The sequence below is a fragment of the Loxodonta africana genome, chromosome 9 (assembly GCF_030014295.1).
Source record: "Loxodonta africana isolate mLoxAfr1 chromosome 9, mLoxAfr1.hap2, whole genome shotgun sequence".
Lineage (NCBI taxonomy): Eukaryota > Metazoa > Chordata > Mammalia > Proboscidea > Elephantidae > Loxodonta > Loxodonta africana.
In genome coordinates this window covers 95,156,972-95,229,060 of record NC_087350.1, presented here as the reverse complement: position 1 = coordinate 95,229,060, position 72,089 = coordinate 95,156,972, and the positions used below count along the sequence as shown (strand labels likewise).

Sequence of the window (72,089 nt, the reverse complement as noted above, 5' to 3'; positions counted from 1 at the left end):
AAAAGCTGAACAATGAATAAGGGGGATCAATGAAGACTTGATGCCTTTGAATTGTGGTGTTGGTGAAGAGTATCAAATATACCATGTATTGCCAGAAGAATGAACAAATCTATCTTGGAGGCTGTACAACAAGAATGCTCCTTAGAAGTGAGGATGGCAAGACTTGGTCTCATGTACTTTGAATATGCTATCAGGAGGGGCCAGTCCTGGGAGAAGGACATCATGCTGGGTAAAGCAGAGGGTCGGTGGAATAGATGAAGACCCTCAATGGGATGGATTGACACAGTGTCTACTATGATGAGCTCAAGCATAACAACAATTGTGAGGATGGCATGTGACCTGGCAGTGTTTCATTCTGTTGCTATGGGTTGGAGCTAACTCGACAGCACCTAACAACAACAGTCTACACTTATGCAATTTTGGCAAGGATATCTACTAATTGCAAATAATGTTAATTTGAATCATTTTATATGGCCTTTCTAGCCATGGTCTTGTAACTACCCATCAAATGACTTGGTGGAACTATGCAAATGAGGTGTTTGTGGCCCACCAAGGGAACTGGATAGTTTGCTACTAATGCAAACAAGGTGCATGGCACCCTTGAGGGGGTGGGACCATGCAACTAAGCTGCAGGGAACCCTAACAAGGGAATTGGCCAGTTTTGCCAACCCAATAGGCTTAAAATCAGCCATCCCAGAGGCAGACAGTGGAGACCTGACTACCACCATGAAGAAGAGCTGAGTGGAGCACATCCTTTGGACCCAGGATCCCTGCACTGAGAATCTCCTAACACAGGAGACAAAGAGAGAGAACAGTAACACTGGAGATGGTGAGAGATGAGGAGAAGCAGCAGCATAGAAATGCAGGCAGAAGCAGCAGCAGAAGCAGGAAAGTGGCAGCAGATGGCTTGGTGGGCTTCCTGGCCCATGGAAAAAGGTGATTACAGTGGGTGTGCCAACCTACAGAGCTATAGAGCTGAGCGACTTTGGGCTGAAACTTACTGGCAGAGTGAGGTGCTTCCGGGCACTTATCAGCAGAGCTAAAAGCTTTTTGTAACACTTGCCTGAGCAGGGCAGAGGCTAGGCCAGCCCAAGAGACCAAGGTGCCAAGGGCCTGAGCGAGTTCTACCTGGGATCATGGCTGAAAAGAGGCTGTCTTGATCAAAGAACTGTATCCTCAGTGTTCCTGAACCTGAATTGTAACCTGTTATTTCTCTAATAAACACCATAACTGTAAATATGGTCTGAGAGTTCTGTGTGGCTATTGCAATGAATCATCAAACTCAGCAGAGAAGTAGAGAGTCTCATGGGAGGGACAGTTGGTATCAGAACTGGTAAAAAGTTTGGAGAGAAGAGGTATGTCTGACTTCCATCTCATAGGAATCAGCCCTGGGCTGTAGATGCTGATGATGATTCCCACTACCTCCCACCCCCGCCTGTGAAGCCAGGACAAGGAGGTCTGATGCTACTGCCATACTATTTTTATAGACGGGATTGACTTTGATCACTTGACTAAAGATGGCGTCTGCCAGATTTATCCACTGTAAGATTACTTCATATATAGCCTTTGTAATTAATAAGTCTTTCAAGCAGAGACATTTGAGAATATGTGAATATATCTTAGTTACCTGTGCTGTTGTAACAAAAAGTACGACAAATGAGTGACTTTAAAGAACAGAAATTTATTTTCTCACAGTTCAGAAGACCTGAAGTCCATATTCAGATTGTTGGTTCTACGGGAAGGTCCTACTTTGTTTCTTTCAGCTTCTAGTGGCTGCTGGCAAACCTTAGTGTTCCTATTTCCAAACAGGATCACCTTGATAGGTATAGGGGTTAGGACTTCAACATATATTTTTGGGGGACACAATACAAGCCACAACAACGTCAATCTTTATTCCATTTTTACCCACTGAGTTTAGCATACATTAGTGTCGCATGACTGATTAAGTTATTACTAGTTACTATCACACTGCTCTTTTTTTTATTGTTCCTTCTATATTCATTCATTACAACTGCATCGTAAGAAAGAGCTTTCTATTCTACACACGCATGTATATGTATATATGAGTGTTACTCTTAAATTGCTATTTTATTTAATGAATAATGAATCTGTTATTATCATTATTATTTTCATGTTCAAATTTGTCCAGTAGAAGCTCCTTTAAAAAGGTTCCAGCATCCCTAGGACACAACATTTTCATCATAACTTTTGAGCACTCATCTTGTACATTTCCTAGCACAGTCCTATAATCACTAATTTCTTAATGGAGAAACAGTTCCTCTTGGTGGAGATGTTCTCATTGTTTTTGTCAGGTATTTTTGGCAGTTCCGACTCACAGTGACCCTATGTACAACAGAATGAAACACTGCCCAGTCCTGTGCCATCCTCACAATGATTTTTATTCTTGAGCCCATTGTTGTAGCCACTGTGTCAACTCACTTCGTTGAGCATCTTGCTCTTTTTCACTGACTCTTTACCAAGCATGATACCTTTCTCCAGGGACTGATAATTCCTGATAATTCTCCAAAGTATGTGAGACGTAGTCACAACATCCTTGCTTTTAAGGAGCATTCTGGCTGTACTTCATCCAAGACAGATTTGTTTGTTCTTTTGGCAGTCCATTCTTCACTAACATCATAATTCAAAGGCATCAATTCTTCTTTGATCTTCCTTATTCATTGTCCAGCATTCCCATGCATATAAGGCGATTGAAAACACCATGGCTTGGGTCAGGTGCACCTTAGACTTCAAGGTGACACCTTTGCTTTTTAACAACATCTTTGCAACAGATTTGCCCAGTGGAAAGCTCCATTTGATTTCTTGACTGCTGCTTCCATGGGTGTTGATTGTGGATACAAGTAAAATGATATCCTCGACAACTTCAATCTTTCCTCTGTTTATCATGATGTTGCTTGTTGGTCTAGTTGTGAGGATTTTTGTTTTCTTTATGTTCAGGTGCAATCCATACTGAAGGCTGTGGTCTTTGATCTTCATCAATAAGAGCTTCAAGTCCTCTTCACTTTCAGCAATCAAGGTTGTTTCATCTGCATAACAAAGATTGTTAATGAGTCTTCCTCCAATCCTGATGCCCTGTTCTTCATATACTCCAGCTTCTCTATTATTTGCTCAGCATACAGGTTGAATAAGTAAGGTGAAAGGATACAACCCTGATGCACCTTTTTCCTGATTTTAAACTACGCAGTATCCCCTTGTTCTGTTCCAATGACTGCCTCTTGGTTTATGTACAGGTTCTTCACAAGCACAATTATTTATTCTGGAACTCCCATTCTATCCAATGTTATCCATAATTTGTTATGACCCACAAGTAGAATTTATTTGTGTAGTCAGTAAAACACAAGTCTGTCAGTTTGTCGTATCGTGGGGGCATGAGTGTTGCTGTGATGCTGGAAGCTATGCCACCGGTATTCAAATACCAGCAGGGTCACCCATGGTGGACAGGTTTCAGCTGAACATCCAGACAAAGATATACTAGGAAGAAGGACCTGACAGTCTACTTCTGAAAAGAATTAGCCAGTGAAAATCTTATGAATAGCAGTGGAACACTGTCTCATTTAGTGCCAGAAGACGAGCCCTGCAGGTTCAAAGGCACTCAAAAGACGACTGGGGAAGAGCTGCCTTCTCAAAGGAGAGTTGACCTTAATGATGTGGATGAAGTCAAGCTTTTGGGACCTTCATTTCTGATGTGGCATGACTCAAAATGAGAAGAAACAACTTCAAACTTCCGTCAATAATTGGAACATGGAATGTACAAAGTATGAATCTAGGAAAATTGGAAATCATTAAAAATGCAATGGAAAGCATAAACATTGATATCATAGGCATTAGTGAGCTGAAACGGACTTATACTGGCCATTTTGAATCAGATAACCATATGGTCTACCATGCCAGGAATGACAACTTGAAGAGGAATGGTGTTGCATTCATCACTAAAAGGAACATTTTAAGATCTATCCTGAAGTTCAATGCTGTCAGTGATAGGATAATATCCATATGCCTACAAAGAAAACCAGTTAGTTAATACGATTATTATTCAAATTTATGGACAGACCACTAGCCAAAGATGATGAAATTGAAGATTTTTACCAATATCTGTAGTCTGAAATTGATCAAACATGCAATCAGGATGCATTAATAATTACCAGTGATTGGAATGTGAAAGTTGGAAACAAAGAAGAAGGAATAAAAACAAAAAACCCAGCCCACTGCCGTCAAGTTGATTCCAATTCATAGAAACCCTATAGGACAGAGTAGAACTGCCCTAAAGGATTTCCAAGGAGCACTTGGTGGATCTGAACTGCTGACGTTTTGGCTAGCAGCTGTACCGCTACACCACCAGGGTTTCCAGAAGAAGGAATGGTAGTTGGAAATTACGACCTTAGTGATAGAAACGATGCCAGAGATTGCATGATAGAAGTTTGCAAGACCAATGACTTCTTCATTGGAAATACCTTTTTTCACCAAAATAAATGGTGCCTATAATTTTTTATACATTTGGACCTCGCCAGATGGAATACATAGGAATCAAATCGACTACATCTGTGTAAAGAGATGATGGAAAAGCTCAATATCATCATTCAGAACCAGGCCAGGGGCAACTGTGGAACAGACCATCTATTGCTCATATGCAAGTTAAAGTTCAAACTGAAGAAAATAAGGACAAATCCACAAAAGCCAAAGTATAACCTTGAGTACTTCCAACCTTAATTTAGAGACCGTCTCAAGAATAGATTTGACATGTTAAACCCTAATGACCAAAGACTAGATGAGTTGTGGAATGGCATCAGGAACATCATAAAGCAAGAGGTCATTTAAAAGACAGGAAAGAAAGAAAAGACCAAAATGGATGTCAGAAAAGACTCTGAAAGTTGCTCTTGAACTTTGAATAGCTAAAGCAAATGGAATAAATAATGAAGAGCTGAGCAGGAGATTTCAAACGGCAGCTTGAGGAGACAAAGTATTATAATGACATGTGCAAAGACCTACAGTTAGGAAACCAAAAGGGAAGAACACAGTCGGTGTTTCTCAAGCTGAAAGAACTGAAGAAAAAAAATGCAAGCCTGGAGTTGCAATATTAAAGGATTCTACAGGGAAAATATTAAAATACACAGGAAGCATCAAAGATGATGGAAAGAATACACAGAGTCACTACATCATAAAGAACCGGTCAATGTTCAACCATTTCAGGAGGAGGTAACATATAATCAGGAACTGATGGTACTGAAGGAAGAAGTGGAAGCTGCGCTGAAGGCATTCATAAAAAACAAGGCTCCAGGAATTGATGGTGTACCAGCTGAGATGTTTCAACAAATTGATGCAGCGCTGGAAGTGCTCACTTGTCTATGACAAGAAATTTGGGAGACAGCTACCTGGCCAACTGACTGCAAGAGATCCATATTTATGCCTATTCCAAAGAAAGGTGATCCAACAGAATGGGGAAAATATTGAACAATATCATTAATATCATACAGAGAAAAAATTTGCTGAAGATCATTCAAAAGTGGCTGTAGCAGTACATTGACAGGGAACTGCCAGAAATTCAAGCCAAATTCAGAAAAGGACATGAAATGAGAGATATCCTGCTGATGTCAGACAGATCCTGGCTGAAAGCAGAGAATACCAGAAAGATGTTTGCCTGTGTTAGATTTTTGAAACCAAGAAATGAAGGTATATTTGAAACTAAGATAACAACAAATTGTGGTCATTGCTATTTGTCTATTGTTTTCTGTTGTGTTGTCGTTGGGTGCTGTTGCATTGATTTTTGACTCATATTAACCCATATGACAGAGCAGAACTGCCCCATAGCGTTTTCTAGGCTGTAATCTTAACAGGAACAGACCTCCAGGTCTTTCTCCTGCAGAGCCACTGGGTGGGTTCGAACCACCAGCCTTTCTGTTAGCACCCCAGTGCATTCTGTCAATACAAGGTATGAGGAAACATATATGTGCATATGAATGTGTGTACACACACATTTCTTCTCTGTATATGTATCTCTCTTCCATTATTAACCATGAATTCAACAAAAAGGGTAAAGTTTACACTTTCTCATTCTGTGCATAAAACACAGATATATATAGATACAAAAACGAAAATACAGTATACTTGTGGTACTAAAATGTCAAGGGGGGGTGGTTCCGTTAGGGAAAAAAAAAATCTCAACAGATTGCTGGGGGTCTCAATAATGAGAAAAAAAGGTTGAGAAACACTGCACTAAAATTCCATGTACAGAGTGCATACAGGAAAGCAAAAACAGAAGTAGAAAGTAAGAGAGGGGATGTCACAAAGAAAATGGAAAGTAGTGTGTTCCCTATTTAAAACCCATGCCCAGAGCAGGGTCTTCAGAGAACCTGGAGACCCAGGCTCACAGACCTACCAGCATCAACCAAGACAGCAGCATCTACAAGATCCCCAATGGCCTTCTCTTTCCTTTTGCTGATCGCCCTGGTGGTGCTCAGCTGCAACTCCACCTGCTCTCTGGGCTGTGACCTGCCTCAGAGCCATAGCCTGGCTAACAGGAGAACCATGATACTTCTGGGACAAATGAGGAGAATCTCCCCTTTCTCCTGCCTGAAGGACAGAAATGACTTTGGGTTTCCCCAGGAGGAGCTTGATGGCAACAAGTTCCAGAAGACTCAAGCCATCTCTGTCCACCATGAAATAATCCAACAGCTCTTCAACCTCTTCAGCCTACAGGCCTCATCTGCTGCCTGGGATAAGACCCTCCTGGACAAATTGTACACTGGACTCTATCAGCAGCTGAATGACCTGGAAGTCTGTTTGATGAAGGAGATGGGGATAGAAGAAACTGCCCTCCTCCTGATAAACGAGGACTCCATGCTGGCTGTGAGGAAGTACTTCCAAAGAATCACTGTCTATCTGACAGAGAAGAAATACAGCCCTTGTGCCTGGGAGATTGTCAGAGCAGAAATCATGAGCTCCTTCTCTGTATCAACAAACTGGCAAGAAAGGCTAAGAAGTAAGGAAGGTGACCACATCCTATAAAAAAAATAAAAAAGGTTGTCATCAACTAATACACTGTATCCTACTTTCACAAGTTCAGCCATTTCAAACTTTCATTTCTGCTATAATCAGGACAGGAATTGAGTCAAACTTGTCAAATGTGTTTTCAGGAGTATTAAGCAACGTTGTGTTCCACTACATGGGCACTAGTTCCTTACAAGTGACCATGCTGATGTATTGATTTATCTATCTATTTAAATACTTATTTATTTATTTAGCTATTTATACATTTAACTTATTTATTGTTCACATCATATCATGTATACCTTTACACTGTGCATGAAAATTATATTCTCTTTTATATTTTATTATTTTGCTTTGTTCATTAAATTTTTATTGTAGAAAACTTCTTGTATTTGTTTATTCTTCGAAAAGGAAACACCAAGCCTGATTAAGTAGTTTGATTAAAGAATAGATGGTATAATTCACTTAGCCATCATTATCATATACAAGTTATAAATAAAAATGGACTTTCTCTGTCCAGATTGTATGTTGCTCTCAGGGTTTAGAGGTGAGTAGAACAAACATAGTTCCTGCTCTCTTGTATCTTTGGTTTTTGTTGGGAAAGAGATCTAAAAATAATAATTATGCTTAACTAATATCTGTTCAATTAAATGCTATAATGTGACAAAAAATAATAAAAAAGGAATTTTCTCAGCAGAAGCTGGTGTGACACATGCCAACAAGGAAAATAAAAGTGGTCTATATCCTCCACAAGTGAGCTAGTAGGTATCTAGTCAATTGTCCATTGGCAATTGGCTATGAGTCTACAATTTACAATCAGTGCCATAGCTGGAGGCTCATATTTGTTCACAGAAGACTGCGAATGGAAGTGGTCACATAATAGAGTCTAAAATAAGAGAAAGACTTAAACTTGACTCTGCAGACTTGCAACCTTTAGAGGGGAGTGAAGAGCCACAAAGGAAACAGAGGTAGAATGCCCACACATTAGCAGGACAACAGGAGAGAATTTTGATAAGAACATATGTAAAGAAATAAAATGGCTTAGGAGAAGAATCGATGCATTCGTGGAAGATGTGGATTGGAATTGTCTACCATACCCTGAATATAGATGGCATTGAGGATCTTAGTGGAAGGGTGAAGAAGAGGAGTTAGTGACGATATATATAGAAAGATATTTTGAGTGGTTTGCTTTGTAAAGTAGATGATCTAATAGGATGGAAAATGGAAAAGAATGTGGATTATATTTACTCTGCATAGTTTCCCCTTTTTAAAAATAGATTTGTCTCTGGCTAGATTCATAAAACTGCTGTATTGGCAAGTCATTTTAATATTTTATTTATTTTAAATCAGATATGTTTAATTGCTTACAATGAAGATGTCTCATTGTTTTGTTTAGTACTGCCTTGGAGGTCAGAGAGCTGCTTAGTGGATTGACACTGTCCACTACGGGAAAAACAGAGGGCATCAGAGACCTTAGTGAGACCAGTTTTGTAGAATTAATATGCAGAAGCCATACTAGAGTAGATGGAAGAGTGAGTAAAAGAGGAGAAAAAGTCCCAGTGTCATCTTTTTTTTTTTTCCCTACCTGGGGAGTCACTTTCATTCTTCTACCTTCATTACATTCAGATTTGCATTGACTTTCCTTTAGCCTCAATAACTCCAAATGCAATGACAGCTTTCTAAGAAAGTTAAATACAGAAAGGAAAAAATGATGTATTGAAAACTATGAAAAATAACGATACAGTTATTTTACATTTCCATTTTTACTTCCCTATTACCTGAAGGTGATATAGAATCTAATTCAGATGCAGCATGACAAACCTTGTCTAGAAAAACTCTAAATAAAAAGAAGGTTTAAATTTTAAAGAATCTCAAACCAGCAAAGAGAGGAAGGCTCATTTTATCCAGCATCGTATGTTGGGCCTCACTGCCCTACATATTCACTGTGAGATGAGAACGATGAACCAAGAGGCTCAATAGAAATGCACTAACTGAATAGTCTATGCAAGGTTATTAGTTAGTTCCACAGAAGTTTCTGATGCGAGGTGAGTCATCATGGAATCTCCTGTGGCAAGCTCAGGAACTTCGAGCATAATAAGTGATAAACCGTTTAATGAATTAAATCTAACACAGAAATCAACATTTGGCAAAATAAAAGTCCTTTTCCTATTTTGGAAACCCTGGTGGCAAAATGGTTCAGTGTGACGGCTACTAACCAAAAGGTCGGCGGTTCGAATCCACCAGGTGCTCCTTGGAAACTCTATGGAGCAGTTCTACCCCGTCCTATAGGGTCACTATGAGTCGGAATCGACTCAATGCCAGTGGGTTTTAGTGGGTTTTTCCTCTTTAAGGTTAAAATGAAAAACAAACCAAATAAAAAAACAACAATGGATACTTTCCCCACTCCCTCACTGTCCCCGCCCACACACATTCGCATAACTTTTTTCTCATGTCATCTGGAGGTTATGGAAATATTTGATACATGAGCCCTGATCAAAAGAAGAGAGGGGTCACCTTTGACAAGCTATGCTATACACAAAAACATGCTGGGGCTAATTTCAGTTGATCGCTAAGGGAAAAAGGCAACCACCTTCAAATAAAGGTGTGCTACAAGTTCAAAGTTGTGATGCACTGACTTACTCCAGTCTGTTATAAAGTGAGTTATTGAAAGTCGCTTTCCTTCTTTTACTTTCATTTAAAGATATGAGGCTGTGTGCACATTGAGCCAGAAGGTAATCTAAAGAAGTGTTAGCTGACTTGAGAGGTGAAACGAGGCTGGGGAAAGGATGAAAACGTTATGGGTCTTAGAACCAACACATCCATGCCCCAATTAAAAAAAAATAAGAATACCACCCAGGGATTTTGGCAACTACCTGAAGAGTCTTCAGTGACTTCTGTAAGAAAGGATTCAAAGAGTGAAAAATGGCTATTATGTTCCCAGACACAAGGCCCTGGTGAAGTCCAGCCTCTTGGCCGTACTTGAATGTCTTCCTTCCTAAGAGAAAATCTGAGACTGTTATTATTAATGATTATACCTTGAGTAATGACTATGAACCTTTGGCTAATGGTAAAACAGTGAACAGCAGATAGCCTTTTATCCTAAGGAGGTACCTGTCAAACAAGTCTAGTAAATCCTTTCTCAAGAGGACATACACACAGGGATGAAGTAATTTGGCTGCCATGCAAAACAAAGAGGGCAAAAGCACAGCCCCAGATCAGAGGTAAAAATTGTTCTTGGCAAGAAGAGGAGCACTACCTACATAAGTTTTACTTGCACAAAAGATTGCTTCCCCCCCTTTCCTCAGGTTGGCCCTAGTGGTGGTTAGCTGCAGGAGCATCTGATCTCTAGGTGGTTGTGACCTGGCTCAGAACCATGGACTGACTAACAGAAGGACCTTGATGTTTCTGGGCTGAAAAAGAAAAATCTCCCCTTTGTCCACCTGAAATACAGAAATGACTTCAGATTCCACCACGACATAGTCGATGGCAGCCATTTCCAGAAGCCGTGGGCCATCTCTGTCCTCCACAAGAAGTTCTTGCAGATCTTCAACCTCTTCAACCCACAAAATGGCTCCACTCTTCTTGGAATATGACCCTTCTGGCCAAACTTGGCACTAAAATTCACCAATAGCTGGAAGACCTCCAGATCTATTTAGCATAGAAAATGGGACCTGAAGCAACATCTCTGGGAAGCAAGGACCATAGTCAGGTATGGTGAAGAGGTGCTTCCAGGGAACGATCTCAATATGAAACAGTAGAAATGGGGTGACTATGCCTGGGAAGCTAACAGAGTGAAAATCATAAAGTCATTCTCTTTAATATCAAATTTGCAAGAAGAAAGATTAAAAGGTAAGAAAGGGGACCTGGAAATTTACTGAAAGGATTCTTATTAGCTAATACACTAACTCACACCCCCACATGTTCAGTCATTCTAAAGACTCATATTTGTGCTTTAGTCATGGAACGGATAGAATTAAATTCTTCAAAAGCTTCTGTTGCTGAAATAATTATCTCTAGGGGCATCAGTCCTTAAGAAATGAGTATGCTGATGTTATATATGTATCCATATATTCATTCATTCGTCTACTTTATCTAGTTTTTACTATGTGGGGTATTTAAAATAGTATTGTACCTATATCATGTTCACCTTTATAATATTTTAAAATATGAGAAAATATGTTCACCTTTACCTTTTGTCAAATTATTTTCTTGTTTGATTTATTTAATTTTTCCATAGAAGCCTTTTTTGTTTTGTTTATTTTTAAAAAGAGAAATAGCCTGAATTTGTAACCCAATATGAAGAATGGATGATAAATTTACTCATTCATTCATTTTAGTCAACTTATATTTAAAAACTGCATATCTCTATGGCAGATTACATGGCCTTCCTAGGATATAGAGATGAATAACGCAAACACAATTCTTAACCTCTTGGAGCTCTCAATTTTCCAGAGAAAGGGACATAGAAACAGCAATCATGGTTAATGAATTTTAGTTATGTTTCATGTTACAATGAGACATAGAGGACAACGGATCTTCTCACCAGAAGCTCAAACAAGAGGGGAAAACAGATGTTTACTCTAAGACACCCGAAATGAAACATCTAAAGGCAGACACCCATTGGTGGATGCATATGTGGACCTGAAATCTCCAACAATGTTATATTTTGGAGATACAGTGTGTGATTCTTTGTTCTGTATTTGAAATTGGGTTTGGTTACTTATGAGTGGAATGTAAAATGAAAAGACAACCTAAAGCTAAATCCTGAGGACGTTCACTTTTAAGGCTAGGGAAAAGAAGGCGAGCCTGAAAAGGGAACAGAGTACTTAGAAGGACAATTAGGAAAGAAGACAGTGTTTAAAAAAAAAAAAAAGTGTTTAAAAATGGAGTAATCCATTTAGGGAAGGTTAGGACAGCTTCCTGGCCAACTGACTGGAAGAGATCCATATTTATGCCTATTCCTAAGGAAGGTGATCCAACCAAATGCATAAATTATTGAAAAATATCATTAATATAATACAAAAGCAAAATTTTGCTGAAGATCATTCAAAAACAGCTGCAGCAGTATATCCACAGAGAACTGCCAGAAATTCAGGCTGGATTCAGGAGAGGATGTGGAACCGGGGATATCATTGCTGTCAGATGGAACCTGGCTGAAAGCAGAGAATACCAGAAGAATGTTTATCTGTGTTTTATTGACTACGCAAAGGCATTCTACTGTGTGGATCATAACAAACTATGGATAACATTGCAAAGAATGGGAATTCCAGAACAGTTAATTGTGCTCAAGAGGCAGTTGTTCCGACAGAACAAGGGGATACTGAGTGGTTTAAAATCAGGAAAGGTGTGCATCAGGGTTGTATCCTTTCACTATACCTCTTCAATCTGTATGCTGAGCAAATAATCTGAGAAGCTGGACTCTGTGTAGAAGAACACAGCATCAGGATCGGAGGAAGATTCATTAACAACCTGCATTATGCAGATGACACAACCTGGCTTGCTGAAAGTGAGGAGGACTTGAAGCTCTTACTGATGAAGAGCAAAGTCCACAGCCTTCAGTATGGATTACACCTCAGCATAAAGAAAACAAAAATCCTCACAACTGGACCAGTAAGCAACATCATGATAAACAGAGAAAAGATTGAAGTTGTCAAGGATTTCATTTTACTTGGATCCACAATCAACAGCCATGGAAGCAGCAGTCAAGAAATCAAAAGATGCATTGCATTGGGCAAATCCGCTGCAAAGGACCTCTTCAAAGTGTTGAAAAGTAAAGATATAACCCTGAAGACTAAGGTGCACCTGACCCAAGCCACGGTATTTTCAATTGCATCATATGCATGTGAAAGCTGGACAACGAATAAGGAAGACCGAAGAAGAATTGATGCCTTTGAATTGCGGTATTGGCAAAGAATGTTGAATAGACCATGGACTGCCAAAAGAACGAACAAATCTGTCTTGGAAGAAGCACAACTAGAGTGTTCCTTAGAAGCAAAGATGGTGAGACTGCGTCTTACGTACTTTGGACATGTTGTCAGGAGGGATCAGTCCCTGGAGAAGGACTTTATGCTTGGCAAAGTACAGGGTCAGCGGAAAAGAGGACGACCCTCAATGAGGTGGAACGACACAGTGGCTGCAACAGTGAGCTCAAGTGTAACAACCATTGTAAGGATGGCGCAGGACCCAACAGTGTTTCATGCTGTTGTGCTTGTAAACAAGGTTGCTATGAGTCAGAGCTGAGTCGACAGCAGCTGACAACAGCAACAATAGGGCAGGACTCTCACAGCGGATCTGGAAATATAGATGCCATTGGTGGCTTTAGTAAGATCTGGTTTGGCAGAACTGATAGGGAAAAAGCAGAGTGGAATAGGTTAAAGAATGAATAAAAGAAGAGGAATTGGTGACAAAATGTGGCAGGTTGTTTTCTCTCACTTTTTACCTCAATCCGTCTCACTAGAGTTCTGTATCTTTTACTGATTTTTTTTTAATCAAGCTTTTGAATTCTTTATATTTTTTTGATTATCCAGTTCCTTGATTTTCACTATTCTCTTTGTTACTCACTTCTATTTCCCTTGTGTTTGATTTTTTCTTCTATTTCTAGCTTCTTATGGCAGAAGGGCAGACCATTGATTTTGGACTTCTCTTCCAGCATAAGAATTTAGAGCCATAAATTATGTTAATCATGCTTTAGTTGCTTCTCACAAATTTTTGTATGTTGTGTTTTCATTTAGTTAAAAACATTTTCTTCCCTCTCTTGACATTTCATCTTGGACCCATGAGTTATTTAGACATGTATTGTTTAATTTCTAAATACTTGGGGATTTTTGGATTTCATTCTACTATTAATGTCTAATCTTTTTCATTGAGGTCAAATAATATACTTTAGCATTTCAGTCCTTTAAATAGTATAGAAATTTGTTTATGACCCAGCATATTGTCTGTGTTGTCAAGTGTCATAAATAAATTAAAAAAAAAATGTGTGTTTTGTTGTTGGATGGAGTGTTCTACAAAAGTCTGTTCAGTTAACCTGGTTTACATTGTTTTTCAATTATTTTGTATCATTACTGACTTTGCTTTACTCATTATCTACTGAAAAAGGAGTATAGATATCTTCAACTGTAACTGCAGATTTGTGTATTTACCCTTTTAGTCTCGTTAGCTTTTCCTCCATATAATTAGATTTTATGTTATGGGTACATATCAATTTAGAATTGTTATAGCTTTATGATAAATTAATTTTTATCAGAATTAAATCTCCCTCTTTATTCCTAGTGAAATTTTTGTTCTGGAGTCTACATTGAAATTAGTGGTCACTGCAGCTTTCCAATAAGTACTGTTCATGGTATAATTATTTCCATCTTTTAATTTGAACTTAGCTGTGTCTTTATATTTATATGGGTTTTATACATAAGTTGTTGTTTTCAGGCACTGTTGAGTCAGTTCCAACTCACAGAGATCCTATATACAATAAAATGAAGCACTGTCTGGTCCTGTGCCATCCTCACAATCCTTGTCATGCTTAAGCACATTGTTGCAGCCACTGTGTCAATCCATTTCGTTGAGGGTCTTCCTTTTTTTCGCTGACCTTCTACCTTACCAAGCATGACGTCCTTCTCCAGGGACTGATTCCTCCTGATAACATGTCCAAAGTGTTTGAGATGTAGTCTCGCCATCCTCACTTCTAAGGATCATTCTGGCTGTACAGATTTGTTCGTTCTTTTGACATTCCATGGTATATGCAATATTCTTCGCCAGCATCATAATTCAAAGGTATCAATTCTTTTTTGGTCTTCCTTATTCATTGCCTAACTTTGGCATGCATGCATACAAGGTGACTGAAAACACCATGGCTTGGGGCAGGCACATCTTAGTCTTCAAGGTGACATCTTTGCTTTTCAACACTTTTAAAGAGGTCTTTTGCAGCAGATTTGCTCAATGCAATGCATCTTTTGATTTCTTGACTGCTGCTTTTCTCAATTTATCATGATGTTGCTTATTGGTCCAGTTACGAGGGTTTTCGTTTTCTTTATGTTGAGATGTAATCCATACTGAAGGCTGTAGCCTTTGAGCTTCATCAGTAAGTGTTTTATGTCCTCTTTACTTGCAGCAAGCAAGGCCATCTGCATAATGCAATTTGTTAATGAGTCTTTCTTCAATCCTGATGCCCTGTTCTTCTTCATATAGTCCAGCTTTTCGGCTTTTTTGCTCAGCATACAGATTAAACAAGTATGGTGAAAGAATACAACTCTGACGCATACTTTCCCTTAGATAAATAACAGAAAGTAGGTCCTGTTTTTTGCTGATTATCATGATCTGTGCTTTTTACTTGTAAAGTTTAGACACTTTTCCTTTAATTTAATCATGGATATGTTTAAGTGGGTGTATTAGTTTCCTCCGGCTGCCATAACAAAGTACACCAAACTGGACAGCTTAAAACATCACATATTTATTCTCCGTCAATTCCAGAGACTAGATGTCTGAAAGTAAGGTATTGGTAGGGCCATGCTCCCTCTGAAGGCTCTAAGGAAGAATCCCTTCCATGCCTCTTCCTAGCTTCTGGAGGTTACCAACAATCATTGGTGTTTCTTGGCTTGCAACTGTATCACTCCAATTTCTGCCTTCATCATCCTGGGTATATCTGTGTCTCTATGTTCAAATCTCCTACTCCTTTCCTTATAAAGACACCAGTCACTGGATTAGGATGGTCTTATATACATGATAGATAGACAGATTAATACATAAATAAATAGACAGATAAATAGAATTTATTTGCTGATTATAAAATCTGGCCCACTTCTTTCCTATGGCTGGCTCTTCCCGTCTTGCTTTTCTGAATCCTATTCTTTCCAACACCAGAAAGTTTCTTTCCTCTGCGATATAGAAATACGCAGTGTGCTCTGCTTATTCACTCCTCACCAACCCATTCTGCTGTTTCCTGTTTCATTGTGGTTTCCGGCTGTCAATTTTCCCTTCCATGTACAAAGCCACCAAATGAAAAAAAAAAAAAAATGTGAGTGAAAGTTCTAAGTTTTCTAGAAACTCCTTGTGAGTTTTTTTTTTTTCTTATGTTTTTCTAAATGAGGGAATGCCCCTATTACAATGATGTAATGGCAGTTGTAACTAAAAAGGAAAATGAAAACAGGATTCGTTTTACCTTATGGGCTATTAAAACTTTTACAGAGGGATAGAGCTACCTACTGGCTGGCCAAGTGGGGCAATACCTGGACAGCAGGTCTCTGTTCTATGTAGAATTCAGTCCCCTTCCAGGGGATTTTTTCCAGAGCTAAAAAGAGTCTCTTTCTCCACCTTTTAACCAAAGATTAGACAGGCCTATAAAACAAACAATAATACACAGGAAGAATGTGCTTCTTAGTTCAATAAAGTATGTGAAACCAAATGGGCAACAACTGCTCAAAAGCAAAAATGAGAAGGCAGGAAGGGACAGGAAAACTGAAGAATGGACACAGAGAACCCAGGGTGGAAAGGGGAAGGGAGAGAGGCACTTTGCGGAATTGTAACCAATGTCACAAAACAATTTTTGTATAAATTTTTGAATGAAAAACTAATTTGCACTGTAAACTTTCACCAAAAACACAATTAAAAAAAAAAAAGTCTCTTTCCAGGAAAGAACTGACCCCAGTACCAGAATAAATCCGTTTCCTTAGCTTTTGTGTCTTAGAGAGAGAAAACTTTCCCAGCTTCAGGCAGGGCACATCCTCTTTGGACCATGGGCAACCATGTGGAGGGAGAAAGGTGTCAACATATGTTTTTGCCTCCAACCTGCTTAGCTGTCCAGAGCCTCATGATTTAATCACTCCCTCTATATATGGGTGAGACAATGAGATGTCACTTCACACCTACTAGTGTGATGTAAACCCTGGTGGCGTAGTAGTTAAGAGCTACAGCTGCTAACCAAAAGGTTGGCAGTTCAAATCCACCAGGGGTTCCTTGGAAACTCTATGGGGCAGTTCTACTCTGTTCTATAGGGTCACTATGAGTTGGAATCGACTCAACAGCACTGGGTTTGGTTTTTTTTTTTTTTTTTTAGGGTGATGCTCGGAGCCCTGGTGGTGTAGCAGTTAAGAGCTATGGCTGCTAACCAAAAGGTCGGCAGTTTGAATTCACCAGGTGCTCCTTGGAAACCCTATGGGGCAATTCTACTCTGTCCTCTAGGGTCGCTATGAGTTGGAATGGACTCAGATGACAATGGGTTTGGTTCGTCGGTTTAGGATGGTGTTATGAATTGAACTGTGTCTCCCAAAAATGTGAGTCAATTTGGCTAGGTCATGATTCCCAGTATTGTGTGATTGTTTACCATTCTGTCATCTGATGTGATTTTCCTGTGTGTTGTAAATTCTACCCCTATGATGTTAATGAGCAGGATTAGAGGTAGCTATGTTAATAAGGCAGGACTCAATCTACAAGTTTAGGTTGTGTCTTGAGTCAATCTCTTTTGAGATATAAAGAAGAGAGGCTAACAGAGAGACAGGAGGACTTCATGCCACCAAGAATGAAGAACAAGGAGGAAGCCATGTCCTTTGGACTCTGGGCTCCTGCACTAAGAAGCTTCTATACCAGGGAAAGATTGATGACAAGGACTTGCCCCCAGAGTTGATAGAGAAAGCCTTCCCCTGGAGCTGGCACCCTGAATTTGACTTCTGGCCTTCTAAACTGTGAGAGAACAGATTTCTGTTTGTTAAGGCCATTAGCTTGCGATATTTTCCTTTATAGCAGCACTAGATACTAAGACAGATGGTTATGATTAAAAAAAAAGCAGAAAATCACAAATGTTGGTGAGAATATGAAAAACATGGAACCCTCATATATTGCTGGTAGGGATATAAATGATGCAACTATTACGGAAATTTTAGCAGTTCTTCAAAAAGGTAAACATAGAATTACCATATGATCCAGCAGTTTCACTGCTAGGTATATACCTCAAAGAATTGAAAACAAGGACTCAAACAGATACTTGCACACAAAATATTCACAGCAGCCATTATTCACAATTGCAGAAGGTAGAAACAACCGAAGCATTCATCAACAAATGAACAGATAAACAACATATGGTATATCCATACAATGATACAGTCATAAAAAGAAACGATGTTTTGACACATCCTACAACATTGAAGAACCTTGAAAACATTATGCTAAGTAAAATAAGCCAGACACAAAAGGGCAAATATTGTATGATTCCACTTATATGAAATATCTAGAATAGACAAATTCACACAGACAGAAAGTAGACTAGAGAGTACTATGAGCTTTGAGGAGAATGGTGAGTTATTACTTAGTGGGAACATAGTTTCTGTTTAGGTTGATGAAAAATTTGGGGAATAGACAGTGGTGATGGTTGCACAACATTGTGAATATAATTAATGCCAATGAACCATATACTTAAGAATGTTTTTAAAATGACAATTTTATGTTACCTATATTTTACCACAATAATTAATCTTCTTGCTTCCCATTGCCATTGAGTCAATTCTGACTCATAGCAACCCTATAGGATAGAGTAGAACTGTCCCATAGAGTTTCCAAGGAGCAACTGGTGGATTCAAACTGCTGAAGTTTTGGTTAGCAGCCAAGCTCTTAATCACTGCACCACCAAACAGAGCTTTGAGTTTCATTTTCTTTTTTTAAAGCATTCTTTGCCTCCAGCTTGCTTAGCCAACTGGAGCCTCTACACACTGTGGAAAACTAGGAGGAGGTAGAGCCTACGAAGCTGTGTGTGAAACTGCAGGGGAAATCAGAGGAAACATCTCCTGTTTGATGGTACATGACCTCTTTCCGGGGTTGCCAGTTTTATAAATTCATTCCTACTATGTGAGCATGTGGTTTGACTTTATAATTAGGAGAAAATTCTGTCACTTTGAGTAATGATCTTGCATCTTTTTCTACCTTGGCTTAGTAGTAAGACAGAGTTCAGACCTAGGTAAAGGGATTTCAGAAAATACAGTTACAGCCAAGTGACAGCATGTGGGGTATCTATTTGGACAGAATTTGGGAGGTATTAAGGTAATCTGGGCAACATTGCAATTGAAGAAGCTAATCAGGTATGTGTGTGGCTTCAATTTAGGAGAGATCTTTCAAATTTTTCCTCAGGTTACAGACTTAACCTTTAGATTGCTTCTCTCCAAACTGGGAGGCAAGAGGGATATCTTTTATATGATTCAAAGTTATATTTTAGACTCAAAGACTCAAAGTTATATTTTAAAGTTACGTTTGTCGGTTGCGTTTCTTTCTTCCTCCACCGCTATCAGGGAACCAGTGTAGGAGTAGGGCAAAGAGATGAGCTTTTTTTGGATTCTCCTGGCTCTCTTTCTCATATCATGGTCTCTTCCATTCTTGGGTTGCTTATTTTTTCAGAATGTAATTTTAGTTTTTCCTCGTTTGTCACTTTGTTTGGAGTGCAAAAATTATATAATTTGACTCTGTACTGTCACCTTGCCCTGAACATCTCTGTAACCGTACCCTGATTATATGGCCTCAAACCAGCGCCCCAAGCTTCTGGACAGTGTAGTGACAGCCCGAGTATGAGGGCCTTTGTCACACACGGACTGTGAGTGTGTACTCTGGAACCAGAAGGGAAATGTTTCATGTGTCTGTGTGTCTGCCTAGATCATACGTGTGGAGCTCACAGACAGTCTGAGCCACAACAGGCTTTATTTCAGACTTTGATAAATATTTACAAAGTCAAAATGACATCTTTTAAAAGCTTGTTCCTAAGAGACATAGATGACATGGAGGCAAACGTGCAGAAAAATCATGTTTGATGCAATATTTGATAACACTAAGACCCTGTATTGTGAACAAAATTAACAAGGTCTGGGCTAGGTAGAAGGAAAGCCAATGTTAATGTTTTTAGTTTCTCATTAAAATTATTACCCTCTACCAGCTTTAACTCTTTTGGTATCTATAATACAATCTTTAATACATTTTTTACGAAATAGCATGCGCCTTCTGCATTTGCTCACTGGCCACACCCCTGCCTCCACCCCTCAATGTGTTTTCATAAGGACACTATGCTAATTTTTTTGCAGCAACATGTGGAAGAGGACTGGCATGGTGGCACTTGTGAGGGTGCCTCCTGGGGGGAGGGTGCAGCCGGCAAACAAATGCAGAAGGCATACATTATTTGTGTAAAAATGCAGTACACACTATCACAGTTTACATCATGAAGTTCAGCGCTCATCTAAATGTAAAAATTCTATCTTCTAATAGCTGTATTTAGCTGTGAGTTGGAATTGACTCGACGGCACTGGGTTTGATTTTTTTTGGGGGGGAGGTATTTCTCAAAGTGTGGCTTGGGGACCCTCAGACATTTTCAGATTCTTTGTCATATAACCTCCCAGTTCTAGTAATTAATGTTCCTGGACTCTTCTTTGTTCATAAATCTTATGTCCATTTCTATCATTTACTTCTTTTCACGGGCCCTTTCAGATAAGCCATTATCTCAGCTCCCACTAAGGTTTTGACCTTGGATCTTCGGTATGTTCTAATAAGTTCATTTTTCCAGATTTATATTTCTCTCCAAACAGTTAAATAAATGAGTATAAGTCACACAGTGTATTGAGAGGATTAAGTTAATATTTGTAAAGATCTTAGAACAATGACTGGTCCCTAGGTAACATGCAATAAAATCTGTAGTTATCATTTTTGATATCACTTTTATTAATTCCCAGATTAAGATTATAATCTTTTGGGATCATCCAGTTCTATTTTTTTAAATCTAGCTATTTCATAATAATCTTTTCATTGGCTGAATGAGTTTATTAACTAGACAGAATGTTCAGGCCAGGGCTAAAACCATTATCCTGCCAGAGAAGATTAGTGTTCTAAATTGACATTCTCGTTGTTAGTCTCTTGTGATTTGGTTATTTCCAGAGCTTTGTGTTTCCAGAGCTGATCACATCTGGATAATAAGAATGAAAAACCAAATAGCTGGTGTGTAAAGCTGAAGGCCACCCATTGCACTAGAGGTTGCTCTTCTTTAAGCATGGGGCAGAAGCAGCCATTTCATTGCCTTTGTTGACTTCAGTAGTAGCTGTCATTCTCCCCTTTGCCACACACCTAGTCCGCATTTTGTTTCACTGAATTTTGTTACGTTACACTTTTTCATTCTGTCAGCTAAAACATTATTTCCCTTCTTTCACTTTCGTGACATTCAGACTTAGAGTTGATTTCTTTTTGCTCACAGATAACTGTCAAATTTTGCCTTCTAGGAAAGTTGAAAGAAGAAACAAAAAATCTGATGTCTTGAAAATTACAGTGAAAAATAGTACAGCTTTTTCCTTTCCTTCACTGTCCTTATCTGTATTAACCTTACGATGAAATAGAAAGAAATGCAGGAGCAGCAAGACACATCTTACCAGTAAACCACTACATTTACTTAAGTCACAAAAATTTAAAATAAAAAAATCACAAGCGAGTAAAAGAAAGAAGGCTATTTCTACCTGCCCTGTCCTCTCAAAGGGAGACAGACACAGAGGAACAAACAAGCTAAAAGAAATCACGATGACAGAATGAACAACCGAAGACCACCACATTCTGTGATAAAAGCTTCTACTGGGAAACATACCATTACTGAATCCCCTTTGCCCAGATTAGAAACCGTGAGTATAACAAACGTTCAATGATTCAAGTGTGTTGCTGTTCTTTAGGTGCCCTTGAGTTGGTACCAACTCATCATGACAGAACAAAGCACTGTCCAGTCCTGAGCTATCCTCACAGTCTTTGCTATGTTTGAGCCCATTGTTGCAGCCACTGTGTCAGTCCATCTCATTGAGAGTCTTCCTCTTTTACGCTGACCCTCTACTTTACCAAGCATGATGTCCTTCTCCAAGGACTGGCCCCTCCTGGTAACATGTCCAAAGTATGTGAGACAAAGTCTTGCCATTCTTGCTTCTAATGATCATTCTGGCTGTACTTCTTCCAAGATAGATTTGTTCGTTCTTTTGGCAGTCCATGGTGTATTCAATATTCTTTGCCAACACCATAATTCAGAGGCATCAATTCTTCTTTGGTCTTCCTTACTTACTGTCCAGCTTTCCCATGCATATGAGGTGATCGAAAATACCATGGCTTGAGTCGGGTGCACCTTAGTCCTCAAAGTGACATCTTTGCTTTTTAACACTTTAAAGAGATCTCTTGCAGCAGATTTGCCAATACAATGCATCATCTGATTTCCTGGCTGCTGCTTCCATGAGCACTGATTGTAGATCCAAGCAAAATGAAATCCTTGACAACGTCAATCTTTTCTCTGTTTATCATGATGTTGCTTATTGGTCCAGTTGTGAGGATTTTTATCTTTATGTTGAGGTGTAACCTATACTGAAGGCTGTGGTCTTTGATCTTCATCAGTAAGTGCTTCAAGTCCTCTTCATTTTCAGCCAGCAAGGTTGTGTCATCTGCACAACACAGGTTGTTAATGAGTCTCCCTCCAATTCTGATGCTGCATTCTTCTTCGTATAGTCCAGCTTCTTGGATTATGGTTCAAGTATAAGAGTTGAATAATAAAAGCTGTACTTGGCAAAATAACAATTATTTGACTACTAGAGGTATAATGATTACAACTGTTTAATTCCTCTACCTACAAGATAAACTTTTGCCACTAGCATCTTAAAGCTGTGGACATATTTGATACCTGGGCACATGGGTCAGGAGAGGAGGAGGTCACCGAGAGCTAGCATACTCCACACCAACACTCTAGTAGCAATAGAGTTCTGGGGGATTATTGTGGCAACAAAGAAACAAACTCCTCCCCAACAAAGGAGTTCTAAAGTCACCTGGATGTGGTGAGTGGCCCTCAGAGAGTTAGTCCAGTAGAGTTTGAGTTGAGGACATGGTCACCCTAGAGGAGAGGGTATTTGTCAGCAGATACAATAACTGCTCATAAGTGAGACGGTGTTGGAAAAAGGCTGAAAATAAGATTATCATGGAATTAGAATCTCCACACCCATACACACCTGAAAAGAACTGGGATTCCTGCTATGGCTATTGGCACAGCCTAAGAACTCTAGACATCCAGTAAGAAAAACGGTGGAAAGCAAAAGCAATGTCTAATATAATCCTAACTTTGTGGCCCTGGTGAAGCAAAACCACATGGACCTACATGAATGTGTTCTAGAAGGAAGAGAACAGTTGGAGATTCTCATTCACTAATAACTGTTAGGCTCTGCTGTGAATAAAACACAGAACAAAACCTAGTTCTTGGTTCTAAAGCGTTTTTTGCCACAGGTAGTCTGGTAAATTCTTAATCAAATACAAAAATCAATAGGGCTAAAGGAGCTTGACTTTATAGGTAAGGTGAGGAGGGTGAAAATAGAGCCCAGAATTAGAGCTAAAAGTTTGTTTCTAGCACAGTGAAGAGCAATACTTATATACATAAAAAAAGTATTGGTATGTGAGTGGATTACATACATACACACAATTCTAACTTTAGGATAAAGGTGTTTCTCATTTCACTGATAAATATCCATTTGGATTACAACATCCGAAGTTTACTAGGGAAATTAAACTTCTATTGCAAAAATTAAGTGTTTAGATTGATGACGTCTTCTCAGGCCATATGAAGAATATGTAAATGAAACCAAAAAATGGAAGTAAAACTTTAGAGGAATGTTCGAAAATGAAAACTATTATGTTCCCTATTTAAAAGCCACAATAGAAGGAATGTCCTCAGAGAACCCAGGGTCCAAGGTTCAACCAGACATCCAGCTCAGCCAAGCCAGCAGCATCTTCAATTCTCCCAATGGCTTTCCTGCTCTTTCTACTGACAGCCCTGGTGGTGTTCGGCTGTGGCCCTGCTCCATCTCTGGGCTGTGACCTGTCTAAGAAACACACCCTGACTAGTAAGAAGACCTTTGTGGTTCTGGACCAAATGAGGAGACTCTCCCCTTTCTCCTGCCTGAAGGAAAGAAAGGACTTCAGATTCCCCCAGGAGATGGTGGATGGCAGCCAGCTCCAGAAGGCCCAGGTCATCTCTGTCCTCCACGAGATGCTCCAGCAGATCTTCAACCTCTTCCACACAAAGGACTCCTCTGCTGCTTGGAACACAACCCTCCTGGACCAACTCCACAGTGGACTCTATCTACAGCTGGAAGATCTGGAGGCCTGCTTAGTGCAGGTAATGGAAGAGGAAGAATCTGTCCTGGCGATTGAGAGCTCTGCACTGGCTGTGAAGAGGTACTTCCAGGGAATCCATTCCTATCTGAAAGAGAAGGAATACAGTGACTGTGCCTGGGAAATTGTCAGAGTGGAAATCAAGAGATCCTTCTCTTCATCGACAAACTTGCAAGAAAGATTAAGAAGAAAGCATGGAGACATGGGTTCATCTTGACTCTCAATGGCTGATATGCCATATCACACTTGCATACATGTCTCTCATCATTTCAAAAGACTCTTATTCCTGCTTTAGGAACAGAATTTATTGAATTGAATTCAGCAATTACTTTGTCAGTAGTATTAAGTATATGTTAAAAATAGTCAGCTGCAGGGACATCAGTCCCTAAGAGATGACTTCCCTGATTTTTTCAATGTTTATGTTTATTTATTCATTCTGGCTTATATTTATAATATTTAAATGTTTTCATATAATAAAATGTTCACATTTACATTGTATGAAGATTTACAATGTATGTTCACCTTTCCATTTTATTAAATTTGTGTTTTATTTATTAAAACTTTATCAAAGAAAACTTCTTGAATTTTTTTTTTTAAAAAAAAACAAAAACTGCTTTGTTAACCAAATTGAAGGATGGATGGTAAAATTTATTTACTCATTCATTCCATTCATGTGACATGTATAAATTGAGTATCTAAGTGGCAAATGGTACAAATGCTGTTAAGAAAATACACGTGTTGGTAAGCTTTGTTCAGACATGAGTTATACTGCCATTGGCTGTGAATTGAACATTAATGAATCAACATTAAATGCCTTTAAACAGAAATGCACATAAAACAAGGTTGTATATTGATTAGCTGATGAAAATGTGACCAGAGGCTCACAGGAACCTAACTCTGTATTTTCCTTAGGAACAATGGTTCTGTATTCTCTAGTTCAGTGTTCCCAGTGACTTTATAGAATAACAGAATCAACTGTACGTGTGTGTTTTGTGTATGTATAATATGCTCAGCTATTGGAAAGTAGGAACAGAAAGCAAAAGGGATCCTGTGGCCATGCGGGGTGTTGGGATCCACTAGGCTGGATGGTAGTGTAGGGGCCTTGAATTTATCTTCTTTCCCTCCCTCCCTCTCAATTAAGAATGCTTTGTGACTATTCTGTAATGCTATGATGCTGGCTTGGAACTCAGCTGAAGTGCACCTTCTCTGTTGTGAATTGTCTTTGGCAGCAGTGTGCTTCAGATGGAAAATTTTGCGTCATTTAATGTTTTAGTGAGCCCTGGGGTCTTGGTTTAAGTATTTATATGTAGTTGGAATCGTCTTTCATGTTACTGCATTCAGGGGTGTCCAGATTTACCGATGTTTGAGAAAAATATAGACATCAGAAAAGAAAACTCAAAGTCCAGCCCACAAAAAAAGATTTAATCTTGCTTTCCATTTTCGTATTCCTTTACTTTTCTAAATCATTTATTGGAATGGAGAGACATCAAGAATGGGAACTCTCAGTAGAGATTAGAACATTGTCAATCTACGACAACAGGTGGGGGAGGGCAAGGAGAAGAGTGGGGACCAGAGTTTATATCTAAAACCTACAGACATGTACTTAGGTGTGGTAGGGAGTCCCAGGGTAAAATATAAAAACATTCATTCAGGCCCATGGACCAGCTTAAGAGAGTCCTGGCCACCTGAGGAAAATAGGCCCTCAACACTTGTTTACCAGCTATCTTCCCACCTCAGTGTCCTTGGGCCAACCTTCTCTGTTGTGTCAGGGTGAACACAGTGAGCAAGTTGAGCTTCTGAAAGACTTGGATCAGATACTACCCTATCTGACCTCAGGGAGAAAAATCCTATAGAATGGAGCACAGATATACCTGAAGATCAGAGTTTGTGCCCCTTTTTGGTAGAGGTCCAGTCTGAAACATTGAGAATTACATGCACAAAACACTTCTTTATTTGAATATGACACAGAAGAATCAGTAGTGTATTGATCTTTAAAAATGAATAATATGGAAACGAGATTTCAATTAAGTCTACATACAAAGTTACATCATTCATCGATAAACATCTACTGCTTCATTAGAATGAGAGCAAGAAAAGTGTCCTGAATTCTTACTCACTCACTCACTGGCTCACTCTCTCTCCCTCTGTTTTGGTCTTTCAGCATCAATGCAGAGGCAGGAAGAATTTTAAAAGTTCTGTTATTCAACCCTGGGCTCTCCCAGGTTTAAACTTAATTTCTCCTTTCAATAAGGTCCACAATTGGTGATTAAGTCACTTCCCAGAGTCTGCCTTCCTCAGAAAACAGTAATCTCAGAGATGACTATTGCAAGGAAGCAAGGAACTCAGAACCTGGGAATCTTCTCCTAATCTCTTCTCTGTCTCTCCATGGGAAATAATGTTGGAGCTGGGCAATGGATCTTACCCACTAGGTGACAGTGTGAGACATAGTTGAAGAATTATTGGTTGTTTTGGAGGCAAAAGTTTTGTGTAGTGACTTTAGACAAGTTTTTCCCTAAGTTTCGGATTCCTCGTTTGACAGTGCACCTGGCCTGCAAACATATGGGCTTGTTTTGATGATCACCTGGGGTAACGTATGTGAAAGTACTTTACAATGACACACTTCCATACATAGGTGAACCTTACTATTGTTGTCATTGACCTTTTGAACTTGAGTTTTAATTCCTGGCATTCGGAGCCTAATCTTGAGTCTATTCCCAGTGGAACATTTTACTCAGCCTCCTACATGAGTTCCTTGCTCCTACCTTCACTCGATATAACCCAGGCTGCTGTATTCCCAGTTTGGGCAGCTTACTTGAAAGGTGCTAATGTGGCACTAAACCTACTTTCTCTTCAGAAAAAGTAATTAATCTTCATTATTTCAGGAATCCCTCTTCCTAGGTTGTCCTATGAAATCCCAGGGCCTCAGCGCAGAGTTGGGTTGACAAAAGACGGAGAACCACAGGGAATAGGATATGCAAGAAAACCTTTGTGAAGTATGAAAGGAGTATCATGAAGTCAGAGGTGTGAAGGAATGTGACCTTTTCCCAGGTCTGCCTGGCTGGTCTATCTCCATTGTCCTCCTCAACGCACTTTTTTTTTTAACTATTGTCTCTTATGGGTACCTGCCCAGGCTCCCTTTGGAGGGTAGCTTTACATGGAGTGGCTCTGAGAAAGAGACAAAATGTGGCTTAGTGAGTCACACACAGACATATTATCAAGAGGTCAGGGGAGAATCTAGACTGCAAGTTCCTGAAAACACTTCGGCAAGAAGATGGGGAAGATCAATACTGTGGGGATTGCTGCCCACTCTACATTGCTCCACACTGGGAAGTTCCATACCCACTTTAAAACCAGAAATACAGCTCCTTCATCGTGTTGGGAATATTACCAGGAATCCACTCAGAAGTTTACTTTTCTTCATCCAGGTCCCTGACAGATTTTAGAAATCCGTATTAGATGGTTTTGGGTGCATTAGAGGTGCAGCCTACTCTTTGAGGTCCTTCAATACAAAACATTTAAACATGAATGAGACCCAATCTTGATCTCTTCCCAAGCCTGCCTTTTATTCTTCATCTACCCATGTTTCAAAGGCTGACTTCATAGCCATGCCTGCAATGCTCCTTGGAGAAAATGCTCAAGTAGTTCAGGAAGAAGAAGTGACTACAAAATATTCAGCCTCTGGCCTGGATATTTCTTTCCTTGCACCCTCGCCTGCGCATGAAGAGGGCTACATGGCCATGAGAGTGTCCCTCTCTAATCTGCTCATAGACTTGCAGGTCCCTTAGACGGGAGAGGACAGCAAATGGGACAAAAATCCATAAACAACAATATAGAGACAGGAACCTAGGAGACCCTTAGCAGGAGAAGATGAAATAGAGGATGCAGGAATGGAGACCATATATCCCAGGGAGAAGAGTCCTCCTGCTCAGGAGAGGCAATTAGCGGAAGTTCCTGGGTACAAGAAGCTCCAGTTCCTGCCACAGGCTCCACCAAAGAATAACTTCAGAAACAAAATGAAGCACTTTTTTCAGTGCTTTCAGTACTGAAAAGAATTAAAGGACAAAATATTCCTTCCAAGTTCCTCGGGTGCCTATATCACCAGTCAAGCCCTGACAGTCTAGGTCAAGAATACTAGGCCATCCTTACACCTGCTCCAGATTCTGTACCTGGGGTGTGTTTCCTCAAGAGACAGAAAGATGGAAGAGTCCACCCCCTATTCCTAGCAACATTTCTTTCCAAGTCATTTTTCCATACAATTAGAGAAAATTCATTGATTTTTCACATTATTCATCTAAAGAGGAGGTTATCTGTTTCTCAAAATCAATGATACTTATTCTTCCCCCCAAATATTTGTTTCTTCTACAAAGAGGCTGTTTTCGTCTGTCTCTGCTGCAGTTAGGGGAAATTTAGCATATCCTATGAATTATGAATGGCGGGGGGGGGGCGCTTAGAAAAAAAAGAGATTGGCTTGGGCTCTTACTGAGAGCCAACTTTAACTTCTCAAAGCTGAGAAGGCCTAGTTAGGGAGGGAGTTTGACAGCAGCATTTCACACCCACTACCATCTCAACTTCCTTCATTTGTCTTTCTGAATACTGCCTTTTAAAATACAAATACCATTAAAAAAAACAAAAACAGCCAATTACAAGACAAAATATTCAGTGGGTTAAAATAATGAGAAAACCCATTACAGAACATGCCTAGGACCTAACTTGTCAGTTCTTCCCCTTCCCTTGCTCCATCGCAACACTGAACTCTATTCAGCCATGGGTCGGAATGCTTGGGGTTATACCGGCCTCATAAGGCCAAAAATTTCCTCCTCAGACTCCATAAACAGTAAGAGATAATAAACTTCACATATTCCAAAAACGGAACTGGAGTTTCGGAGTCTTGAAGCCCCGAGTTCAGAAGGTTAGGAGCAATGCCCATGACCCTGACTATGTTGGTGGAGAATGGCTTTCAACCAGCCTCAAGGCCCTCTTCCATTCCTGATAAAGTCTGGGGAGATCAGCACTGCTTCCCAATTCTTTGCTTAGCCTTAATGAAAGTATACAATTGACCACTTTTTCTCTTTCCTCTTCTTGTGTGACAGGATCTGGAGCAACAGGGAATGTAGATGTCCTGTCTCAGTTTGTGGCTTAGCAGGCAGAGGCAGGAGGAGGCCAAAGGAAGGCAAGAGCAGGTGTAAGGCCTCAGCCAACCTGGTAGTGGAAGGAGAACGTATTTTTTTTAGGCTTGTGAGAGAAGTCTCCACATATATTCAAGTAGCTCTCAGCTCACTCTCTAGCCACTGGAAGGGAGCTGGATTCTAAGCTAGGAAGATGAAAATTGAACCATGGCCTGAATCAATGTGCTTAATCTCCCAGCCACCAAAAGACAGGTTAATTCTGAAAGGGTTCAGGGATAAAACCGTTAATCCGGAAGACGGTGGCTTTTTTAATTTAGAAAAAATAGCCACTCTGTAGTGGACACAGAGCTGGGTAAGTTTTAGGAGGGTGGTATTTGGGAGATACTGCTGAAGTGGATCACAGGATGGATGAGATATGGCCCAGGAACAAGTTAATTGCTACTTAAGGATCTGCTGTGTTTTGGGGGTTCACTGTCTTGAAACAAGTTTTGATTTCAATAATGAATTCTACCCATTGAGTGAGTACCTTGGCAAATGGAAGCCAATCCCTATGGAGAATCTACATGGTGCCTGGCCAGATGACATCGTTGCAGGGCAAAGGGATTATATACCCTGTAATGACGGGATGGTTCACACAGCAGACACACAGCACCTGCAGGAAAATGAGGCAGTTGGTAAGGAAAAATTTGGAGGCTCAGAGTGTAGAAAAGGAAAGAAGCCAGTGAAAACGGGAAACAAATAACCTAGCAAGTGGGAAGAAATGGGAATATTTCTATCATTGCTAATCATGATTTCCCCTACCTATCCCTTCCAAACATGCGAAAATGTACGTGCATGTGTGTGTGCATACACACACACACACACACACACACAGATTCTTCCTGTTTATAACTGATAAGGACACTGTAGAACACACTGGTGCCATCTTGGCAGTAGTATAGAACTGGGGCTTGTCTTTGAGCACAAAGATAATGCCTACAGGGATCCTTTTGGGATTGACGCCTCCCTTTTTGGGTTAACTGATCTTGGTGCTCTCCTGACAGACATTTTTTGACATTGTGCAAGATCTTGGCCTTGGTGCAAAGAGTGGGCCTATCAGGGTTGAGGTGTGCCCTGTGATTTTTTTTTTTTTTTTTTTTTTGTGCTTGGTAGAGACATGGGATGTCTCCTTCAGGGACACGCACAGCTCATGCACCAGAGGTGCCAGTGCCATTTGCCATCATGTCAATTCTGACTCATGGGTTCTGGCTCATGTATCAGAGTAGAACTGTGCTGCATAGGGTTTTCAATGGCTGATTTTTCAGAAGTAGATCACGAGGCCTTTTTTCCAAGGTGCCTCTAGCTAGATGTGAACCTCTAACCTTTTGGTTAGCAGCACAGCATGTTAACTGTTTGCATCACCCATGGATTCCATGCCAGAGGTAAGTCCTACAATTTCTTATAAGAATGCAGTTTTCCTGGGCTCACTTTGGATCATTACTCAGTCAACTGTAGCCAACATGGCCAAACATTCTAAATGACTCTTTGTACTCCTCCATTTCCATGTTGTCTGATTCGATGCCATTAAAGAGCTTATTGGAGTTATTTCTGAAAAAGAAGAGCCATGAAGAAGTGAAGTCACCAAAAAGGAGTCTCCATGAAATAGAGAAAAGAGCCACTGGAGCCAACTATTGTACCACTTCCACCTAGAGAAGGAGGAGGCTTATCCTGGCTTTACTCCAGTCTCTTCACCCTACCTTAGATCCCAGGTCCACAGCCTACTGGAGCAACATCTATGCCTTACAGAGTCGTTCACACTTACAGAGCAAGCAAAGCCTAGGAAGATTAATGTCTCCTTTTTATTACATATTTAATAGTATTGCACACTCATCTTTTTATTTGATTCTCCCAACTTGAATTTCAGAGAGGATGAGTAACCAAACAGGTGGAAAATCCAGGACTGAAGAACTCAGAAGAGGTGACTCTCAGGACAGTAACTTTTCTCATGTTCCCATGGCCAAAGACAACTCATCAAGAGAGAAGTGGTGGTTTACATGTGCCGAAAGACTGACTGTGGGTCACACCAGTCACACCTGACTATTTTCTCCACAGGAACACAGGGAGTAAGGCAATCAGGCAAGATATGCACACCCAAAGGGGCTGCTAACTGACCTGCCCATAATTAGGCGGAGGCACACTACAGGACGCATCCCTCATGCTTGCTCTGCCAGCTGTGTGTGTGTGTCTTAGTTACACAGTGCTGCTGTAAACAAAAGGTTTAATAAAACTATTCAAATTGATAGTTAACTAAACGATGCTTTATAAAAAGTGATAAATCAGAGAAACAAAAATGGCAGGAAAATTTCGCTAGTGATTTTTAGCTGGTTATATTTTATGCCAAAAAATAATTTGCTTCTTAGAAGATCACAAAACAGTATCGTAAGCTCAAACCCTGGAATGTTAGTTGAATCTATATGTTGTTATAAGATCAAGATAATCACATAGATAATAATACAAAGGGATCTGTACCTTATTTGTGTAATAAAATTCAAATGAATTTATAATGAATTTGTGTAATAAAATTCAAATGAAAGTATGTTAGATCTGAAATACTATTGAGAAGCAGTAAATGGTTTTTGATTGGACAACATATTTAGGCCATCATGAACAAAAATGCCAGCTCAGTAGGTATGTTTGCCTTTAGAATCATGTCTTAACAATAGAATAAATTTTTCCTGACATTATTTAAATGACAGAAAAATTTGGATATGATCTAGTCTTAGTATGAAATTAATAAATTGAATGATATTGACAAAAAAATGTTACTGGCCAGGTATATGATAATGGAGCAAAGGTGGCAGGTGTTCACAAGGGTGGAAAAGTCATTACTCCCCAAAATATGATTATGCCAAATTTGTACCTTGCTCAGCTCAGAGTTATAATATGCAAAAATCCTGCCTCTGTGAGTTAAAATATAATATTTTTAGTATTGTACAAAGAAGATATGCATATTTTGTGGATTCAACCAGTAGATAGAATATTCTCACGTTTGCTACTAAAACACCTAAGAATATCTGGTGGGCATCAAAATCAAAGGAACCAGTGGATTTAGCACATGAAGTCATTCAGGTACATCATATAATGTCAAATACAAACTTACATTATGCTAAACAAAAAGTATCTTCATGCAAATAGATTACAATTTTTTATGCAACTTATCTATGTGGGATGATGTTTTGAACCAAGTGGAAAAAATAAGGCTGTCCATGTAAAAATATGACTATATATAAAGTGGCATGTTTAATAGGTCTTTGCTTAAAACAAACGAAAGAAAATAACTTTGAAAATACGTTTGACGAATGTAAAACTTCAGCAGGAGAAATAAAATAAGAAAAAATTTTAAAAATTAGAAATGTTTGAATCAACAGATGGGAGTATCAATTTTTATGGGAAAAGTGCATACCCAATTGAAATTCAGGGGATTAAAGACATCATAATTCCAATTTGAAAGGAAGATATTAAACATTAAGTGAAGCATCTTCAGATTTTGAAATGTTATCTGGAGAAATGGTATTTTTTTTTTTAACAAATACATCTGATTTATAATTACAGCTATATCTCTTGATTAAATGGTTCCAAGTAGCATGTAATATCAATATTTATACTATAAAATCAGCATCATGTGTGGATTTTTTAAAACTGATTCATGTATTTTGTTTATTAAAATCTTTCCAAATTTGGAAGTGGCTTGGAGAATTTTTTTAAAACAATATTGGTCACAGTGGGTCCTGTGGACAAAAAGTTTCTGTAAGCTGAAATTAAATTATTTAAGATGGTCGTTGGGTCCTGGGATATTGACAAACATGGCAATTCTTTCACTAAAAAAGAAATAAGCAAAGAAGTAATTTTGGAAAGATTACCAATGAGTTTGCTTCCATTGAAGCCAGGAAATTATAATATATTCTGGTTTGGGTACAAATTAAATACCTAAAATAATGTTGAGAGTTTTAATACACCTACTTATTAATTTTAAAGTTATTTCTCCACTATTTTAGCATTGTAGCAAATTAAATATATTACCTTTAAAAGTTATAAAACCGTGTATATTTAGAGGTGCACATTTTCCCTTTCCTCCCCGACTGCGTAAATCACAGCTGGGTACCCGCCACGTCCTTATTATTTGACTGCAAGGTCCCAATATTTCGTATATTCGTGTCCCGACTGTAGACATATTTCCCCTTTCTCTGAATTTCTTTCTTTCCTTCGCAGAGCAATTCTGAATCTACAGAAAATACAGCATGATGTGGTTTTGAGCCATCAAACCACTCCATAAACGGATACCTTTGTAAAATAACTCCTGCTAAAGCATTACATGAGAAAGTAAAGAATAAAACACGGGCGAAAAGCCCAGAAAACGAGAGGCTCTGAGCTCGCTCTGGAAGAAAAGCGTCTGGGGAGAGGTCGCGGCAAAGCTCCCTCCTCAGCAGTCAGGGCGCGAAGCAGAAGCTTGAACTCACTAGTCACACGGCCGCGCATTGGTCCCGGAGTCGCGGTGCCGTCTCCCTGGGCGTCAGTCCCGCTGCAAACTAGTCTGACCGCGGGACTGAGGCCTGAGACGTTTCACGCACGGTTCCAGGCGCTCGTTGGTCAGTTAAGGCGAGTTCGGGCGCCCTCTTCCGGCCGTTGGTGTGCCCCGAGGGAAGCTCTGCGCTCAGTGTTTAGCGGTAGCCGCGCGCCCCCTCGCTGTCGTCCCGCTAAGTCACGGAGATTGTCGATGACCAGGTCTCTCAAGACGCTGGTGATGCTCTGCTGCAGCCATACCTGTTGTCTTGGTTGGGACATGTTTTGTTTGGAACCATAGCCTGAACAAAAAGACATCTTCCTGCTTTTTAGGCATCTGATAAAGGAAAATGTCTATGCTATGCCGGAATACCAGGACCCATTTTAAGTTTCCTCAGAAAACACAAGCTACCCTATCCATTTCTGCCATCAGATACTCCAATAGATCTTAAACCTGTTTAGCACAAAAGACTACAGCTCAGCTTAATCCCCCTGGGTAAACTACTTTCTATCCTTGATCTCAAAATCAGGAATAAATGGAAATGATCAAAACAGAAATTCTTCAGGCTTATCCCTACTTGGGAATTGTCCAAAGGTTCCTCCGAGGTATCAGTTTTTATCTGAAAGACTGAGAGGTTGTCAGAAAGAAAAATGAAGTGTTCTGTCCCCTCATTTAATAATCCCCGTAGAAAAATCAGGAAATAAATAAGAAAGTTATACTCATGGCTTTCTCGAATCAATTATATTACTGTTTGCCAAGCTGAAAAAAGCAATCTCGACTCGTATTTCCGCACCAGTTGAAAAATATATGAAACCAAAATTAAAAAAAAAAAAAAATCTCTTGTTGCGGAGTTGATTCTGACTCATAGTGACACTATAGAACAGAGTAGAACTGCTCCATAGGGTTTGCGAGGAGCAGTTCATGGATTTTAACTGCGCAACTTTTGGTTAGCATTCTGAGCTCTTAACCACTGTGCCACCAGGGCCCTGAAACCAAAATAATGGGATTATTTTCAGACTGTAACTCATGTAACATCACGAGTTACAAAAGATGTTCAGAGAGAAGAACATAATGCATTTTTTAAAAATAACATTACAATAAACTTTAAACTTTACAAAAAACTTTACAAATGAATTCTCATTCATTGATTATGACAATGCAAAAATGTTACAGCCACTTTGGAAGACACTTTGGCAGTTTCTTAGAAAGCTAATCACAGTTTTACTGTGTAACTCAGCAATTGTGCTCCTAACTATATACTCAACCACTTTGAAAAATTATGTCCACATAAAAGCCAATAAACCAATATTTACAGTACACCTACTCTTCCCTTATGGACTACCTCATTATCTGACATTTCACATTTACAACAATAGTAAAAAATCTACTACCTGACTATTTTTCAAATTAACGACGGATGTCTGGCAGTAATGAATGCCGAGGTGAAAGGTGAGGATAATGTCGGCTGTGATGGTTAAGGTTATATGTCAACTTGGCTGGGTCATGATTCTCAGTGGTTTGGCAGTCATGTAATGATGTAATATGGCAGTTATGTAATAATGTGGTCACACTCCATTTTTGCATAATGACCTGGTCTTTGGAACCTAACCATGTGGATAAGTGAGGAATGGGTGTAGTTTCATTCATAATCGCAAAAACTAGAAAAAAAAATCAAGATGTCCTTTCACAGATTTTTCATAGGTGAATAGATAACAAAAACACGTAACTTCTATACAAAGATATACTCTTCAGTGATAAAGACGGATGATCTATAAAGCCAGGCAAGGAAACGGATGCGTCTTAAATGCATATTGAAAAGCCTGAAAAGTCAACATACTGTGTGATCCCATTTATATGACATTTGGGGAAAATCAAAAACTATAGAGACGTTAAACAGATGGTTTGCAGGTGCTCACGGGGTGTTGTATAGGTGAAGCATTCTGTATGATATTTAAATGATGGATATTACCATGCATTTGTGAAAACCCATACAATTTTACAGTACAGAGTGTAATTTTAATGTGTGCATAAAAAAATCATTTAGGTTGATGGATCCGGGGATGGAATGCTGAATGTAACAAAAGAATCCAACTATATTACAAATTTAAGAATAAACTCACTGCAGCTGGTAGGGGAAAAGGTGCTGACCAAAGTAACTTTGGAAATGAGTGGACTAGATAAAACAAAAGGAATTGTACATAAACCACTGGACTCTAGTTGATAAAGTTGTTTCTCATGGGAGTACTGGTTAACAATTCTAAAACCACTATAAAGGTGTACTGGAATTGAACAATTGGCTAAATATGTGTCAGATAGTGGGAAGCAGGAATGTGAGGTTATCAATAAGCAATGGGAGAAGGCTACAATGATTCACTGATTGAAAATGTCTTTCCTCTTACTAACATCAGAAACATGCTTTTTCCTAAATCTAAGTACTACAAATAATTCAATTTCAAAGATTATGTGCTTTAATAATCTGGTTACCTGATTTTTCCCTGTGTCACATTGTTTTTACTATTGCTGTTATAAACATAGAAACCCTGGTGGTGTAGTGGTTAAGAGCTATGGCTACTAACCAAAAGGTCAGCAATTCGAATCCACCAGGCACTCCTTGGAAGCCATATGGGGCAGTTCTACTCTGTCCTATAGGGTCACTATAAGCCGGAATCAACTTGATGGCAGCTGGTGTTTTTGGTTATTATAAACACGCTTCATTTTCTAGTAGAAATAGTTATGCCAATTCTATCTACTATCCTGTAATGTGATTGCTTGCATTGTCTTTGATTAAATTTATATTTTATCTCCATTGTAAGACATCAGGTCCTTGAAAATCATAAGCTCTTGGGAATGCACAGATAACCAATTTGCAAGGAATATAGTAGTCTGGGACACTTCTGTTATAAGATGGAAGAGTGAAACTGGGACAGAGAGAATTTCTCTTCCCCAATATCAGGTGAAAACCAGCAAAAAGTATAATAATACCTAACAATAAAAGGAACACAAAGGAGTAAGTGTGTGTGTATAATCTTGGGATCCAAGTACATTTTAAAACTCAACAGAATTCCAAAATATGAAACTTAAGCAATTATTCTTAACATGTGATATAAGATTTCACACTGAATCTAGATTCTGCCATTACATAAGCGTGATCTTGGGCAATCCACTTTAACTTCTCTGAGCCTGAGTTTTCCCAAATGTAAAACAGGGTGGAAACAGTCCTAACATTGTGAATATTAACCAAACTAAGACATTTTAAAGTAATTAGCAGAGTGTCTTCCAGAGAGATGGCTTAACATATGATAACTATTTTCTTGTTTTTTTATATAGCTGTCCATCAAAATAGTGAACTCTCCTGTCCTTCTCTACGTAACCGACTGCAAAACCATGACAATCTAAAAAATGGAATTCTAGAAAGTGTCCTGGAGAACACTGAAAAACAGCCACCTTTCACATTGTAGATAACTGATTTTTATACTCACTCAGGAAATGGCAACTTGTATAAATATCTGGAAGAAATTTGGATTGCTAAACTAAAGTTGAAAGGGTATAGAGAGAGAGAGAGCAAGAGAGAGAATTATTTGTTGATCTCCTACTTGCTCCTCATCAACCTGCACTGTGCATTCATACAGCTGCTTCCAGTTTCTTCGTGGTTTCTGGTTGTCAATCTTTCCCTTCATGTAAAAAGCCACCAACGGAAAGCAAAAGTTGAGTGGAAGTTCTAGATTTTTAGAAAACTTTTCCTAGATAAGAGGCTTTTTTTTTTTTTTCTCTTGATGAAGTTTTGGAGATGAGGGAATGTCCCTGTTACAATCATAAAACGACAGCCTTCGTTATTTTTTAGTTAAAAGGAAAGAGAAAGCAGGATCCATTTTATTCTGGAGCTGTCAGCTGCCAACTTGAGGTTCTCTTACAGAACCCAACAAATCATCACAGCCCAGGGAAAATTATTCATGAGGTCAATGCCTTCCAAGGAATCTCTTAAACTGGGGACATGAAGCAGCCTCCATTTATAAACAAAACAAAATGAAACAACACTTGAACAAAACGGACACAGGATGGTATTTGATTACACTTAGTGACAAGTGGGGCGGAACCTGTCCAGCAGGAGAGATATTATAACATTCATATGGGAGGATCACAGTTTCTAATATCAACAAAGGCCTTTCTTTGTGAAAATTGATTTAATTTAGGACATTGATGGATCACTTTGCTTTCGTTTCCCTCTAGTTCATGCACACTGTGAGTAGGCACATTTAAAAGTAAAGTTTGGAATCATTCCTGAGGATTAGGGTCTAAACTAAGATCATTAAACCTACGTAAATGACAAACGAAAACAGTCATCCATTAAGATAGACAGCTAAAGGGCTCTTAAGCTACAGTCTGTGACAGATAATTGCGAAGCTGGTGGGTAGATGACAGAGTCTTTACAAATCTAACAAACATATGAACAAAATCTAATTTCTTGCCCCTATAAAAGGAAACTTCCATGAAGCCGGTGGGAAGGGTCACCATGAGCTCAGTTCTCTGTAGATTCCATGCTAAGCAAGCTGCCTTTATCCGGCACTGAAGGCCTCAGGGTCCCAAACCAGCTCCCCAGATAGCCATCCTGTCTAGCCTCTAGACAGTGTGGTGACAGCCTGAGTGTGAGGGCCTTTGCCACACATGGGCTGTGAGTGTGGATCCCTGAGACAGGAGGGAAAAAGCTCCATGTGTCTCTGTCTACCTGGGTCATACATGTGGGGCACATAAACAGGAAGGCCAAAGTCTGAGCCATGACAGGGTTTTGATTTCAGACTTTGACAAAGGCTTGCAAAGTCAGAATGACATCTTTTTAAAGCTTGTCCCTAAGGAACACAGACACTACAGTGGCAAACATGAGGGAAAATCATCTGTTTTGATGCATCATTATAATACTAAAACTCCCTGGCTCATTATTGTGTACAAAATTAATGCGGTCTGGGCTAGGTAGAAGGAAGGTCCATGACAGCTTTTAATTCTTTTGTTATCTATAATATCTATGCCCCTACAGTTTACATTGCTAAGTTCAGCATTCATCTAAATGTAAAAATTGCTTCCATGGTCTAATAGCCATGTTTCTCAAAGTGTGGTCAGGGAACCCTTGAGACACTTCCTGCAGATCCATGAGGGAAAAAATTTTTATTGTAATACCAATTTTGTTTTTTTTTTTTTTGTCTTTTCCACTCATTCTCTTGCAAGTGTCTGGTGAACTTTTCCAGAAGCCACAGGATGTGTGATAAAGGATCACAATTTCTAATGTTCTAACAGCTAAATTTCTCATGTGTGAAATATTGATAGCCCTGGTGGCGTAGTGGTTTAAGAGCTCAGGTGTTAACCAAAAGGTTGGGAGTTCAAATCCACCAGCCATGTCTTGGAAACTCTACGGGGCAGTTCTGCTCTGTCCTACAGGGTCTCTATGAGTCAAAACCAACCCGACGGCACCTGACAACAACATTACCCACATAAACAAAAGCTCTGTATAATCCTCAATAATTGTTCAGAGTGTAAAGGAGTCCTGAACCAAAAGGTTTAAGAAAAGCTGTCCCACAGCGAGTCTCTTTCCCTTTCCTCACAATCCTATTGTGTAGGTCTCATTGTTGTGTTTTGAATTTCAGAATTGTTATTTGCATTAAAGGTAAATTTCTGGCTTATGTTTTTCATGACATATGTTTTCTGCATCTTTTAAATTCCATAATCCCCATCCGGCTCTCTCCTCTTTCTAGGAACCTTTCTGAGAGACCTCATTTCTGGCTGTTTGAACTTTAGAGATCTAAAGTTATTTAATCAACATTATTTCTGATAAAAATAGTAATACTTTTATCATTTCATCAATTAAAGCAAACTTTTAGTGGTATGTTTCAGTCCTGCAATCTTATTTAATAGAATGAGGCTAGACAAACAAAGACAATCATACTAAACAGTGTAGTTGAGTTCAGAATGAAAGCCAGACTCTCCTTTGTAAATAATCCTGTAAAGACGTTTGCTGCTTCCGTGCAGGAAGTGCTTAATAGCCTTCCATCTTAGTCTTATAAAAGGCCTTTTTAGCACTCACACTCAATTGGTCAGACAGATAAGGAAGACAAGAGGCTCTTCGCTGGGCTCTATCAGTACACAATGGGAAGTCCAGTCTGAGCGGACCGTAGAAAAACACATTGTCCTTGGTAACGAGAGCAGCAGATTGGCTCTAAAGAGGGTCTCCCGTGGAATCAGTGATGACCTAAGGAAAAAAGTTACAGCCCGTATGCCTGGGCTTTGTTAGAGTGGAAATTGTTAAATCTATCTTGTGCTTAAACTCACAAGAAAATTCAGGAGTCAAAAATAAATAGATGTACAGGCGTCTGTAGTTGATGGGGAGCCCTGGTGGCACAGTGGTTAAGAGCTCCACTGCTAACCAAAAGATCAGCAGCTCGAATCCACCAGCTGCTCCTTGGAAACCCTGTGGTACAATTCTACTCTCACTATGAGTCGGAACAGACTTAATGGCAATGGGTTTTTTGGTAGTTGATAGGTTAATAAAGTCAATATATTTCACTAGTGAAACCACTCATTAATTTTTAGACTTTTTTTTAAATTGGCAAAAAAAAAAAAAAACTATTCCCTTATAACTTTTTAAAAGGCGCTTTGCCTATTTTTCCATAATACTTAAAGTCAGCGAATTAAATTCACTCGTATCACACCCCTAATTGTCCTACAAAACAATAGAAACCTTTTGGCATTTTGGTAACTCAGAATTCTTTGTCATCTCACCCTCCCTGCACAACTGATTTAATACCCTGGTCTCTCCTTCATTCATAAATCCCATGTCTATTTCTATCCTTCATGTCCTTTAATGGACTTTTTCTGACAAGCCATCATCTTAACCCTCCCTAAGGTGTTGATAAATGTTTGAATCTTTGAATCTTTGATATATTTGAAATAGTTCATCCCAGTAGATTTATATTTCTTTCCAAAAAATTTTACTTTGTTGTTGTGTGCACCATTGAGTTGATTCTAACCCATAGCAACCCTATATGACAGAGTAGAACTGCCCCATAGTTTTCTAGGCTGTAATCTTTATGGAAGCAGATCGCCAGGTCTTTTCTCCTGTGGAGCTGCTGGGTTTGAGCCGCTGACCTGTTGGTTAGCAGCTGAGAGCTTAACCATTGCACCACCAGGGTTCCTAAAAGTTTTATAAGTAAGTATTTTCCATATAGGGTTGTTGAGAGAATTGAATCCGTATTTTTTAAAGATTTTAGAACAATAGCTGGTCCATAGTTAGCAAGCAATAAAATTTGTTACTGTATTTCATCATCATCATCATCTTTGAAGATGATCCAATTCCCTTTCTTTTGGCTTTCTCAAAACAATCTTTTCATTGGCAAATTGGGTTTATGAACTAGGTAGAGTACTCAGGCAAAGGCTAATAACCATTATCTTAGCAGATAGGTTTGTGTTCTAGCAACTAAGGGTTCTGGTTGTTAGTCTCTTGTGAGGTGGTTGTTGTGACATCTCCTTTCTCTCAGAGCTGATCACATCTGCATTAAATGAAAGAAAAAACAAATACTGGTCTTGCAAAGCTGAGGGCTGTCCATTGTTCCCTTTGAGTCTCTGGCAGAAGCAGCCATTTTGCTACCTTTGGTTACTTTAATATTTGCCATCATTCTCCTATGTTATAGCCCCTAGTCCTTGATTTTGCTGCATTGAATTTTGCTAACTTAAACTTTGTCATTTACTCAACTAAAAAATCACTTCCCTTCTTTCACTTTGATGACATCCAGACTTACATTTGTTTCCTTTTTGGCCACAAACAACTATCAACTTTTCCTTTCCAGGGAAGTTGAAGTAAGAAACAAAAAGTCTAATGACTTGAAAAGTTATAGAGAAAATGGTAGAGCCTGTTTGTCTTTCTTTTACTTCTTTTCATTTCTATTAACCTCAAGAAGAAATAGAAAGAAATGCAAAAGCAGGAAGATAAAGATTACCCAGTAAAACACTACATTTATTTAAGAAGTTAAAAAAATTAAAATTAAAAATCACAAACTAATAAAGAAAAGAAGGCTATTTCTCCCGACATAGTACCCTGGGCCTCACAGCCCTGCACCCTCATAGCAAGATAGAGGTGGAGTAACAAAGAACCTGAAAGGAATCACAATGACCAGATAAACAACTGAAGGCCACTAGATTCCACAATATAAGCTTCTACTAGCAGACAACATTCCCTCACGTGTCTATCAGTTAGCCGTACGGTGGCAGCTTGCATGTTGCTGTGATCCTGAAAACTACGTCACTGGTATTCAAACACCAGCAGGGTCATCCATGGCAGACAAGTTTCAGCTAGGAAGAAAGATCTTGTGGTCACTTCTGAAAAGAATTAGCTAGTGAAAACCTTATGAATAGCAGCAGAACACTGTCTAATATAGTGCTGGAAGATGAGTCCCTCAGCTTGGAAGGCACTGGAAATATGACTGGGCAAGAGCTGCTTTCTCCAAGTAGAGTCAACCTTAATGATGTAGATGCAGTCGAGCTTTTGGAACCTTCATCTGCTGACGTGGCACAACTTAAAATGAAAGAAACTGCTGCAAACATCCATTAATAATCAGAATGTGGAATATATGAAGTAAGAATCTAGGAAAATTGGAAGTAGTCAAAAATGAAATGAAAAGCATAAAAATGGATATCATAGGCATGAGTGAGCTGAAATGGACTGGATTTAGCCATTTTGAATCAGACATTCATATGGCCTACTGTCCCGGGAACAACAACTTGAAGAGGAATGGCGTCACGTTCATCATCAAAAAAGAACATTTCAAGATATATCCTGAAGTACAACACTGTCAGTGATAGGATGATATCCATAAACCTACAAGGAAGCAAAAAAGGGGAAGGTCCTTGAGAAGAGGGATTGACACAGTGACTGCAACCATGGGCTCGAGCATAGCAATGATTGTGAGGATGGCACAGGATCAGGCAGTGTTTCGTTCTGTTGTACTTAGGGTCACTATGAGTCAGAAACGACCTGATGGCACCTAACAACGACTACTTTACCAAGCATGATGTCCTTCTCCAGAGACTGGTCCCTCCTGATAACATGTCCAAAGTATGTGAGATGAAGTCTCACCATCCTTTCTTCTAAGGATCATTCTGACTATATTTCTTCCAAGACAGATTTGTTCGTTCTTCTGCAAGTCCGTGGTATATTTAATATTCTTTGTGAACATCATAATTCAAAGGCATCAGTTCTTCTTCAGTCTTCCTTACTCATTGTCCAGCTTTTGCATGCATATGAGATGGTGGAGAATATCATGGCTTTGGTCAGGCTCACCTTAGTCCTCAGAGTGACATCTCTGCTTTTTAACACTTTAAAGAGGGCAGCAGATTTGCCAATGCAATACTTTGTTTGATTTTTTTGACTGCTGCTTCCATGGGTGTTGATTGTGGATCCAAGTAAAATGAAATCCTTGACAACTTCAATATTTCCTCTGTTTATCCTGATGTTGCTTATTGGTCCAGTTGTGAGAATTTTTGTTTTCTTATGTTGAGATGTAATTCATACTGAAGGCTGCAGTCTTTGATCTTCACCAGTAAGTGCTTCAAGTCCTCTTCGCTTTCAGCAAGCAAAGTTGCGTCATCTTCATACCTCAGGTTTTAATGAGTCTTTCTCCAATCCTGATGCTTTGTACAATTTCTGCTTTAGTCACAGAATTTATGGAATTAAATTCAGCAATTACTTTGTCAGTAGTATTAAGCAAGCATATGTTAAAAATAGTTAGCTCCAGGGACATCAGTCCCTAGGAGATGATTGCTCTGATTTATTTATTTATTTTCTATCTATTTATGTTTATTGATTCATTCTGGTTTATTGTATTTATAATATTCCATTCAACTTTGCATTGCATTAAAACTTACAAAATATATTCACCTTTCCATTTTATTAAATTTGCAATTTGTTTTATTTATTAAATTCTTTTCAAAGAAAACTTCTTGAATTTGTTAATTTTTAAAATTTAAAAAAAAATTTTACAAACAAAATCCATATTCTGGTTTTATAAACTAACCTGAGGAATGAGTGGTGAAATTAATTTGCCATTCATTTATTTATACCATACGTATAAATTGAGCATCTACATGGCAGACTGTGCAATTGTCATAGAAACACACAGGTGAATTAAGCAAACACAATTCCTGCTGTGTTGGAACTTTCCATCTTACAGGGAAAGAGACATGAAAACAGTACTAATTATTAGTTAATTTCAAATATATTAAACACTACAAAGAGAAGTAAAAGAAAATGATGTTCGCATACCAGAAATTTTAGGCATGCGTGATTCAGGGAAGGAAAAAAATAGCAGGTGTTCTTCCTAAGACATGTAAGTGCAGAAGTCTTATTGGCAATTGTGTCTATGAGTCTAGAATAAACAACAAATGCCATGGATAGAAGAATGAATACGACAGTCTTCATTGTAATGAGGTATGGGATGGATGTGGTTATTCATGAATAGAATGTACAATGAGAAGAGTACCTAAAAGTTAATATCATCACCTTCAACATGTAAAGGTAAGGAAGAGGAGAGTCTGCAAAGCACACTGAGGTGGAGTGGCCAGTACAGTTAAAAGGACAAATATGAGAAAATGCGGGTGAAAGATGAATAAAGGGATGACATTTAAAACACAGAGGAGTGCTTCTCATGGAAGAAATCTGAACTGTCCCAGTAGATCTAAAAAGAGGCACCAGTGGTGACTTTAGTAGGCTCTGGTATAGCAGAATTCATGGGGCAGAAACCAGATGGGAGTAGGTTGAAGAGGAAACACAAGAAGGGTAACTAGGGACATTGTGTCTAGAAAATTATTTTGGGAAGTTTTCTTTTCTTGTGTTTCTGTGAAATGGAGGAGTGAAATAAAGTGGTACCTGGAGAAGAATGTGGGTTAACATCTCTGTGTATATATTTGTTCCTGTGTTTGCAATGTGTTTTCTGAGAATCGTTTTCAAAGAACGGATGAATTGGCACAAAACAGGAACATTTGAAATGTTTGATGTATTTAAAATCATTGTTTTTTTCCTTATTTTTTTATATCACTTTAGATTAAGGTTTACAGGACAAACTAGCTTCTCATTAAACAATTAGTACACATATTGTTTTGTGGCATTGGTTACATGTTTTACATGTGGCAAGGACATAAATCTTGGGGGGCCAAAGTGTCAAATGTCATGGATTGAATTTTGCCCCCCAAAAATATCTGTCAACTTGGCTAGGTCATGGTTCCCAGTATTGTACGATTGTCTACCATTTTGTCATCTGATGTGATTTCCCTATGTGTTGTAAATCCTATCACTATGATGTAATGAGATGGATTAGTGACAGTTATATTGACAAGATCGACAAGATTAGATAGTGTCTTAAGCCAATCTTTTTTGAGATATGAAAGAGAAAAGCAAGCAGAAAGACATGGGGATGTCATACCGCCAAAAAAGCAGTGCAGGGAGCAGAGTGTGTCCTTTGGACCTGAGCTTCCTACACAGAGTCAAGGCAGTAATCAGAATGGTCTGGCTCTCAGAGACCTATAGTATTGGCTAGTTGATCTTGGTGTGCCTAGAAGTGAAATAGGTGGGAAGTCTTGTTTGATCTGCATAAGTGGAAGAGATCTAGGTCAAGTGAACGTAAGTCTAACTTGAATCACCAAAACAAAGAGTCACAGCTCCTCAATCAATTCCCAGACTTCAGTCAGTTTATGGAAGGATTTTGCCTCCAGACTGTAACATAGATATCCTCCTTGAGCTTCCAGTTTGCCTAGCCTAAGGATTTTGGACTAAAGACTGCCAGAGTTTCCAGCTTGACCTGTGGATTTCAGACCTGCCAGCTCCCACAATTACATGAGACAATTCGTTAAAATCTCTTTCTGTGTGTGTCAGTATATAGATACTGTTGGTTCTGTTTTTCTGGAGAAATATGACTAACACAGAAATGGTCCTACAGGTTTCCCTTCAATGTCAAAATAAACCAGCTTCTTAGTCAGAGTATGAAAACCTGTACATTCAGATTTTAACCAGCGAAGGTGGAGATGTGTACGTGTTGGGAAAGGTATAGCAAGGTTTGGGTGGATCAAAGGACAGTGTTCCACTGACCAGTATATCATGCAACTTTTGTCTAGATAACAGTGCTAAGTGTGCATTGTTTTAGTGAAATTAAGTTCAAGTTCAAATAGAATGTAAGCCTTATACTAAATAAGGAATACATCTCTGGGGGAAAAAAAGAGAAAGTCTATCCTTTTAATGACTCTAAATAACAGAAAATCATTTGGATTTCTCTCAGATGAACAAGGTAAGTTATTAAGCTGTGTGAAAATATTTGGGAATAAAAATGGGTTTAGCAATGATAAAGAACAATGATGAATCTGCAAAACATAACATGGATGAATCTGGAAGGCATTATGCTGAGTGAAATTAATTGCAAAAGGACAAATAATGTATGAGACCACTATTATAAGACCTCACTAAAATGTTTAAATACAGAAGAAAACATTCTTTGATGGTTATGAGGGTGAGGAGGGAGTGAAAGGGGTATTCCCTAATAGTATACAAGAATTATCTTAGGTGAAGGGAAGGACAACACACAATACAGGGGAAGTCAGCACAACTGGACTAAACCAAAAGCTAAGAAGTTTCCTGAATACAACCAAACACTTCAAGGGACAGTGTAGCCAGGGCAGGGGCCTGAGGACTATGTTTTCAGGGGATATCTAGGTCAATTGGCATAACAAAGTTTATTAAGAACATATTCTGCATTCCACTTTGGTAAGTGGCGTCTGGGGTCTTCAAACCTGGCAAGTGGCCATCTAAGATGCATCAGTTGGTCCCAACCCACGTGGAGCAAAGGAGAATTAAGGACACCAAAGACACAAGGAAAATATTAGCCCAAGAGACAGAACCCGAGACTCCATAAGCCTGAGACAGGAACTAGATGGTGCCAGCTACCACCAATGACTGCCCTGACAGGGAGTGCAACAAAGAGTCCCTGAAGGAGCAGGAGAAAAGTGGGGTGCAGAACTCAAATGCCAGTAAAAAGACCAGACTTAATGATCTGACTGAGACTGGAGGGACCCCAGAAGACATGGCCATCAGACTCTCTGTTAGCCCAAAACTATAACCATGCCCGAAGTCAACTCTTCAGACAACGATTAGATTGGACAACGAGACATAAAAAGATACTTGTGAAGAGTGTGCTTCTTAGCTCAAGTAGATACAAGAGACTAAATGGGCAGCTCCTGTCCAGAGGCAAGATGAGAAGGCAGAAAGGGATAGGAGCTGGTTGAACGGACACAGGAAATCCTGGGTAGAATGGAGAAGTGTGCTGTCAAATTATAGGGAGATCAATTAGGGTCACATAACAATGTGTGTATAAGTTTTTTATGAGAAACTACCTTGAACTGTAAACTTTCACTTAAAGCACAGTTTTTAAAAAATGGATTTAATTTGAGTGTATTCAGAATTAAAGTTTTAGTTTGTGTAGTAGTCTGTGTAGCAGGCAATTTTTAGTAAAAGATCCTCATCCATTCTTTCACTTTGTGAGTGAGGGATGGGTAGAGGAGAAAGAGGCTAGATAACAATGAGAAGGAAATCAACATATTTTTAGAGTAAACGGTAAGATAACAGGAGAAATACCTTCCAGTGTCCATGTTCTGCCAGTATAGGAAAACTGGAAGGTGGAATTACCTTCCCCTGGGTGGGATAGGGAACAAAGAGTTGAATAAATAAAATAATCAAAATGACCCCTAAAATGCCTCTGTCTAAATGGATTCTACCACAGCTTGTGCTCCAAGGAAACTTGTGCCCAGAACCTACAATATGGCCCCATTAGTGGAATCTCTAACATCTTTTCTCTGGATCTTCTGAGACACTTTTCTTGCAGGGCGCTACAACTGAAACCTTAAAGTGTTCAAGCTCCTCTCCTTTGTCCTTTTAATCTCTAATCAGTCAAAATCCACTTGGCCAGAGGCATTTTGGGGATTTTTTATTTTATTCATTTGAGCCCCTAATCTCTACCTTACTCACAGAGAGTGTATTCCTTCTCCTCTCCCTCTACTAGACAGAACTTGGCTCCTTTGAGGTAATTCTCCTGTAATTAAACCATTTGCTCTGGAAATATGTTTATTTCCTTCCCATTTCTATGCAGCTTTTTTCTCCTCCACTCATTCATCCCTCACAAGGAGTGAGATCGGATTAGGGGTTGTTATAAATAAATAAACAAGTCCACTGCTCTCCAGTCAATTCTGACTCATAGTGGCCCCATAGAGCTTTCAAGGATGTAAATCTTTACTGAAGTAACTGCCACATCTTTCTCCCTCAGAGCGACTAATGAGTTCAAACTGCCAACCTATTGGTTAGCAGCCAAGCGCTTTAACCACTGTGACACCAGGGGCTCTAAACAAATAAATGAACAAATAAAATCTGATATACTGAATAATATACCAGCTAAGAATCCAATTCTCAATAATCTCAAATTAACTGTATTTTTATCCCAAATATTTTTACACAAATTGAACACCCACTGTGTTCATCTGATATGAATCCATGTGAATTTCTGCTATTTAGAATAATTAATTTTCCCCCAGGGAGGTATATCTTATTTAATATACTATTCAATATAAGGCTTATATTGAAACTTGTAATAAATTTCATTAAAATAATCCACACTTAATTTAGTACTCTTATCTAAGACAAATGTTACATGATACATTGGTCAAGGGAACTCTGTCCTTTGTTCTAACTAAACATTACTGCGTCCAACATGTACATATCTCCAACTTCACTGCCTAAAAACTGGATGAACAGGTTTTCATGCCTCCTGCTAAGAAGCTGGTTTCTTTGGACATTAAAGGGAAACCCATGGGACTATTTCTGTTGTATGGTCCCTTCCCTGCATACTTGCTATGCGACTCTGGCTACTTAAGCCTAAATACTTGTTCTTTATCTTTTGCTACCCTTATGTTTCAAGTATACAATTCATCCAAAGAGTTGATGTCTTTGAATTATGGTGCTGGTGAAGAATATCGAAAATACCATGGACTGCCAGAAGAACGAACAAATCTGTCTTGGAAGAAGTACAGCCAGAATGCCCATCAGAAGCAAGGATGGTGAAACTTCATCTCATGTACTTTGGACATGTTATCAGGTGGGACCAGTCACTGGAGAAGGACTTCATGCTTAGTAAAAGCAAAAAAGAAGACCCTCAATGAGATGGATTGACACAGTGGCTGCAACAACAGGCTGAAGCATAACAATTGTGAGGACTTTTCAGGACCAGGCAGTGTTTCATTCTGTTGTACATAGGGTCGCAATGAGTCGGAACTGACTTGACAACACCTAACAACAACAACAACAATTACAATCTGAAAAAATGAGGAAAATTGGCACCAAGTCTTACCTACTAGCTGGTAGAAAAACTAGTCCAGTGTGGCCACCTACGTAAACCAGTAACAGGAGAAGTGTGCTCTGAACAGAACACCTGGAAGTGTAATATACTTTATAAAACTATAAAGTTGAGCAGTTTACACCATTTGCATGTGTTGCTTTCATAATTTTTTTCAAAATATTAATTATTTAAAAAGCAGAGCCAAAATAAGTCCTATTGGAACTCAGGTTAGTGCCAGTGGTTTCTATACTACTTGGCAGTTGAAGACCTGACCATACATTAGAGAAATATAGATACTTCATTTTTGACTCCAAGAAGTCCAAATGGTCCATCCAGGAAGAGTGGTGAGGCTGAAAAACAAAAATAAAAGCTTAACCTCTTATCAGACATACGTAAACAAGATTTTCGCATTTCTAGACAGATTCTCCTCACATGTCTAAGATCATGTCACATGGTATATTGTCTTAGTCATCTAGTGCTGCTATAGCAGAAATACAAGTGGATGGCTTTAACAAAGAGAAATGTATTCTTTCACAGTCTAGGGGGCTAGAAGTCCAATTTCAGGGTGTCAGCTTCAGGGGAAGGCTTCTCTGTCAGCTCTAGAGGAAGGTCCTTATCATCAGTCTTCCCCCATCAGAGAGCTTCTCAGCACAGTGATTCTGGGTCCGAAGGATGTGCTACTCCCCTCACTCCTGTTTCTTGGTGGTATGAGGTCCCCATGTCTCCCTGCTTGCCTCTTTCCCCTATATCTCAAAAGAGATTGGCTCAAGACACAATCCAATCCCGTAGATTGAGTCCTGCTTCATCAGCACAACTGCTGCCAATCCCATCTCGTTAACACCATAGAGATAGGATTTACAACACAGGAAAATCACATCAGATTACAAAATGGTGGACAATCACACAACACTGGGAATCATGGCCTAGCCAAATTGATACACATATCTTTAGGGTACACAACTCAATCCATGACATATATCATATGGTGACATGTCACATACCACAGTGATATGGTACTGATTTATCCCTTCTTTCCTCTAATGCTATATTTTTAAAATTTCTCTGTTTATTCAAGACTGAGATTGTCCCTGTTATGTGTTGAATACTGTGCTAGGTAAAGAAATTAAAAAGACATGTCCCTACCATGAAGTAGGCCATACTCTAGTTGGAAGAAAGAGAATAATCTATTAAAGTGCAATGTTGTTTGTGACATGTTAAAAGTTGTGTTCTGGGAGGTAGATAGATTCAGACACATCAGACTACAAAAGTTTTCTGTGAAGGGTAAAATTGTAAATGAAAAATAAAACAAGATATTAACACATATAAAGAAGAGAGTATGTAACTGGCCAAGGTGAGCTTTGACATTCTGGGTCCCAAAACTGAAGGCCTGTATGCTATGCTATGGAAACCCTGGTGGCATAGTAGTTAAGTACTATGGCTGCTAACCAAAAGGTCAGCAGCTCGAATCCACCAGGCGCTCCTTGGAAACTCTACGGGGCAGTTCTACTCTCTCCTATAGGGTCGCTATGAGTTGGAATTGACTCTTCGGTAACGGGTTTTATGCTATGCTACTGGAGATCAGGGAAAGCACTCTGAAACAAAGATTCATGTTGAAGGAGTTTGTTGGAGAGTGCTATGGGATCAACACTTGTGGGAAGAGAAGGCAGGAATATTGAGCAGAGGGAGAAGTTGAGCTACAGTGTAGTCACGAAATGGCCTTAGCCAACCACAGAGTGAGCTCTGAAACTAGGATGATCCTTCAGAAGTGGAATGAAGGGGTGGAACTTTTATAACTCCACACCTACCAGTCATTGGATATAGGCAGCCCCCAAGGGAGAGGAAGAAAATCTGGGATAAAAGATTCACTTCACTAAAGGAGGAGATTCCAAGAGAGGGCTTAGAATAGACACACAGGCAGGCAGGCAGGCAGGCAGGCAGACAGACAGATAGATTTTAAGGAATTTGCTCACATGATTGTAGAGTCTGGCAAGACCAAAATCAGTAGGCCAGGTGGCAGGCTGGAAACTCGCGCAGGATGTCTATGTAAGTCTTGAGGTCGAATCGTTCTCCCTCGAGAAACCTCAGTTTTTGCTCTTAAGGCCTTCGACTGACTGGATGAAGCCCACCCACATTGTGCAGGGTAAGCTGCTTTACTTAAGCCAAATCTTTAAATGTTAATCACATGTAAATATTGTCATAGCAACACTTAGATTACTGTTTGGCCAGACACTGGACACCATAGCCTAGCCAAGTTCATACGTAAAATTAGCCATCATACCTGTCGTCCTTTTTTTTTTTCTAGTCAGTAATCCAGGTATTTTTAAATTAGAATTTTTTAGGGATGGATAAGCTACAATTTCCTTCACTCTTTTAGTACTGCCTTGATAGAGCTTCTATTTCTTGCAGATCGTTTCTAAATACATCTTTGTGGTTATCCAAAGTAAAATCCCACAGACAATAAGGACTATGAAGAGCGAGAAATCTGAGGTGAGCCAAGGTCTCTGGCCTCTGTGACTAGGTTGTTCTAGTTGTTCACAGAAATACGGAATAAAGGAGACAAATCAGGTTTGGCTCTGGGGTAGATGTTGATGAACTGAAATTTGGGTATATTATCATGTCTGAGGTACCTAAGCAACATCTAAAGGAAATGTCTAGGAGGAGATTCAATATGAGAGTGTGAAGTTCAAGGGACAAGTTTGTACTTGTTGCATAAATCTGGAGGTCATTTTTTAATTTTGGTAGTTGATGTGATGGGTGTGTAAGATTATCTTCAGGGAATGTATCAAATGAGAAGAAAACTGGGAACTAAGCTGTAGGGAATGCTTGCTGCATCACTTTGAGTAAGTTACTTCACCTTTAAAGCTTTGTTCTTCTTACTTGGGAAAAGGGGGTAATAACGGAACTATCTTGCGAGGTTGATTTGAGAATTTAATAATATGTTAAGTGAAGTATTTGGTTCTGGAAAGTCCCTGGTAGAAGGAAGAACAAACAAAATGAACTTCTATGGACCATGAAAAGGAAAGTGACTTATATTTGCAGTCAAGCGTGATAAATATTTCTCCTCCTTCTACTTCATTGCTTCCTTTTGTATTTGAAGGTAAACAGGTCAACCCCAGGGCCAAATTGTGAAGTCGGCAGATTTCCTCCTGACAGCCCAGCTTCTGCCCCTGCTTCCATGCCCCCTTTCACTATTGCAGGTAACCTGACCTCATCTTCAGGATCCTGTTCAGCTTCTACTCTTCCCTTTCAAACCAAATCTGGAAGCATCAGACAACCATCAGTATACTTACTGACTGATACACTAATTAAATTGAACTGAAATCTGTTTTTTTCCTTGGCAAGCTTTTACCTTTAATAATGACTTTTATCTATAAACATGGAATGAATCTGAAGCAGTACGTGATATAAAATAGTAGAATTAGCTCCAGGGTTTTGGACCATGGCTCTGCTGATAATATTACACAAATTTGGGAATGCCGTCAAGCCTTGGGAACTTCAGTTTCTTTGGCCCACATATGTTCCATGATGATTTCCGAAAGCCCCTGGCTGAAGCTCTCTAATTGCCGGAATCTTCCAGGAACAGGAAACCTCTCTCCTGACCAGGGGGCGCTCTTCTCTCCCACCCACCTCCCTCCAATCATCCCAACCAAGTGCAGGCTAGTGCAATCCCTTGTTCCTTCTAACCTTCACCTGATACCTCCTTTCACCAGCAAGACTCCCTCATGCATATTTCTGATAAGTGTGACTCGTTAAATATAAGTTAATTTATTATTTTAATTTATAACATTCACATGATTTAAAATTAAGATACAAAAATATGCTGAAAAAATTCTCTTACTCTGTTTTCCTCCCTAACTTCCCTTCCCCCACCCCACCCTACCCTCCCACCAAATACAAGTAATCATTGTCATTTATTAGTTATTTCTTATACATTATTTATTAATTCATACACAAGCAAGCACCCCTAACCAAAACAAAATCCACTGCTGTTGAGTTGATGTCAACTCATAGGGACCCTATAGGACAGAGCAGAACTGCCCTATAAAAAAAAACTATTTTTTTTTTTTTTTTAAGGCTGTAAATCTTTACGGAGGCAGATTGCCACATCTTATTCCCATGGAACGGCTGGTGGGTTTGAACCGTTGACCTTTTGGTTAACAGCCGAGCTCTTTAACCACTGTGCAACCAGGGATCCTTATACATGCAAGCACAGATATAAAAATAATTTTACATTTTTACTCAAAATGTATCATTCTATACATACCCACCTTGCCTACTTTTACTACAGGAAGAGTCTGTTCATTCTTTTCTCCAGCTTTCTTTTTTGTGGATATACATTAACTGTCCTCTAATTAGAAGAATTTGGATGGTTTCTTGTCTTTTGAAAATATAAATAATGTTGCAATGAATAACATTGTGCATAAGTCATTTCATACATGTGCAAATATTTCTACAGGATACATTTCCAGACCTAGAATTGATGAATCAAAGGCTATATGCACCTGTAATTTTGCTATATAGCACCAAATTGCCTCCACTGTGATTGTACCAATTTTTAGTGCTCGGGCAAATTTTAAGAATGGCCCTCCCCAAAGCCCTTAGAAAAGTGTTTTTATCAAACTTTGGACTTTTACCAATATAAAAAATTTTTTTATTTAAATGGTATCTGATTTAATTTTAATTTTTACTGTTATGAGTGAGGGTGAACCTTATTTCATATATTTGTTTGTTTGCTTTCCCCTGGAAATTATCTATTCACGCCCTTTGGTCATAGTTTTGTTGTGTCACTTGTGACATAAATATCCAATGTATAATGATATTTTCAATTCCTGAAATGCAAATTATCACTAATATTTCTCATTGTTTCTTCCAAATTCTGGCAAAGAAAGACATCACTGGAATGGATGTTTGTGTAAAGGAAAGTGTTACTACATGGGAGATATATTTCATATCTCCTTGACTCACTTTTATGATAATATACCCATTTAAAGAACAAATTATGAAGTATTAGTGAATCTATTTCAACCTATAAACAGTTTAAAATAGAAAATATACAGTGACATTACAAAATAAAAACAACTGTGGTCAGTATATACAATCTTAAAACAGATAAATATATAAACACATAACCAAAACAATACTACTACCCTAGGACAAAAACAATAATGGTGGTAATAGCATCTGAGAAGCCCTCTCACCCTCCACCTACTCTATGCCTTTAAAGCCTGCAGTCAGGTCATGCTTCACCTGGTTCAAGGGTCCATTCTGTATTGGCTCAGCTTTCCTGTGAGCCTAAAAACAAAGAACAGGCACCGAATGATTTCTACTCGGACAATGGTCCAGGCACAGCTGCTGTATTTCTGGTTTTCCAGGTAGTTATGGATCCTTTGAAAGTACATTTTAACCTGTAATCTAAGGTTCTCCGTACCCAAGGAGCCACTCTTTTGTTCTGCTTCCAGTCCCATGAGTGCTGTCTCTAGATGTTCCAGCTGTCCATAAAGTTCAATGAGGAATTTCTCCATGTGTCTTTCCTCCCAACTGCCCAGAACAAGATTTGTCCTGAAGAGGTTGAAGATCTGCTGGAGCATCTCATGGAGAATGGCCACTGCGTGTCCTTTATGGTACTGGTGAGGATTCATAGACTTCTGGGGAAGTGCAAAGTTTGCCCTATGTGGTAGACACTGCTGAATCGAAGAGCTCCACAATGTATTCAAGAGTTTTAAACTTTCTCTGTTCATTCTTTGTTGGAAGTGAACTAATTTCAGTTCTAGGGAGAAGATCATGGACGAGGACAGCAGGACCACCACAGTCTCAAAGAAATACTTGTTAATCATGGTGAAGATCAAATATGCTACTTAATCTCTGTGCACACTTAGTAAGGCTCCAGCTCTAGTGAATGTTTGCCTCTCATGTATCTCATTATTCTAGGTGTTCTCTTTTGTTATTTTTATTTTCTAAAGTTGTCATTTCTCCAACATTACACTTCAGGTCTTCTTGTTCTCTGTTCATGGTGTTCACAGACTATTTTCTCTACTTTCCCTATTGTGTTTACTGAGGAAGTAATCAAACGAACTTGTTTCATTGTATACTTTCTTTCCTTGAGGCAATTATGGACCAGTCATCCAAAACAATTTTCTATTACTCTCACTATTTGTTATATATAACGTTTCACTCAACACAATGTGCTTTGAAAATATTTAGTCAAGCTTGTTAAACTTGTTTTAATCAAGATTAAGCTTTTTTAAAAAAACAGCAGTCTTTCATGGAGTAATATTTATCAGACACTTAGCAGTACCTATAAGGTATGGATGGGCAAAAATTAAAATCCATACAGACTACTAAATTTAAAATCACAAGTAGAAATGCAAATAATTGAGAAAATTAAATTTAAAATATGTATTAGCAATCTTAAATTGTTTTGTATCCTATCTAAGCAGTTTAATATACAGGATTCTAGCCTGAGGAAGTAATCTGAAATAGAGAAAAAAAATAGCAAAGCAAATTTGTTATAACATTATTACAATGGCAGACTGTTTAAAAACAACCTATGAATCCAACAATAGGGGACTGGTTAGATAAATCTTGTTATATCCATATGATGAAAAGCTTTGTAATCATTATAAAAACCAAAAATCAAACCCATTGCTGTCAAGTCGATTCTGGCTCATAGCGATGCTATAAGATAGAGTAGAACTGCCCCATAGGGTTTCCAAGGAGCAGATGGTGAATTCAAACTGCCTACTTTTTGCTTCACAGCCTGAGCTCTTTATCACTGCACCACCAGGTCTCCGTTATAAATAATAAAATTATATATAAAAAGAGATTGGGGCAGTTAGTCTACATTCCATATGGTACCCATAGCTATGGTAAATCAGTGTGACTATCTTTACATCGATAATATCTCTTGAATTACAGATACCCAGTTCCCATTCTAAATCCTCCTGAATATGTCTCAATCTACCATTCCAATCGTATTTCTGACTGTTGCTCTAAATGTAGTCTAAGGGAACCTGAACTCTAGATGAAGTAATGTGTCATTCCCTTAATACAGCTGGTGGTTGTCTCTGTGTATGTTTATTGGTGATGTTTTATCTAACACATTACCTGTTGTCTCTCTTTATTTCCAGTACTTTTCTGTGCAAGGACTACTTGTCCTTTAAGACCTTAATCTCCCCCAAGGTGCTATAACCTGTCCTTCTCTGGATCTCCACAACACTTTGTACCTTCTTTAAGACAGCTTTCTTGTTCTAACTTATATTTGGCTAGTGATTTACCTGTCTTACAATCTTCCAAGATTAAAAGCATCTTAAGGGCATGGAACCCTTGAATGATGAATGATGAAAATGGTTGTGCCCAGCTGCTAATCAAAAATTGGAGGTTTGAGTCCACCCAGAGGTGCCTTGGAAGAAAGCCTTGTTAATGTAATTCCAAAGGAAACAGCCACTGAAAACCATGTGCTGTCAGGCTTAGCTTTTAATAATGGATTATCTAATATAATAGCAAAAGCTCAAACAGCAAAAGACAAAGTAAATAAACAAGACCTCATAAAAATTTAAGACTTTAGTTCATCAAAGGACTTTACCAAAAAAGTGAAAACACAAGCTACTGACTGGGAGAATATCTTTGGAAGCCACATATCTGACAAGAATCTAATAACCAAAATACATATAAAACTTCAACAACTTGACAACAAAAAGACAAATAACTCAGCCATAAAATGGACAGAGGACTTGAATAACATTTCATCAAAGAGGACCTTCAAATGACCACCAAACATATGAAAAGATGTTCAACAGCATTAGCCATCAGAGAGATGCAAATCATAACCACTATGATATACCATTTAATTCCTGCTAGGATCGTTAAGACAACAAACAAACAAACGAAAACAAAACACATGCCAGATAATAACGGAAGTTGGCAAGGATATGGGGAAAATGGAACCCTTATCCACTGCTGGTGGGAAAGCAAATTGGAACAGCCGTTGTGGAAAATATTGTGGCAGTTCCTCAAAAAAACTAAGAATAGAACTACCGAATGACTCAGCAATTTTATTCCTAGATATATACCCAAAAGACTTGAAATTGAAGACTCAAACAGGTACTTTTACACCAGTGTTTACTGAAGCACTATTCACAATAGACAAAAGATGGAAACAACTTAAATGTCCATCAAAAGATGAATGACTAAAAAAACGTGGTACGTACATACAAAGGAATACGACTTAGCCAGTAGGAGAAGTGAAGCCATGAGACATACTGCAATATGGATGGAGCTCTAAGACATTATGCTGAGTGAAGCAAGTCAATCACAAAAGGGCTGATATCGTATGACCTAACTTATATAAAAAGAAAAGAAAAGGCAAATATATAGAGACCAAAGAAAAGAAAAGACAAACGTGTAGAGACTGAAGTTTATTAGCAGTCACCAGGGGTGGCAAGGAGGGAGCGAGCAGGGGGCTTTTGCTTATGGAGTACTGAGTTTTGGTGCATGGTGATTGAAAAATTGCATCGATTAAGGGTAGGGTTGCACAGCCAATTACTGTAAGTGCTGTCAATAAGTTGTACACCTGTAAGAAGCTGAATTGGCGAAAGTTGTTTGATAGACGTATTTATAACAATGACAAAAAAAGAGTAGCTGCTGAGGCTGCTTATGTACAACCAAACACCTCATGGGATTTGGTTTCTTGGTTTGGAGTTTCAGGGTCATGGTTTCATGGGACATCCCAGTTAAGTGGTCTAAATAATGTGTTTAGTGCTTCTTTTCTATCTCCTGGTTCATTACGTAGTTCCTGGGATCTTAAAAGGTTGTAAGCAGCCATCCAAGGCATAATGATTAGTCTCTATTTGCCTGGAGCCACAGAGGAAGAAGGAGAATCAGGAATAGAAGGAGGAAATGTGTACCCAATTGCCTTCATGAAGAACTGGAGGATGCCTGGCTACCGTTACTGAACATTTTGATCAAAGATGCTATAGAAGAATCCTGTTCAAAAGGGGGAAAATAAGGAACAGAATTTCAAATTCTCATAGGATCCAGATTTTCCAGGGCCATGGAGGCTGGACGAACTTCTGAAATATTGCCCTAAGAAAATCTTTAAACCTTAAAAATATCCCCTGAAATCTGCTTAAAATCAAACAATAGTTTAGCTTAACTAGCAAAAACTGTTTGCCTTGAGCATTATGCTCTTTTAATGGGATTATCTAACCATATGGGATCAAACTGACAACAGTAACTTGAAAGATTAGTTAGGAAATTTAGGGATTTCATGTTAATGGGGAAGAAACAACTCAGAAAAGGAAGACAAGAATGGTTGCACAACCCGAAGAATTTAATCGGTGGTACTGAATTTTTTTTTTTTGCCGAATTGTACATGTAGAAACCGTTAAATTGGTGCATGTTTTGCTGTGTATATCCTCAAAAACAACAACAAAGCAAAATAAAGAAAATCCTGTGGAGCATATTTCTACTCTGACATAAATGGGGTTGCTATGAGGTGGAGTCGATTTGATGGCAACTGGTTTTCCAGTTTTAAGGGCATGGAATAAACAGTCATTTTTTTTACTGTCTGTACAACTATACCAAAAAAAGTCAGTTGCTGTCCAGTTGATTCTGACTCATAGCCATCCTATAAGAGAGGCTAGAACTGTTCCATAGAGTTTCCAAGGCTATAGTCTTTACAGGAGGAGACTGCCACATCTTTGTCCTGTGGAGCAGCTGGTGGGTTCGAACTGCCAACATTTTTGTTAGCAGCTGAGCTGTTTAACCACTGTGTGCCAGGGTTCTTCATAAACCAACGAACAAAACCCATTGTTATCGAGTAGATTCTGGCTCATAGCAACCCTACAGCTTAATAAATAATTGTTGACTTGTAGTGAATCAATATTCTCTATCACCAAGCAATACAAAATGTTGAATCTTATCTTTGACCACTCTTTGCAGGAAGTTGATGGGTGAAACCCAAAGTATTGAAAACAGACACCTTGTAAACCTCTATGGTATCATTATATACCAGCTCAGCTTTGTGTTGGTATCACTCAGTCTGTCAGTCTGGTATTAATAAATTGAAATGAACTGAGTTAGCATGCTCCACAGAAGGTTCTTTTCTTGTACAAAGTTCAACTGCATCCATCAGAAAGTTTCTAATACTTTGGGTGTTGTGGAACTTGTACTTTCAGATCCACGAAATTCAGAAAGTACATAAATTTCTTACCTGAGCTAACAAAGTAAATAGACTTTAAGCTGATATCAAAATGTGGAAATTGGGAAGAAACGACAACCTTACATCTAATGATAAAAGTGGTAACTCTGTTCAAAGGTAGTTTATATCATATTAAAGCCTGTGCCTATGACTATAAACTGAACATCTAGACTATGCATAACTTGTGTTGTATATTGTCCTACAAAGCATATTCTATTTGCAATGCTAAAAAACTTTTCACTTGCTCAAAAATTACCTAAGAATTCCATTAGAGTTACTACTTATTTAACATCTACACATAGCATTACTCTACTTCAGATCACGGTGTCTGTCTGGCCGACAAATGTCTAGATCCCTGAAGTGTTCACTTCTTTAAGCCACCTAGTGCAATTGATTGAGCCCTGGTGGCGTAGTGGTTAACGACTCTGCTGCTAACCAAAAGGTCAGCAGTTCAAATCCACCACTCACTCCTTGGAAACCCTATCGAACAGTTCTACTCTGTCCTACAGGGTCGCTATTAGTCAGAGTCAGAATCAGCTCAGTGACAATGAGTTTGGCTTTGTTTTTTGTTTTGGGGGCAATTGGTAACTTTGCCAAAAAAAAAAAATTTACTAGGAGAAGCCAAATGCATGAGTAAAGGATAAAGAAAAGAAGGAAATCTGTTGTATCTTGTCACACAAATGATAAAATTTGGGTTTTAGCGTTACAAAGAACTGGATTGGGATCTTCTCTCCACCACTTGCTGGTTTTGTGACTTTGAACAAGTTACTTTCTTAACCTCTCACTGTCTCAGTTTTTTCATTTCTATAATCTAGCCCAGCGAACACTTTTGAGGATTAGCAGATAAAAAGATCATAAATAAAAATCTAGTAGAGTGCCTAAAATATGGAAAATAACAAATGCGTATTTGTGCTCTTCTACGGAACAAACGACTAAATTAGCCACCTTCTTCCTGGGGATTCGGAGATAGTTACAGTAAAATATTTTTATAGATAGAATTGGAGGATGTGAATTGATATTTGCACCCTTTGATCTATATGAAGCCTTTGAGGATAGGTTGCTCTAGGCTCCTGGGATGCTATGGTCTCTTTATATCTGAAATTTTTATAGTGGCAGAAACAATGTTTTTAAAATATCCTGTAATCTGAATGCCACTGCCAAGATCTTCTGGTTTAAATACAGTATTTGAGAATTGTGGATCTTACAAAAAAGAGGAAGAAAAATACGGAGAGACAGAAAGACTAGATAAGACCTGTGGTAATTAATAATGCATAAAATAATAACACTTCTTTCAGTAGCATTCTGCTACTAAACAGAATGTTGCTCTATTTGGACAACAGAGTCTCAACCTGGTCTCAACATAAATCTGTAAATTGTTAAAGTGGAGTTCCAGGAAAACAATATAAGAATATCTGAAGTGATTCTATTGAATGAGAATGATGGCTGATCTACAATCAAGATATTAACATCATTTTCATTCTATTGACAATAAAATGTGTTAATTTCCAAATATATGGAGATTTTGCAGATATCTTTATGTTTTTACTTTTGGATTTTCATCTATTGTCATCAAAAAAACACAGTTTGTATGAAGTCAATCTTTTTCAATTTATTGAGACTGACTTTATAGCTCAGAATATCATCTATCTTGGTGAATATTCCATTTGAATTCAAAAAAGAATGTGTACTTTGCTTGGGTTGGTTGGACTGTTCTATAAATGTCAATTAAGTCAAGTTGGTTGCCAGTGTTGCTGAAGTTTTCTATATCTTTTCTGACTTTCTGTCTATTCTCTCGATTGTCAAGATTAAAAAAAAAAATTGCTGTTGAGTCAATTCCAACTCATAGAGACCCTACAGGACAAAGTAGAACTGCCCCAAAGGGTTTCTAACAAATGGCCGGTGAATTTGATCTTCCGATCTTTTGGTTAGCAGCCTGTGCTCTTAACCACTGTGCTACCAGGGCTCTAATTATCAAGGTAGGGGTGTTGAAATCTCCAACTATAATTTTGAGTTTGTCTATCTCCCCTTTCAGTTCTATAAGTTTATGCTTCATGTATTTTGAAATTGTTATTAGGTGTATCACATTTAATATTATTATGTCCTTTTGATGAATTAACACCTTTATTATGAAATATCCCTCTTTATCTCTGGTAATATTCCTTATTCTAAACTGACTTTGTCTAGTATTATATAATCACTGATTAGCATTTTTATGGCATATCTTTTTGCATTCTTTTACTTTTAACCTATATTTAAAGTGGATTTCTTTAAGTAGCATTTGTTTAGATCTTTGCTTTTTAATCGAAACATTTAGGTTATTTACATTTAATGTTACCATAAAAATGGCTGAGCTTAAACTTACCATTTTGGTATTTGTTTTCTAAATGTCCCATATATTTTTTGTTCCTTTTTTCCTCTTTCATTCCCTCTTTTGGATAAATTGGGTATTTTTTATTATTCGACTTTTTAATTATCTCCACTATTGGCTTAATTACCTTGTGGCGTAGTGGTTAAGTGCTACAACTGCTAACCAAAAGGTCAGCAGTTTGAATCCACCAGGTGCTCCTTGGAAACTCTATGGGGCAGCTCTACTCTGTCCTTTAGGGTTGCTATGAGTTGGAATCAACTCGACAGCAATAGGTATTGGCTTAATTAGCTCTACCCCTTTGTTTTACTTTTACAGTTGTTGCTGTAGGCTTTACAATATACTTCTTTATTAAACATATTTCAGTTTACCTTCATATAGTGGCACAATGGTTAAGCACTTGGCTGTTATCCAAAAAGTTGGTGGTTCAAACCCACCACCAGCTCCGAGGGACAAAGACCAGATGATCTGTTTCCGTAAAGACTGCAGCCTCAAAAACCCTATGGGGCAGTTCTACTCTGTTTATGGGGTCACTAACAACACCTAACAACAAGGTATAGTGTAAGAATATTACAGCAGTGTATTTCTTTTTCCTCCCTTCCATCCTTTGTGCTATGGTTGTCATACATTTTTTACATAAGTTTTTACATGAGTTTTAAACCCCAAGATACAAGAATAAAATCATTCCAAGGAACATAATAATCAAATTGAGGACAAGCAGTGATAAGCAGAAAATCTTAAAAGCAGTTAGAAAAAGAAGATATTATGCACAGAGGAATAAAACTAAAAATGACTGTAGTCTTATCTTTAGAAATCATGCAAGCCAGAAGACATGGAGCAAAATCTTGAAACTACTGGAAATTTTTTTTTCTTGTCAATTTAGAATTCCATACCCAGTAAAAATACATTTCAAAATGAAGGCAAAATACTTTTCAGACATACAAAAGAAGAGAGAATTTGCAACCAGCAGATCTGCACTATAAATGTAAAAGGCAGTTCTTCATGAAGAAGGAAAATAATACCAAACCAAAACCAAACCTGTTGGTGTCAAGTCAATTATGACTCATAGCGACCCTACAGGACAGAGTAGAACTGCCCCACAGGGTTTCCAAGGCTGTAAATCTTTATAGAAGCAGACTGCCATATCTTTCTCCCATGAAGCAGCTGGTGGGTTAGAATCTTGACCTTTTGGTTAACAGCCTAGCGCTTAACCATTGTGCCACCATAGCTCCTTAGGAAAATAATACCAGATAGAAATTTAGTTCTACAAAAAGGAATAAAGGTGTAGCTAATGTCACTGAACAGCTTGTGTAGAAACCGTCAAATGGGAACCTAATTTGCTGGTAAATTTTCACTGAAAACATAATGAAATACTGTTTTTTGTTTTTTTTGCAAAACCTGGGGACATCTAGTTTATAAATACAGAGTTCTGCATCTTACTTTGGTGATTAGTGTCTGGGGTCTTAAAAGCTTGTGAGCATCCATCTAAGATACATCTATTAGTATCTTCCTATCAGGAGCAAGGGAGAGGGAAGAAAACCAAAGACTCAAGGGAGCAATTAGTACAAAAGACTAATGGGCCACATGAACCACGGCCAACATGAACGACCCTGAGATCAGAAGAACTAGACAGTGTCTGGCTACCGCTATGGGCCGCTGTGACTGGAATCACAACAGAGGGTCCTGGACAGAGCAGGAGAAAAGTTGCAGAACAAAAAGTCAAATTCACAAAAGAGGCCAGACTTACTGGTCTGACAGAGACTAGAGGAACCTCCAAAACCACGGCCCTAAGAAACCCTTCTGAACTGGAACTGAAGCCATTCCCAGAGACCACCTTTCAGCCAAACTATAAACAGGGCCATAAAATAAACAGTAACACCCCTGAGGAACGTGTTCCTTAGAACAATCAATTATACAAGATCAAAAGGGCAACATTTGCCCAAAAGCAAAGAAGAGAAGGCAGGAAGGGATGGAAAAGCAGGAGGGATGGAAAATCAGGAGGAAAGGAAATGGGGAAACTAGGATGGAAATGGGGATAGAGCTAATACATTTTGGGGAATGAAATCAATGTCATGGAATACTTTAAGTACAAACTATTGAATGGGAAACGAATTTTCTCTGTAAACTTTCACCTAATGCACAATAACAAAAAAAAAAAAAAGGAATGAAGACCACTGGAAAGGGTAAATATGTGGTAATGGTAAATATGGTAAAATGGCATGTATGTGAGTAGATATAAATGTCTCCTCATTTTAAAAATCTCTTACGCTAAGTGAAATAAATCAGACATAAAAGGACAAATACTGTATGATTTGCCATGAAGTAACAGACAAGAGGAACCCATGCTCTCTCCCTGGGGCCTGAATGTAGTTACTAATGAGAATGGACAGTTAGAGTTATCAGCCCACATGCAAGCAACAAGTACTGGATCCTAAGTGACATGGTGTCTTAGTCATCTAGTGCTGCTATAAAAGAAATACTGTAAGTGCATGGCTGTAAGAAAGAGAAGTTTATTCTCTCACAGTCCAGTAGGCTAGAAGTCTGAATTCATGGTACCAGCTCCAGGGGAAGGCTTTCTCTGTCAGCTCTGGAGGAAGGTCCTTGTCATCAGCCTTCCTTTGGTCTGGGAGCATCTGAGCGCAGGAACCTCAGGTCCAAAGCATGAGCTCTGCTCCCGGCGCTGCTTTCTTGGTGGTACGAGGTCCCCTGTCTCTCTGCTTACTTCCGTCTTTTATATCTCAAAAGAGATTGGCTTAAGACACTATCTAATCTTGTAGCTTTCATCAGTATAATTGCTGCTAATCCATCTTATTCATCATAATAATAGGATTTACAACACATAGGGAAATCACTTCAGGAGATAAAATGGCAGACAATCATACAATCATATAGGGGAATCATGGCCTAGCCAAGTTGACAGATATTTTGGGGGGACACAATTCAATCCATGATACAAGGGTACTATGTGTTCTCAAAAAAACTGTGTGTGCACAGGGGATGGGGGGATAGGGGAATGTATGATACTAAAAGCCCTTGAAAGGGCAAGATCAAGAGCATGGGTTCAAATCTAAGGATAGTATTAAAGGCATCCACTTTTTGCTTCTGTCACTTTAGAGGGAAACGATGGTACAAGGTCATGAAGATGAAAAAAAAATACTGTCAAAAGCATCATTGAGTACGGAAAAGTCTTTGAAAAAAATTGAATGAACGATTAGTGGTGGTAGTCTAGCTAGAATGGGTTTTGTCAGTGACTTAAATTTATTGCACAAATAAATGTTTATATTTATTCTTTTTCCCATAAATTATTTATTTACCATTACTGCCAATCTAAAAAATATAATACCCTAATTTAATTAAAACGCTGACATCCCCTGTGTGTTTAAAATATACCAAAATAATTCTAGTTGGCAAGCAAGGCATTTTAAATTCAACCAACGGATGGCAGCATAACATCAATAACGTAGCTGGAGCCTGGCATCAACTAGCCCTGTGTATGATAGAAATCACAAGTTCAAGGCATCTAGCAGTCTGAGAAACAATGTGTGGCCAGCAAAGGAATTGTTCCCATAATAATTAAGATCACTAATGTCTCTAACTCACATTACGATGCTTACTGGTTAGTACTATTGAATATTACCTTTTTTTGCCTTGACTACTCTAATGAACATCTGTTGCTCTATGGCCATCCATTGCCATCGCTCCTTCCTTTTTGGGGGGCTGTGGGTAAATATACCCTGACTTCTCTGCCCACTCCTGAATCTTGTGCCAGGCTCCCCAGTATGGTACATGTAACCCTGGTCCAACCTAGCCAGTCCTTTGCCTTGCCATTACCTCAGTGATTATTTCAGACATGGACACTTATCCCAATTATCTTGACACATTTCTACCCCATTTTCCGAGCATGAACTTGCAAAAATTTAACCATATTAATTTATTTATAACAGAATGTTGGAGCTGGAAGTGATCTCATATAACATCTAATCTCCGCTTCTCTTTACTGAAAAATTCAGTCCTAAAGCTAATAGACAGGGCAGAAGAAGGTAAGCATTGAAAAAGACAGGGATCCACAGAGGTGCAGAGTGAGATGCCAGAGCCCAAATAGGGTGAGGCGTGTCCGTGTGGCGAGATAACCCGGCATGGGGCGTCAGATCCTGAGAAGATTGAGGGGGAAAATCTATATAAAGGGACGGCTGGTGTGGGGAGTCATAGCTTGAGTGGGGGTGAAGAGGGCATCCCTGTGGACAAAGTTTCAAAGACCTGCCCTACAAAATCCTTGTTAATTTTACATGGTAAAAGGGAAATGTTACAGTGTAAAAGCTTGACAGCCACCTGGACAAACATAACGTTTAGGCTGAGAACCATAAGGTACTAATGTAACAAGGTTAATTTCTTGATTTTGATAGTTGTATTGTGGTTATGGAGCCCTGGTAGCCCGATGATTAAGAGTTGGGCTGCTAACCAAAAGGCTGGCAGTCCAAATCCATCAGCCACTCCTTGGAAACCTTATGTGGTAGTTCTGCTCTGTCCTATAGGGTCGCTATGAGTCAGAACCGACTCAATGGGACATGACAACAACAACCACAATGATTGTGGTCATGTGGAAGAATGTCCCTATTTGTAGAAAACACAAAAAATTTCAGGAAAAAAAAAAGTTTTCTCTCCTACATTTTCAACTTTTTTGATTATTTAAAAAAAAAAAGTGTGTGTGTATGTGTGTGATTAACTAACTCATTTTTGAGACGTCGTAACTGAGGCCTCATGAGGCGGTGTATCATGAGGCGGTTTATACACACTGCCATTACCTATCCTGTTCCCTCTTCCCCTTTTCATAGTTTAATCTAGGTCAAGAATGTAAGAAGTAAAATAGTCAGTGCTTATAAGATTTGATTAATTTCTCTCTCTCTCTCTCACCTCAGAGGGAGCTAACCAAGTCTGTGTTTTGCTCAGTTGTAACCACATAGCCTAGCACACTATATTCCTAGTCTGAAACATATTAAAAAATAGGTATTCAATAAACAATAAATATTGATTTAAGAAATGAATGTATTCAGTAGGGGATGAAGAGGTGTTCTAGGTTTGAAGAGAAAGGTTAAGATTTAGGGTCATAATAGCAAAGAATGTAAGAGAGAGTTGGCCGATAGGGTAAAAAAAAAAAATTTTTTTTAGGTGAGCAATATTAAAGACCTAGCTAGGTAGATTTGTGACCTTAAGTTAACAATGGCACCAATTTGCCTTGTTTTGAGCAGGAGCAGAGAAGGTCTACAGTCCATCCAGGGTTGGGACTTTGCTAGGTGAGATTCGACTAAATGTTAAAGAAACAAGGGATTCTGGATATTTCTAAGAGAGCAGTAGAAATATCGGACCCTCGAATCTGTAACAGATCAGTTTGAATTATATCTAAATGATCAAGTTCAGGGACAATGTAATCCTCCTAAATGCCTCTGATAATATTTCAGAGTTGACTTCCTATTTTCTTTACTTGTAATAGTAATACATTTTGTTAGACAACCGTTCCACTTGTGTATCTACGCAAATGGTGACATCGAAACAATAGCCATCACTTACTGAACGGATACTATGCACCAGACTCTTCTCAAGAGCTTTTTGTATTTGGTCTCTATCACGTCTTTCTTTTCTTTCCCTCCCAAATCTCAGAAGAGTTTACTCTAATTTATAAAATATAATAAAGTGATAGAGACTGTGTTAGCATAATAAAACATCAAAATTATGTTATAAGACACAGTCTGGATAGCAAAAGAAAGGTTTGTCCTATAGATGCTCCATTCTGACAAAATTAGAAGATGTAAGCTTTTCGAAGATCCTGAGGACGTTGCAGCATGTGGCTAGGAATGAACCAGGAACTTGAGTGGGGAAGGGAAGAGAGGTTAAGACAGAGGGAAAATAAAGAGGGAGAGCTGAGAGAGATGGGACCTTGGGCAGCCATTGAAGATGAACTCTCTATGGACTGAAAAGTATGTCAGTGGGAAAAGTAAAGAAATGGTTTGCATATCTTCTGAACTCCAGGTGTGTTCATTGTTTAATAATGACAAGATTGTTTTCTTTTCGGTAGTAGACGACACTCCTATGTTCCTCAAAATTTATTTATTTAAGTAACGTTTATACCTCTTCCTATGCGCTAGGCTTTGTTCTAAGCAAATTACAAATATTAATCCATTTTAATCCTCATAACTACCTATGAAGTAAATACTGTTCCCATCCCCATTGTGCAAATAAGGAAACAGACATATTAAATCCAAATGTTCTGTGCATTACTAAAAGGATACATATTTCTAACCTTTATAATATTTCTAACCATTATAATAATCTTTAGAGGTAGATCTTAACAATCCCCACTTTAAAAATGAAGTAATTCAATAACATTTCCAAACATAGTAAGCTGGGAATTCTGCTTCTGGTCATGAGAAAGCAACACGGTAGAGAATTACCCTTCCACTGTAAACAACCAGAAAACTAGACAAAATATAGGAAACAACTATTTTCAGACATTGAATAATAAGCAGGGCAAGACTGTAACCCCTGAAAAACAGGAAAGAAATGAGGCTTTCTGCCTGGTGGCAATTTCTAGACTGTGCTGCAGGGAGGGGAAACCCAAGAAAGCTGAATAATCTGGCTGAGTTGAGAAGACAGATATCAGAGTCTGGGGAGGCCAAAACAGCTAAAATTTGCAGGGCAGAGTACACAAAAGGAAGGAGATACCCAGAGAAAGAGTTCCAGAATCTGTATAGGGGTGCTCCTGAGTCTTTGGCCAAATACTAATCTGTGCAGGCATTACGTGAAACCCAACAAGGCCCAGCAAGCACAACCTCTAAAATCTCTACAGAACGAATGATTACTGGGGAACTCTAAGCCAAACAATTTGAGAGTACATTTAGGGCTATAAATCATTCAAGTTCCCACCAGTTACAAGGAAGAGACCTTATTGATAGATCGGGCATTCAGTAAAGACTCCAGAAGAGCTCTGACTTATATATGAGGATTTGTTAGCCTTAAAGTAAAGACTAATTTAAGCCTGTCTTAAAAGAGCTTAAAGGCAAACTTGGAAAATCAAACAACTAACGGATTGTCAGAACAAAGTTTAACATTAATTAAAGAGGTACACCCCACATGTCTGTCAGTTTGTTGTACTGTGGGAGCTTGCGTGTTGGGGTGATTCTGGAAACTATGCCACTGGTATTCAAATACCAGCAGGGTCACCCATGCCAGACAGGTTTCAGCTGAGCTTCCAGACTAAGACAGGCCAGGAAGAAGGACCTGGTGGGCTACTTCTGTAAAGATTTAGCCAGGGAAAACCTTATGAATAGCAGCAGAACATTGTTTCTGCTGCAAAAGACCTCTTTAAAGTGTTGAAAAGCAAAGATGCCACCTTGAAGACTAAGGTGCACCTGACCCAAGCCATGGTGTTTTCAATCTCCTCCTATGCATGTGAAAGCTGGACGATGAATAAAGAAGACCGAAGAAGAACTGACACCTTTGAATTGTAGTGCTAGAGAAGCATATAGAATATACCATGGACTGTCAAAAGAAGGAACAAATCTATCTTGGAAGAAGTACAGCCAAAATGCTCCTTAGAAGTAAGAATGGTGAGACTATGCCTCACATACTTTGGACATGTTGTCAGGAGGGATCAGTCCCTGGAGATGGACCTCATGCTTGGAAAAGTGGAGGGTCAGCAAAAAAGAGAAAGACCCTCAATGAGGTGGATTGACACAGTAGCTGCAACAATAGGCTTAAGCATAACAACCATTGTGAGGACGGAACAGGACCAGGCAGTGTTTCATTCTGTTGTACATGGGGTTGCTATGAGTCAGAACTGACTCAGTGGCACCTAACAACAACAAAGAAGTACAACAAAATCCAGCACAGAAAAACATAAAACACAATGTTTGACAGATAATAAAAAATGTACTAGATATTTGAGGAAAGAGTAGGGAAAAATTCGTAAGGGAGAACCCTAAAATTCTCAGCTGGGCTCAAGAAATTAAATAAATGTTACTGATTGACTGGAGGGCCTGAACCAAGCTCAGGAAAAGCTGTGAGGTGTGTGCGTGTGCTTGCGTGTATTGGGGAGGAGAGGTCCTGGGTGCCAAGAAGTCAGCACAAAGCTTCTGGCCACTTTTCAAGCCAGTGGGCCAAATGAAGTGAATGAACACATTTCTCCCAGGATAGCATACAAATTCTTAATAAATATTAACCTTCTGATCTAAAAAAGTTAACAGGCATTCAGGGTGGACATTATTACAGAAAAAAATCTGCCAAAATATTTTAGTAAATGTAGCCAGTTAACTTTACACTGGAATTAGTTCTGTTTTTCCCTTGGAACAAAATGATGTGTTGGAAAGGCTCTATGTTTTACACTAAGATAGTAAAAAAAATAGTAGTGGCTCTAAAACCCAGCACACTGGATGTCTAATATTCAGAGAGTTAGTCAACCTCAGTTAGCCTCCCTTTTTGTAAAACATGTATACTAATAATGACCATGCAGAGTAGTTAAAAGTGTCAAATAAGATAACATTTAAATTGCCTAGTATTAGTAATTTAATATATATTTGTTCTCTCCTTTTTGGAGCCTAATTTTTTCCCTGACTCGTATTTATATTATTTCTTGATAACTTGAAATAATATAAATATGGGAACTGAACTAGTAGTCCATACCACTGGGGCTGCAAAGCCAACTTTCTCAGTTTAGACTTGTGACTTCTTCCTTTTCTGAGGGACCAAGAAACACAACCACCAGAGAAGACACTGTAACCTCACAGAATTTTGTCACAGTTGGGATTCCTTAATCTCTGAGTTTCAAAAAAAGAACTCTATTGACATCATCCCTCGGTAGAGGAAAGAGAAAAACAAAGCAGAAGGTTATAAAATATTAAAGAGCTGAAATCTTTACCCTTTGCCTTCTTAATCTCACCTACATTTTTTTTTTTTTTAAGACTCTAAGCAATTACCAAGTGATGGAGTCATCTAAAATCAATACTGCTTACCTTGTGTAAGCACCAGAAGTCAGATATGAAGACTGGTGCCTGACTTCATCCAGAGATTAATGAGTTTGCCGAGCAACGTAGACTGACTACCTGGTCACACATTGTCCTTGGCACAGTCAGCAGCCAAGACTGGAAGGGTGCCTAGCACAGAGGCTGTGGCCTAATGTGGTTACAGGAAATGCTCAGATTGGTGCCAAGTGTTATCAAAAGACCAGAGAGATGGCAGAGTATCCAAATGACCTGTAGACTGTATGCCAAGAACCCAAGTTCATTTGAATGCCAGGTAAAAATACTCTTCTGGGCTGAGACGCAAACTGTTTCAAATAAACAAAATAGTCTTCTAAAAAATAATAAAATTCAACTAAAAACTAAAACAAGATATTGTTGCTTTTAAAAATATCAGAGGAACAATACGCAATCTGAAAATGTGCACCTGGAGTATGAAAAGGGAACATTGAATAGATTTACTTAAATTTGATTTTTATTATTTTTCTGGGCTTAATTACACATATTAACATTTGGTCAATTTATCTTCGTGATCAACTTCCTGAGGGCATCCTAGTTTGACCCTATCTATCGGCATCAAACTTCTTTTTGACTAACCTAGGAAGTCCTGAAACCCAATCTGGGCAGCCTTGGGTCACATGTGAGTGCAAGATGAGAGAGGTCATTCTAAAGTCGTGAAACCGGGATACTGTCACCTTGAGTGGCCTCTTGAAATTCAGAAGATGGCTTGGAAATGGTAACACACACTCAACAACAGATAGCAACTAGGGCATGGGTGGAGCAAGCTGGAAAGATGTCAGTGTCTTTGATAAGCATCCTGTGTGGTGAAAGTTCTCTTTTGGGCAGGAATAAAGGTTTAAAAAAAAAGAAAGAAAATCTTTACACACGGAAACAAACATCCTCTTTGTCACTGTGACTGAGCAGTTGATATAGGCAGGTCATATAATGAAACCATTCATTTGCCTTGGGAATATAAACTAAGCCTCTTCCTACTCATCTCACCCATCCTGAAGGTCAGAACAAGATTAAAATCACCCTGAAGCAAACCAACTCCCCTGGCTAGTGATGTCCCAATACTTTCAAGACGGTTTACTTACATCAGTTTCTGAAGCCCTCAGAATTGCTTTTATTTCAAACTATCTGTAGACATAATATTCATGTACAGAGCAGAAAATAGCCTTTTTAAAGGAAACAAATTATATTAACCAAAAAAAAAAAAAACAGTTGCCATAGAGTCAATTCCGACTCATAGCGACCCTATAGGACAAAGTAGGACTGCCCCATAGGGTTTCTGAGGAGGGGCTGGTGGATTCGAACTG

At 38.8% G+C, this 72,089-nt stretch overlaps 3 protein-coding genes across 3 annotated transcripts; 2 read left to right on the top strand and 1 right to left on the bottom strand.

Moving 5' to 3' along the window:
* The first annotated feature begins 6,155 nt into the window (after positions 1-6,155).
* Positions 6,156-7,306, top strand: LOC100659984 (interferon alpha-5-like). The gene has a single exon (XM_003407651.3). It carries the CDS (start codon positions 6,430-6,432, stop codon positions 7,018-7,020), a length of 591 nt encoding a protein of 196 aa, XP_003407699.1. The 5' UTR covers positions 6,156-6,429; the 3' UTR covers positions 7,021-7,306.
* Positions 7,307-23,296: 15,990 nt separating this feature from the next.
* On the top strand, positions 23,297-24,621 carry LOC100665300 (interferon omega-1-like). Its single transcript, XM_003407332.3, has one exon. It carries the CDS (start codon positions 23,759-23,761, stop codon positions 24,344-24,346), a length of 588 nt encoding a protein of 195 aa, XP_003407380.2. The 5' UTR covers positions 23,297-23,758; the 3' UTR covers positions 24,347-24,621.
* A 29,777-nt stretch (positions 24,622-54,398) lies between these two features.
* On the bottom strand, positions 54,399-55,404 carry IFNE (interferon epsilon). Its single transcript, XM_010587899.3, has one exon. It carries the CDS (start codon positions 55,031-55,033, stop codon positions 54,452-54,454), a length of 582 nt encoding a protein of 193 aa, XP_010586201.1. The 5' UTR covers positions 55,034-55,404; the 3' UTR covers positions 54,399-54,451.
* Between the last annotated feature and the right edge of the window lie 16,685 nt (positions 55,405-72,089).

Coding starts and splice junctions, on each gene's coding strand:
- LOC100659984 (XM_003407651.3), top strand. CDS start 6,430: ATGGCCTTCTCTTTCCTTTTGCTGATCGCCCTGGTGGTGCTCAGCTGC.
- LOC100665300 (XM_003407332.3), top strand. CDS start 23,759: ATGGCTTTCCTGCTCTTTCTACTGACAGCCCTGGTGGTGTTCGGCTGT.
- IFNE (XM_010587899.3), bottom strand. CDS start 55,033: ATGATTAACAAGTATTTCTTTGAGACTGTGGTGGTCCTGCTGTCCTCG.